This window comes from Struthio camelus, chromosome 1, assembly GCF_040807025.1.
Source record: "Struthio camelus isolate bStrCam1 chromosome 1, bStrCam1.hap1, whole genome shotgun sequence".
In the NCBI taxonomy this organism is placed as follows: Eukaryota; Metazoa; Chordata; class Aves; order Struthioniformes; family Struthionidae; genus Struthio; species Struthio camelus.
Window position 1 is genome coordinate 22,007,865 of NC_090942.1, and position 72,089 is coordinate 22,079,953.

At 37.8% G+C, this 72,089-nt stretch overlaps 1 long non-coding RNA gene across 1 annotated transcript; it reads right to left on the reverse strand.

Annotated features, from left to right (window-relative positions):
• Positions 1 to 20,284: 20,284 nt before the first annotated feature.
• Positions 20,285 to 50,625, reverse strand: LOC104151516 (uncharacterized). The gene is made up of 3 exons (XR_695790.2): positions 50,551 to 50,625; positions 25,394 to 25,461; positions 20,285 to 25,304 (listed from the first exon to the last, which is right to left on the reverse strand). It is a non-coding gene; the product is annotated as an uncharacterized lncRNA (long non-coding RNA).
• Between the last annotated feature and the right edge of the window lie 21,464 nt (positions 50,626 to 72,089).

The following is a 72,089-nucleotide window of genomic DNA, read 5'->3' on the forward strand; positions in this document are numbered from 1 at the left end:
CTCAACAGGCTGGACAGAGGACACTCATGAAGTTCAATAAAGGCAAGTGCAGGGTCCTGCACCTGGGGAGGAATAACCTCATGCACCAGTACAGGCTGGAGGCTGAGCTACTGGAAAGCTGCTGGAAAGCAGCTCTGCAGAGAACGACGTGGGGGTCCTGGTGGACAACAAGTTGAGCATGAGCCAGCAGTGTGGCCTTGTGGCCAGAAGGCCGATGGTCTCCTGGGGTGCATTAGGCAGAGTGTTGCCAGCAGGTGGAGGGAGGTGATCCTGCCCCTCTCCTCAGCCTGGGTGAAGCTACACCTGGAGTACCATGTCCAGTTCTGGGCTCCCCAGTACAAGAGAGACTCAGAGCTCCTGGAGCGAGTCCAGCAAAGGGCCATGAAGATGATTAGAGGGCTGGAGCATCTCTCCTATGAAGAAAGATTGCAAGAGCTGGGCCTGTTCAGCCTGGAGAAGAGAGGACTGAGGGGGGGATCTGATCAATGCCTATAAATAGCTGAAGGAAGGGTGTCAAGAGGATGGGGCCAGGCTCTTCTCCGTGGTGCCCAGCGACAGGATGAGAGGCAATGGGCGCAAGCTGAAATACAGGAAGTTCCATGTGAACATGAGGAAAAAATTCTTTACTGGGAGGGGGACTGAGCACTGGAGCAAGTTACCCAGACAGGTTGTGGAACCTCCATCTTTGGAGATGTTCAAAATCCATCTGGATAGAGCCCTGGGCAACGTACTTTAGGTGACCCTGTCTGAAGAGGAGGGTTGGATGAGGTGATCTCCAGAGGTGCCTTCCAACCTCAACTGTTCTGTGATTCTGTGATTCAGTGCTGATAAATCCAAACAGCTCACTGTTTGCCTTGACTACCATGCTTGACTTTGGTCTAGGTAGTCCTGAGTAATTCTACATTACACTGAAAGGCAGAAATGACACTGTAGTTTATACTGCACAGTTATTCAAGAGACAAGTGTAAGAAAATTAATTTTGGTACTACCTGATTCATTAGTGTTTTATGTAGCACTGCAGCTTCTCTTAATGGAAATATAGCTATATGGCATTCAAAAGCATGGCTGCAGCTTGCCTGGGCTTATCTCAGCAAGCTTTAAATCATCTTGATTGAATACAGCTTCATGGATCCCATCAGAGAATAACTTCCAAAAGTTTGTTTTTCTCCTGGGTCAAATTTTGAAGGCCAAATAGCTCTGTGTATCCTTAGGTCCCCTGTTGCTGACACTTGAGCACTCAAACAGTGATCTTGTCAGCCTGAGCTGCCAAGGTGTATTTTTAATTTTGTGAATGGAAAAGAAATGATGTTTATGTACTTTATCCTTCTAAAACAAATTAAAAAGGACATTTTATCATATGGTCCTTAAGCTGTAGTACTAGAACATCATAACTGATATTATCTAGCATCCAGAAAATTCTAAACGCAATACTCGAGAGAGAAGAATGCAATATTTTAAAGTGTTAGGAAAGTGCTCAAAGGAACATCTGGTTGCATTACAGTTTTGGCCTTTATCAGGTGCTAAGTGTTAATAATGATACCTATTACTAAACTCACTTCTGTTGGTTGGCCCTTTTTTCTTTATGTAGATTGGCTGTTTTATATATGCATATATTTATTTATATTTATATTCATATATTTATATATATATATCTCTAGGTGTATATGGAATTCTACTGTAGGAACTCCTTCCTGAGGTATATATAACCTTTACCCATATACTACAGATACTCATGCGCGTATACCCAGATACTACAGATACTACATCTGCATTCATTGTTTTCCAAATCAATGGTAAAACCACTCACAACAGACAAAGAAAACACCAGCTTCTCCCTGAATGGTGAAAATCTCAGAGATATGGAAACATTTAGTAGATTCATAATGAAAGAAATATGCATTTTATGCTGCTGCCTTTGGTTAGCAGAACTACCCATTTCACATCTGTAATGTGACCCAATAATTAGCCTAAAAGTTTCCAGTTGTGATCTAAAACATTTGTGGGTAGCAAGTTTTAAAAGTTTAACCTACAGCAAATGCCACACATTGGAAAGATAAAACCAGTTAAATTTAAACCATATTTATTCAACTATTTCTGCTGATGTGTGGTGTGTAATGAGTCTTATAAATCTGTGTGGTGATAGTGTTACATTAAGGAGTATTGCTCCTTATATGCAGGAGGTAACATAAGCCTATATCCATATCTCTAATCTCAGTTGAATAATCACAGTAAACTGTTTTTAAAATGCTATTTTCCCCTCTCACTTAGGAAGAAACCTCTTATTCAGAGAAATCATCTACTCATTTCAGAGAGAATTTTTCTGATGTCTGGAATTCAGGACACCAGATCTCAGGGGACATGGATTCAGTTCCAGATCTACCACAGACTTCCTGTGTGACCTTAAGCGAGTTATTTAGTCTGTCTGTAATTCATGTTATTATCCTCATTTTATAAACAAATTCAGTTCTCCATCTGTAAGTAAGAATAGGACTACTCTTCTTCTTCACTCCATACTTTGAGAATACCTACACTGAAAATTGTAAGCGCCTGAAAATTATGATGTAGTAGATGTTTCTGTATGTATAAGCACATCTTTAAGATTCACTGATTTTAGACTTTATAAGAATATGATTAAAACTGGGCAAGATCATAACCATTTTTAAGATCTTATACAGTATCTATAATAAGAGAAGCTATTTATCAGCATGCATGCAGACTTACATGAATGTATAAGCGCACTTATTATTGCCTGTGTTCCATTCAAAATTAAAATGTCCAGTTGATGGAGTAATCTGTGAAATAAATTGAAGGAGTCCCTGGGTGGCATTCAGTTGCTCCAGTTTAGGTATTATAAACAACTAACAGCTGAACTAGCCATACTAAACTCCTTATTTTCAATGAGGAGAAACAAGTGATTCTAAAGGGTAAGACACCTCATCTTAATGCAGGAGTTTAAGATAGGACAGATGAATTGCCTAATAGTAGGGTGAATAGTTTGACCTTAGACGTCTAGCATGTATAAACCTAGGTGAGATTAATTTCACCCTTAAAGATTTTCAATAGGAATTGGCCCTGAGTATTACAGATTTGCTTTCAAAGGCCCAATTCATACTATATTTCCATGATCAAGGGCAAAAATCACTGAAGGTTAAAAATATGTTCAGATACAGTATCTTTTTTTCTCCCTTTTTGAGCCAGATTTACAATCTGGGTTGACAAATGCACAAGGAAGCTGATGAATTCCACAAGGATCCAACCCCTTTTCTTTCCACTGTTACAGGGCATGATTATCTATAGAGATATCTTGGCTCTTTAGAAATGTAATCCAGGAGCAGTTTTGTAAAACAACAGGTATGTCAATCTGCTGGTATTGTCACTGCTTTGTAGGTAGTTTGGCACCTCTCTAATCCAGAAATCTTTCCAAAGTATCTGTTCAATTTTCCTGCTTTGCTGATGTGTGTAATGGAAAAAGAATTGAAAGGCAAGAAAGAGCATCCATTGTAAGCTGTTTAGTACCAGGTTGCCAGTGAATTAAAGAAATTCTTAAATGACACTGTCTAGTCTATTATTAATTGATATGTGTCTGGAAAATGAATGACCTCTGAATACCTCCAAAGTAACAGCACCACTGTGAGCATCTGACAGGTGGTCATCGTAGAAATTGCAGTAGTCTAACAAATATTATTCTAAGATCACCTGGATCAGCAAGTCATCAAGTTTTAAGTGCTGCAAAATTACTCTGTATCTCCTCTTTCAGATATTTTTTCCCTAAGTTCAATCTTCTTAGGTATGGTGCTTATGATAACATTTTCAACCATTTGTTTTATTGACACAGGTGTAACATAATGTGTTTTGATATTATCATGGGTGCATTTCATTAGCCTACTGTAACTTGTCAGGATTTCAGATGATCCTGAAGTCCTCTATACGTGCATGATCACGAGCAAGAAGGCAAAAATAGGAAAGATAATGGGAAAATAAGATTCAGTATTTTTCAAGTAGAAAGTGATTGTGAAATGAACTTGGAAATAAGATATTTTTTAGGAGATAATGATAAAGGATTCTGGAAATAGATGTACACAATTTCTTATTATACTACAGCTTAGCAATTTTGCATCTTTGATTAAATAAAACAATGACATAAGTACATCCATTCACAATTATGTTTATGAAGACTACCTTAGTGGATTAAGGTCATTCATACTTGGAATTTGCGTGAGGATTCCAGATTATCTGCCAGCAGGAAGGTACTGAATTAAGCAGAGAAAATGCCAATGCACATATTTAGCCACTTGTCTGTGTACTGATTAACAAGATACAATTTGTAATGATTTTCACATACTATTTTTAGAAACATTCTTCCACTAATTTACCATCTGTGTGATTTTTTTTTTATTTTTTTCCCCTTGGTAAACATTTCTGAGAAATAATTAGAGTGGTAAGAGCTTGAGAAATTCTGCCTGGCAAGCAAACTCTTCCCCTATCTCTTCTAAGGCAGAAAAGATATCCAACTCAAGGCAAACCTAATTAACATGCACGTGGATTGTAACATTAAAAAGGGAAAGGGAAAGCTACTGAATTAATTCAAACAAACAAACCTTTGTGAGACTTGTCTGAGGAAAAATCTGAATCAGCAGATGTGTTAGGAATCTTTGCAGGGACCTTATCGAAGACAGGAGAAAGGGCTATAAAAGAGTCTTGGGTTCAGTTTCTCCTTTAACACAAGACTTCTCTTGTATTTTTAGGGCTTAAGCCTTCGAAGTGTTCTACTTGAATAGTTGAAGCCAATAAGGATCCAAGCAGATGCTTACAATCTATATGCATAAACAGATGCTGAAATCAGTGTTTAATCTTTGCAACTCAAGTTCCTCTACAACAGTTCTTCTGTTGTATCAACTCAGGTAGCATGATCATGCAGATGGAGATTATTTTGCCCTATGCATACATTCAGTACCTTTCATAGAGTGACCTCCGGCTTTTAAGCATAATATTTCTAGAACGTTCCTTATCGTGAAATATAGTCCAATAGCTTTCACATTTTAAAACTTTTGAACTCTCTTCCTTATTTGGAGATGTAAACCAATGTATATCAGGCTTCACTGGAAATGTAGGCTTTTGTATTACAAATTTAATCTTCCTGATAATAGGTTATTTTTTGTGAGTGATCTTTTGTGTACCGATTTTTAGGGCTCCCCTACAAACTTTAAGGATGTGGCAGAATACAAAATGGAAGAATAGAAAATGGAAGGTGCTGCTGAATTCTGTTCATAGTTGGATGAAACTATGATTATATCATGTTTCTTTGCAGATAAGTAACTGGCACCTAAAAGACCTTTTCCACAATACGGCAGTAATTTTAAGAGAATACAGTGGTGTTGTACAATAGAGTGCAGCTTTTAAAATTGCATAAACTTAATTGAAGCATTAATGTCAAGTCAAGCACATACTCTCATCTGGCAGAATGGTTGACAAGGCAAATGTCAGTCCACAATGGTAACAATTTTACTCAGTAACACGATATTTGAGAATATACCCAACTACAGAAATTTAGCAAGATTTTCTAAGTTTGCTTCTGATGTGAGACAAGCAAGGAGGAAAATAAAATTCCTTTAAAAAAAACCCTAGATATTCATGGGAATGTTCAAGTGCATTTAATACCTCTTTTGATTTGAGTGGGGACTCACAATGTTCAGACAGGAATAGTCTAATGAAGGCAAGTGTAAGCTGACTGGGTTCCAAGAACAGCAAATTACATTTTGTGTCAGTATACTAAATATTGGGAATAAATAAAGTAAATTAGTGAAATACTTACGAACTTCAGTAACAATTTTTCAGAGTATCTTAAATTGACGTGTAAAGGATGCCTAAGTACAGCTGATTCTGCTTTTGATCAGGGAGTTGGTGATACATTTTCTCTGGGATCTTACCATACACCTCCGTTTTCTGTCTTCACATGATTTGTACTAAACTTTACCTGTCTTTGTAGCCTCCGTGACAACTCACGTGGATCAAGTTGGATACATATGTAGTTGTTTGCAAGTGAACTAGAAAAAGTATGTGTGGAAGTATTTAAATACAGAAAGGGAGCCAGAGGTAAATGAAGACATAATTCTTGCTACGGGTCTCCCCCATGACTCTTAAAAAAAAGAAGGAATTCACTTTAAAATTTCAAAAAGAGGGCTTTGGGCTGAAACTAAATATGATTATTTTCATCTCAAACAGTAACATTCCTGAAAGTTATGAAGGACTGAAAGAAGGGTCCATTGAGTTGGTCTTGGTATTCATATTTCTTGGTGCCTTCTATAATTATGGTGGCTCCTTTGCCTGTCTCTTTCTTGAATTAAAAAGTTCTCTCATGAGTAGTTTGAATGATACTGAAAACCACAGCCAAGCAGTTCTGGGAATTGCTGTAAACATAAACTCTATTTTTTTTTTTCTAGAAATGTTGTAAATATTTTTCTATGTATAGAGACCATCTTAATTACATAGCTACATGAAAGATCAGACTTGCTAAGAAGAGCCATTCCAGTGCATAATAAGGAGTTTAGAACAGACATATATACACAAATTATACAACTACTGCATTTTACTTAGCCGTTGTAAAAGACTTCTTTTAGACTTCTTTGGGCAAGTCAGGCACTTTAGGTTTGTTTTTTGTGTGTGCACACATATGAAAAAGGAAGATGATTTAGATGCTGTGAAATGTTTGTTAGCTGCTGTGACCCAGATCCTGTAAAATTTAATGTTCATTGCAGCGTCAGGACTTACAAAGCTTTCATAGACTGAATACACATACTTTAACAAGGCAACACTATTTCACCAATAAAAGAATGATTTTAAAACATCCTCAATGAGATTTAACCTATGTGTCCACTGAAGAACAGCATTATCCTTACACTTCTAGCCAGACTTGCACAGGGCAGGAGAGATGGCTTTTATGCTTTGCATAATATGTATTAAGTGAAAGCCCTCTCTCTACTGCAATGTAGAGGAAAATCTGGTGTTTCCCATGGAGTGGAACTATGAAGAATTTCAGACATTTTCAACTTATACATGCGGTCAGATCCTTACCTAACACCTGTTGAGGAATCTGCTGCAGAAGGAATAATTCTAGTTCATTTGTTTATATTTAGGCTGTGTGGAAAGAGACAATTATGACATCAGTGGTGTGACTCTGGAAAATGCATCTGTTTTTCTGGCACTGATATTTATACTTTCTTCTTAAAAAGACAACTCACTCACATAAGTTTGCACTTAAGCAAGTTTTTAAATGTTCCCTCATCTTCTTCCTAATTTTGCTGATGCAGTGCTTATTAAAAAAGAAAACAAATAAATATGGAAAATTGATTTTTTTTTTTTTTTTGGATATCAACTGATAAAAGCTAACAAAACCTCAAACGCATGACAACATGCAGACTTTACCTAATTCTGTTCTACATTTCACTAATTCCTCACAGGTGCAGGCAGGCAGAATCAAGAGGCGTAGACAATGCATTAAAAATCCCACAAAACTGTGGAATAACTTGCTGAGACTAGTATCATCAGATTTCGGAGCTTAAAACTATTGGAACAAGCAAGTCAGAAGGCCTCTGTAACCTGTAGTATCCAGGACATTGGAAAGAATGTTGACTCAGTCTATTAGAATGTTTTAGTGGAAATACTTCTTTTAAGCACTTTGAAGGATTTTTCTTCTGAAATATATAAATATATATATATATATATATTCTTCTCTCAAATACCAAGAGAAAGAAACCTTTCAAGGAAGGTGTAGCAAATTAAGTATAGCAAATGAAGTTGCTTATTCAGAGTTTGAAATTCTTCTCTGACTATATGTGGTCTTCCAGTGGCTATTCTACTGTCTCTTATTACTTATCCCAGCTTGAAATGTTTTGTCATCAAGTTCATGAGGTAAGTTATCTGCAAAAGAGCTCCTCTTTCATTTAACCTGAGCGCTTGTATCCTTATTTTGGTTTGGATTTTAGTTATTTGATTTGTTTATCCTCCTTATTGCGGAGTATGTACTCCCCAATGAGCATAGGAAATACAACAGCTTCGAGCAGAATACATATTTCACATATTTCTGCAGTAATGGTTTTTTTGTTTGTCCCTTGCATGTTTCAGAATCAGTTTATGGCAAGAAAAAGTCCTACCCAGAAATTCTCTGAGGAACTTTCAAAGTGAAAGCACAAGACATCTTTGTACGTGCACTCAGAGCCAAGGTGGCCTTGCAAGGGCCCAGGAGAGAAGCTGTCAGATCAGTAACTCCATTATTACAGTAGTGTGTACTTTCAGCCAAGGCACTATGTGGTATGTATTGAACTCGGGATTTTCTGACCCCGTAACATAATCATGCCTTTGTCATTATTCTACACAAGCAATCATCCTGCAGTTAGCTGGGGAGAAAAGGGAGGAAAAGAGTCAGGTAACTTGTAAGTACTGTCAAGATGCAGCTGCAGAACTGAGTAGGTTCAAAGCCTGTTATTTCAAACATAAGCCTATAAAAGAAAATCTTGCTTACATTTTGGGAAAGCCTGAAGCCTGACCTCCGTTTGCATGCCCCCTTGCACTAACAACATGAATAATAGATACAAGTATGAGTGCATCCGTCTTTGATTACCTAAAATTAAGGTACGTGAATAAAGGTGCAAGGGCAGATGTTCTATGTACTAACCGAACTTGTGAAAAAGAGATAGGGTATCTGAAAGTGTGTCTTTTTCTTTCCAAATTCAAAATAGACAGAAAACTAATACAGTGAAGAAGACATTTTTCCACTGGTGACAGCTCCTGTTTTCTTCAAAATAGCTAGAATTTCATTACAACATTTTAAAAATGATATTGAAAACAGTGTGCAGTGTTACATTCAAGGATAGTTTATTGGGATACATAATACACACTTATAACATGAGGTTTTGTCCCCCGTCACATAACAATGTATGAATCTTGGCCAACCTAGCTCAAGTTGTGTTGTATAGGTTCATGTGCCGAATTCCAAGACATGAAAATTCATCTGAAGATTTTTCAAGCTTTTTATCTCTTTACTGGCTAGTGGTTCCTGCCTAAAATTATCAGTTCAGTTCATAGTTTTTATAGAGCATTGCTGAATTACTTCTACTTGCAAGCCAAACTTTAGAAAAACTAGATTTAGGAAAGCCTTCATATGAGAGACTTAGTATTTTCCCAAATTTGAGAGTTCCAGAAATATTCATTAAAATATGATAGTGCTGAAGCCTCAAGCATCTGATTTACTTTTAACCTTTTAAATATGACTATTTTCAGAAATAAAAACAGAGAACAGTTTGGTTTTTATTGTTTTTTTTCATTTTCCCAGTTTTAGTATATTTTTCTTAGATCTTCTGATTAGCAGCTTGAGTACATTAACACAATTTGAGAAAAACATCTCAGATGCTGGGACATTTTTTGACCACCACCAATAAAGAAGTTTCACAGCATGTATAGTTATATTATCATATCTTGGCATAAGTCTTATGGTATAAGTAGCTGAGTCTGGGTGTATTATGTCAAAGTAACAACTTTTCTTTAAAAGAGAAAGAGGCTGCTTTGGTCACTGGAATAAATGTGAGGGAAAACATAACAAAAAAAAAGACAAGTATCAAAAAAGCATATAAAAGGAAAGTTTCAGCTGAGAATCATGAACTGAAGAAAGAGAACTAGGAGAAAAAAAATGAGAACAATGCTTTAGTGTAAGGCTAGGCTGAACTTGAAAGGGGAGGAGGACAAATCTGAATTCGTTGCAGAGGAATAGATGAAGGCAGTGAAGTATTTTGAAGAAGGTAAGATGTTATTAATTTTCTTTTTTCTATAATGTAGCAAAATGTAAAAAAAAATCCACAGAGCGTGAAAACAGTTTAAACTGCTCTCTACTCTCTCAGATTGAATTTTAAATAAATAGATTCCTATGGATAATAAAAATAGAAGATGAGTAAGAAAGAACTAACAATCTCCCTGACTCTATTAAAATACGTGTCTACAGAGAGCAAGGACTGGCTGCTTACTTGTTTAAATAATGATTCCAGGATTTACGCGTTTAAAATGTTACTTTCTGCACTTAAGATACAAAATCCCCAAGTTAAGAAAGTCAGTGTCAGCAGCAGTTTTCAGAACAAGTTGCAGGTGGTTGATTTGATTTGATTTGAAATGAGCAACTCTTCCTGCCATACTACTCCTGTTAAGTAAGTTATCCCCAGCACTATCGTATGTTCTTTGTCGTCAAGAGGATGAGTGTCCCAAATCTAAACATGGTCAATGCTGAAACAAAAAAGGTTACATGAGTTACCCATAGAGCAAGGAATTATGGCAGGCGTAGGACCCAATCTCAGAGCTTGTTCCACCCAGCAGATCCAGGTGTATGTGATGCCACTGATTCCAAAGGGGTTTATATACTTACAGTACTTTGCTCACAGGAAACATGCCACAGTTCGGACTTTAGATAACAGCTAGTATTGTATGTTGAAACAACTCTGGTCATTTGCTAATCAAAAGTGCACCTTAAAAGATCAAAACAAACCCTTCTATGTATCCACTTTTGTCTTTATCATTGAATAGTCTAAAGGGTTTCTTTTCCCCTTGTATGCTTTCTACAATAAAACAATAAGATTTGGTGAGGGGAACGCAGTGAATTTTATTTGTCTCAACCTTAGCAGAGCTTTCAGCACTGTCTCTCAAAATATTCTTTTATGCAAGTTAGGAGGTTACCATCTGGATGCGTGGATATCTAGGTGGGTAAAAAATTGGTTAGATGATTAGGCTCAGAGGGTAGCGATTATAAATTGCACTCTACTTGGAGGCTAGCAACAACCAGATTATCACAAGAGTACATCTTGGGACCTGTCCTGTGGAGAAGATAGTAGAGTGCAGTCTCAATAAGCTTGTAGAGAACACCAAACTGTGAGGACCAGTTGATATGCTGGAGGGCAGGGCTGCCATTCAGAGGGACCTAGACCTGCTAGAAGAATGGGCCTTATGAAATTCAATGCAAAGTCCTGCATCTGGGAAGGAAGAGCCCCTTGCAATGATACAAGCTGAGGGCTGATGGCTGGGGAGCATCTCTGTGGAAAAGGACCCAGGGTCCTGGTAGACATCAAGATGAACATAAGCCAGCAGTGTGCTAATATCAAAGGCGGCCAACAGCCTCCTCGGCTGCATTAACAGGAGCACAGCCTCTGGATTGAGGGAAGGTATTATCCTCATCTATTCAGCTCTCACCAGACCACATCAATGAATTAAGGTGATTCATTGCAGGCCACTAGGATCATCAAGAGCTGGAGTGCTTGACTGTGAGGAGATGCTGAGGGAGCTGAGCTTGTTCAGCCTGGAGAAGAGACGGCTTAGGCATGACTGAACAGCAGCCTTCCAATAGGTACAAGGAGGTCATCAAAAAGCGGTCATCAAGAACACAGCCAGGCTCATCGCAGCAGCACGTAGCAGGTGAATGAGAGGAAACAAGCATAGACTAAACCAAGAGAGGTTCTGGTTGGATATGAAGAGGAAACTTAAATTCATAAAGAAACATTTTTGATGGAGTCGGGAAACTGACAGTAGAGCAATGTGTGTGAAGGACTTCTGTGGCTTACCCTATTCTTTATCCACTCTGTCTAAGAAAATGAACCCCCAGAATTTTAGCCTTATGTAGAAACTTAAGCTCTAAACTCAACTTCAAATGAAATCTCCAGGAATAACAGGACCTTATAGAGTAACCTCAACTAATAAACCATTAAGCAAAGTAATGGAGTCAAAAATGTAACAGCCACTCATGAAACTATTAGATGGTATGGTGGTGAGCAGATTATTAGTTATTGCATATTATCTAAGAACGCAGCTAGCTAATATTAACAGCATCATATATATGTCAATATTATTCAAATAGAATTAATCAATCAGCAATTGAATCACATGCTGCATCTATATAGATGGCTGATGACCTTATGGATTTTTGTATGATTGGGATCATCTGTTTCTGTTTCAAAGCACTGCCACAGCAATCTGTTTAAAGCCCCAGCAATAACATTGCTCATCATCACACTGTAAATTGTTTCAGTGGGTCAGACACAAAAAGCAATGAGAGACATATTTAATGAAACAGAAAGAAGGAGATGGATAATGGGGGTAGAAACATATATTCCCAGCATATAAGTGGATGTTAATAACACTTTTCTTTCAGTAGTATTTCTTCTCATCATACCAAAACTACACAACTGAGACATGCTGAGTGCAATTCCTTGATAAAGTACAGTGTCCATTTGTGTTTGTCTGTTTGCTTGTGTGCCATGCACATAGTTCCAAAGCATGTGGATGCACTGTTAATTATTAATGATACTGCAGAAGTGCTCAACTTTTCCAGAAATTTTCCAAACACTTGAGATGGCAGATTCTCAGACACTAAGAGCTTCAAACGGGCAAAACAGATTATGTAGGGAAATCAAACAGAAGATAGTCACCAAGAGGCCAGGTGGAAAAGTAGGCAGCCATCCTGTTAGTTTCTGTTATTTCCTCTGCCCTGTAGTTTGTTTTATAAAGGTAAATTTACTTCTTTTTTTAAAGATAAACAATAAAACAAAGTCCCTGTCCTAAGGAGTTTCCAGTAAATTTCTGTTTAACAGGATAAGATACGCAGCAAAAAGGTGCACAGCTTCCTAGTTCAACAGAGTTTGGGAGTATTTTTGTTCAGATTGTTGGGCTTTTCTTCTCTTTGTTTTACAATAAGCTTTCTGCAGAGAGCATAGGTAGAGAATAGGGCTCCTACATACAGGACAAGTCAAAATAAAGGAGTGGAAATAAGATGATTCAGGCTAGAATTCAACAAACGAAATACGGAGATAAGTGGGGGACACTAGTACATGCAGTATAGCCAGAGATTCCTAAATGTCTTTTGTGGCACATCACTAGCTGCAATGCACTTCATATATTCAGTGAAAGGCATCATTATGCAGAAAGCGTTGCTGTACCAAAACAGCCTGGCCAGGCAGTTGCCAGGGAGGAAAGCGGGAAAAACCAGACCTTGTAACAAAGGATGCACTGCAAGTAAAACAAAACTGAGGTAGTCTCAGGGCTTTAACAAACAGGTGAAAATGAAGATCAATTGTCCGTGGCAGACATTACAAAGCCCCTGACTGGATAGAAGAAACTAGTCCTACATAGCAGGTGCAGGGCACAGGAGCCTGCAATGAGTAGGAGCAAGGAAGCAAGGGAAAAGATCAGCAGAAACAAAGTCCTGGTCAAGGCACAGCACAACGTTAAGGCATTGCCAAGGGACCAGTGAAACAATGAAATATTCAGATTCCTGTACAGTAACACTTAAGATCTGATAAAAATTTCACATAGCTTATTTGTAGTACATGTTGAGTTAACTTAAAGCATCCTGTAGTTGATGATAATAGTCAAACGTTAGGTGTCTGCTGAGATAGTATTTGAAATGTCATTCTAAAACAGATAATTTATTTGCCCACACTGGATTTACCTCCTTTAAGAAGCAGCTGGTAAACAGACCGAACACCCAGATTGTGGCTGGTCTGACTGATAAGCGGGAGCTTCCCTTGACCAATACCGCTGGAACAGGAGCCATGCTATTTGTTGTAGAATAAAGTGACTGAAATGGGTTTTTTTGGTTCACTTGACCACTAGGAATTCAGAGAACCACTAGGAACACTAATGAACGAAACAAAAATATAATCTTCCCATAGCCATGACACATGTACCTCAGTTAATAAAGGCCAGAAGGAGCAAAGATAGTAGTTCAGAGATGGAAAATGACAAAGCTGAGCTGAGCAAGTAGGTGGTCTCAGGAAGATTTGGTGAGTCTGCCTCAGCAGAAAGTCAGTGACTGTCCAGCAGTCACCCACGCCAGCATCAAACCAGTATCAAATAATTGCTGCTACCCCAGGAAACTGTCACCTGCAAGGACTGTCCTTCTAAGCTTCAGTTAGCTGGAATAGGTTCTCTGATACAGAATGAGTTCCTAAAGGAGAGGAGGCCAAAAACAGCGTATGACAAAAGAGTTACGGCTTAGCTTAGTTTGCACGAATCTTTTTAGAAACAGCAATTAAAGCAGATGCTAGAAGGCTTTTAATGAATATAAAGATAAACATGTTCAGTATCATTCCCAATAGATTTCTCTGAAGCTTGCTTAAAATAGAGATCATTTTCAGATTTGGCATTTAGTTAGAAAGAAGATATTAACAATTAAGAATGATGCAAGATTATCCCAGTATAGATTTGGCAAGCTAATTATCAGATGTCAGGTACTTCCTAACTATCATCAAGCTTTTTTACCCCTTCTTAAACTCATATCTGTCTGCTGATCAGAATTTGTGTTTGCTGTTCTGTTCTTTCTGGGTCAGTTGTGTTAAAAAGTATAATTCCTGAGAGCTTATTTTTGCTTCAGCATTGACTTGTGCTGACTCACCTCAGCAGGGAAAGACAGCCTAGGATTGGTAGGAGGACCTGGAAATTGCTTGGCAGCTTAAGTGAAGGTCCACTGTAAGTCACATCTGGCTATCAACTGTATGGCTGACACTGCTGATACAGGTCTAGACGAACTTATTACATGCCCGCATTCCAAATCTGAAGTCATAACATCTGTGCTCCTTATACATATTTCTCAATAAGACTAGTCTAAAACTGATTCTTAAGCAAACTTCTATGTTTATGCCAGGAAATCATGCTTCTGGAATTAGTAAGACACATCTTTGAGAGTGACTATATGGTGGAAAATCCACATTCACAATATTTTTATTTTTATAAAGATAGATTAATCATTTTATTCCTTTGAAAACTGTGAAACAATATAATCTATATCTAACACAGTCCACAATGCACTCAGGGAGCCACACTGAAAAAGCTGTATAAGTGTTCTTTGTAGGAGAAAATGAGCTGAATCCCTCTTACTGGAAAAAAAAACTAATTGGGAAGTTTTGCATGTACTGCCCTTTATGTGACTTCTGACGGCAGAGAAGAAATCTAGAGTAACTCCCTTAACACTATTGAAGATCTGTCTAAAATCCAGACTATGAAAGACCAATAAATCTGTATTGCAATAGGGCCCAGAGAAAACTTTCTGTATGAATGTTTCATCAGGACCTGAACCTAATGAACATCATCATGTCTGACTGCACTACCCAAAACATCAGTCTGCTTTTATATGCCAGTGGGATTTCACTGTGGGTTAGACTTTAAGCCAGTACACAACTGTCTGTGACTGACTGTATAGGCACTTCCTTTCCATTTCAGTGCAAAGTGAACAAGTTTACCTAAATTGTTAACTTCATGTCTCCTAGTGCTTAGCTTCCAAATTGCTTTGCAGTTCACAGTCATGCTACATACACCCAAGAGACTGGGATATACCCTCACAGGGGTCCAGATTAGAGCGATTCACTAGCTTTAGCTGTTTTGAAAAATTTATCAGTTAACATTCCATTTGAACTTGAGCTGATTAGCTGAAAGTTAAACCAAGCTACAGAAATGCTTTTCTGACTTTATCTTTACATATTACTTTTCTCTTAATGGCATATATTTATTTTGACTTGTATTTGTTTAAAAATATATAGCATATTTCTGTCTCTAGGTAACCTTTGCAAACATTAAATTAATCAAAACTGAAATCATACTTTCAGTAATTTTCTGTTCATATAATTCTGCCTTTTAAGGCATTGAAACAATCAAGCTACCACTCTATTCTAGCAAAAACAGTTACATTTTCAAATAGGTATGTGAGGATTTAAGTGTTTTACTCCCACTGACTTAAACAGGGATCAAGTGGCTAAACCCACATACAGCATTTTAAAAATGCTATATACTCCTTTCATCCTGAGGAACCATATACACTGATTTAACAATGATGGGCGCTAGATTTAATAACGAATATCATTAAAATCTCCTTTTCCAAGCCACATTTGAGTACCTTTTATGTTATTTTATTGTACTTTGGGGAGAGGACTGTAGTACCCTGGAAACCTGAAATAACAGTAAGAAAATCAAGTTACTTCTTTTCACTGGAACATCAGAGGGAGTGCTGCTGGCTGTCTTTTGAACTGCAATGCATGCTAGGAGTCAGCTGAAATTGGGGTTACCTTAGCTATTTGTCTGTATCAAGAAATGTGTTAACATACATTATATCAACTTGAGGTAGGAAAGGAGGGGACTTAAGACCCCCTAATCAACCCATTTATCCGGTGATTCTCTGCTTACTTTGTTTATTATCTGTCAAACTGAGCTTTTGATTAATTTGGAGGAGCCCAAAACATTCTAAAAGCACTTCTGAACAGAGAAAGTCATTCTTACAGTGGCAGTAACCACTGAATACTAGGCTTTGGTAGGCTACGATGTGAAGACTTCTGAAATAGCACTTCCATAAATTCGTAGTCATGATGGAAATGCATTTTGAAGAAACAACCATGTGTAGGACTAAATTTTACTGCCTTAAGCTGCAAAAAGTGAAGGGAAAAGGGAGGACAGTTTCTGAATGTCTTAAGAAGACCTTTCTCCAGCTATAAAACTGCTCTTCAGAGCAGTGAGTCAACCTGAAGCACACAAACACATGCAGCTCTGTTTACCTTTTCATCTGGCTACATTTATTCATTCTTATTACAGAAAGAACATGCTTGTGTCAGACTAGCATGCTCAGTGTGTATGGGTGCATCTTTCTTTAAGCTCAAGTCCCTGAAGAACTGAACGATAAGGTTTTGGGAAAAGGTATGTTTAAGGTGGCAGGAAAATGGAACAGACAGCCTTGATTATGAAGTCCAGAGCAGCTGGACTGTGACGTCCTGTTTCTGGGAAGGAATAATAAATGGACAACCTGAGGCCAGGAAATGTATTGGACTGGCGCAGAACAAGGAGGGAGGGAAGTCTAAGAGTACCTGGCTCAGTAAACTTGGAAACAACACAGCAGTCTAGTGGATGGTGAGCAAAGGGAGCGTAAATGGGCTCACAAAGCTTCTCTTTCATTTTCCTTTTCGTATGGCCAAGTTTTATCCCTAGCTCTATGTTCCCAAAAAAAGATTGGCCTAGTCAGTCATCTTTAAAGCTCAGCTAAGTATCGGTTAGATGATTTTGGAAGCATGAGAGCTCATTAGTTCTGAGCACTTGGTGGCCTTTCAACATTAATACATTCCATGTTATTAAGAAAAGGAGAGCTAAATTAGGCTTTTGAAAAGACTTGCTAAGTCCTTAATATTTCTATGAACATAATGCAAACACAAACAATTGTTATGCTAGTTAGCCTGTGATGGTACTGAACAATATAGATTTATTTTATCAACCAGAATTATGCTCTCCCTTCACCCTCCCTTTCTCACCCACTCAGCAACAAAAGTATTTGCTCTTATTTTGTGTTGCAAAACTTTTCTTTCTGATTGTGTAAATGACTATTTCCTTTGTTTGCTTATATAACAAAATGGATGGAAATATACCTAATATTTCTGAAAATAGAAATTTGCAAAATTTAATGTGAAAATAAATCAAGTTTCAATCACAATAAACTTAATTTTTATAATTTATCCATTGTGTTATGTAAGTCCATTCTTTAGATGATTTTGATATTCTGCTAGCTTTTATTAGAGAATTATTTTGTTAATTCAGTGCAGTTAACAGTTTGTCAATGCCTCTATTGTAAATCTCTATTTTCATTGTTTTATAACTCAGTCATAAAAATTGATTATGGCATGAAACTTGGCACTCAAGGACTCTGTCTACAGTAGGAACAAATTTATTTTCCTTTGTTTCCTTTAATTTGGTCTGGATATTTGTAAGTTATAGGAAAGAGGACAGAAGAGGTTCTTGCAGTTTAAGAATTTTTTTATTTGATTTTATAGAAAATGAACTCTTCCATGTTTAAGAAGAAGATAAATAATTTCATAACAGAAAACAATCATTTATCTTATAAAAACTAGTTCCTTCAGAAAATAAAGTGAATGCTGTGCAGATAAAGTAATTATTTTGTTATCTAGTATTTCTTTAGAGTTAGATATTTGACTGTCCCACAACTGCAGACAGCAAGTCTACACCTAACATTTCTTTCTTGGGTCTATTTTCATGAGAAATACTTGAAAGTTCTGTGATGAGCAAGAGATGGAAGATGAGGTCCTAGTTATCCATTTTCGACCAACCATGCAAGAAGAAAATATAGGTCATTGCAGATTCATGAAGGTAAAGAGAGTTTCAAAGACACTCTTGAATTTGAATCTTGACTCATGAATCATACTTTTCTGTGACCAGACCACCTTGATTTACCTCTGCTGCTAGGGAGAGGGTAAATCTGAAGTTCCTCAGAAACTTAGAACGTGAAAAGCCTTAAGTATTACTATTGCAATGATCACTATGATGAGTTTGCCTGTAAATCTCACTTAAATTCTTTGCAAATAGTGTACACAAATAAAGCTAGATTAATTGAATGTGTTACCATGATGATGATGATGTGTTATCGTGATTTTACCATGATGGAGTAGAGTATCAAAACATGGGGATACAGAATTATTGGATTCAACCTTGGACACCCATTGCAACATCCAGTTTCAAAAGACAGTCAAAAGCAGATCCTGCAGAAAAAGAATCTGAAAGTCTGAATACCTGAAGAAATCAGATGGTTCTAAAGAAAACTGCTGCAGGTAGATGTGGAATAATCCAGTATTTCTACTGGAACTCTAATAGTTGTTGCTAATGGCTGACTTATGATTTTAAAATTTTGCAAAATATTGAAATATTTTAACTTTAACAATTCCGACTTTTTGGATAGTTCTTTTTTTCTATATAAATGCCTTTCTACTTTCTTTCTTTCTTCTTCCCAAAATGTAAAAATCAAGAACAATGAGTTCTCCCATCTAAGCAGACAAAATATATAATTTTGACATTTTCAAATCACTGTGTAATTGACAATGCTGCTTCTTCCTAGTTTTGATTAGCGCTTTCACGTCTATGAAGAATTCTTCCCTTTTCAGCCTCTGTCTCCTGGTGAACATAGCCCCCAATCTTCTCTAAGTGTGAGCTTTTGAATGACACTGCTTCCTCACCGTCTTGACTTGTTCATAAGCAACAACAAAAATAATCATACAAACAAAATTGTGTCTTTTTGGTAATAAAGCACTTACGTGACATACCCATGAGTAATTTACTCATTTCTTACCAACAGTCACAGAAAAATCAAACTCACTTGCATTCTCATAGCTAGAAAAGGCATGTAAAAAAAGGCACGTTAAAAAAAAAAAACTCAGTTTTAAACTGGACCTTGAGACTTAATTCTCTGTGACCTTACCATTAGGACATCATATAAGCTTCCCTTTCTGTAACTGGTATTGTGAACATATCTAAGCTGTGCTAGTGCAACGAAGAAATGAGGCAAAATATGGATCTTTTTTCAAAAACTGTGATCCTAAGGGACATATAGCAGCAGGACATGTTTCTTAAAGACTGAGGTCAGGCTCACAAACTGGTGTGTGCATATATGTACATACACACACCTGCTCTTTGTGGCCTAGGAAAATACTTCTTTATATACCAATAACATTTTTGTTGCATAATTATCACAGTTCTGTTCTTCACTGCAAGTTTTGCAATCATTTCTTTAACAGTCTTTCCTCTAGACACAGCTATTGTGTTTTTTCTTTGTTACATGACAGTACTGCAAACTCCATCTTCAAGATTGTCACAAGGCATAAATTACTGGTGAGAAATAGACTACACAGCATTAAAGCTCTTAAGTACTTTGAAAGGGAGTTCTTCCATCATAGGCTTATTGAACTGTTTCTTTGACAGTGTGGCTATTAGCAGCTGGAGAACAGAAAGTGTGGATTATTGCTGGCAAGCCCACGATCAGGCATGCCTGACTGCAGTACTGATACATGACAGAAGAGAAATGGCTGTAGACAGAGCTGCAGATTAACAGATAGTAGCAGTGGTGTATTGAGAGGGAGGCAGGAGGTGGGAAGGCTCCAGAGCTGCCAGCGGTGATTCATTCATGGAGCCTAAAGTACTGTGAATCACACTTCAGCTCGACTCCTGCTGTGTGAGCAAGCCAAATGCTCCCATTAGGAGACCAGCAGCATCCAGGCCTTGTTTTTTGAAACCTGTAACTAGCAGCACCAGTCTGATGCTGTTTTTGTGGGCCTTTTTAAGCTATTGTTTCAGCAGCCCTCCTGCTCCAATGAAGAAATCTAGTAAAGGTGCTGTTTGCAGTTGTTTTGATTTTATTGACTGACATACATCCAATCAGACATACACATTTACAGATATTTTTCCAATCGCATTGTTCTCAATTGACTATATAATAGGATTTAGATCAGAAAATCATTCAGGTATTACAAATTTTTCTCTTTTGCTCGCTTACAAATGCTATTGTACATTTTTCTTGCACAGAAAGCGAATTATATATCACGTGCATCAAAAAGTCTTGTATGGAGCATCATGTCTGCACAAGCGAACTGGGTTAATCTGTCAGTGCACTTTGAGACTGAGTTGGGTCTCCTGCATGGAGTCTTAGCTTAGAAGCTTGTTTTGTTGATCATCTGTGACTTAGATTTATAAAGGGCCTTAGAAAATTTAGTATTTATAAAAAGTTATCTAACCTGCTGGATTTAGTCAAACAGGCTTTATCATTAACTGATATCCTCTGTCCTGACTAAAAATGTGAATTAAAAGTTCTGTGTAATTGTTACGTTATTGAGACTCTGAAAGATAATGAGGCTTTGAATTTCAAGCAAAAATTTTTCTTTAATCTAACTCATAACCCTATATCTCTGATTGATAAGTATTTACACAATTAGCGTTCTTGCTACAAATATATTCATTATACTACAAGAGGCTGTCAGGCATTCAAATTGCAGTTAATGTTGTTATTTCTATATAAAATTACTGTTGTACTTATTAAAAAATTCTTTCTTCTGGATCACTAATCTTCTCAATTATAAATCCTAATCATCTATATGATGTTTTAAAAATAGATCATTTTTCCTCTGTTTCTATGTTTCCTATGTATAAAGCCTAACTTGTTTTCTAATTCATAATAATTTGGTAAAATCACATCCTCCCTATTTGGTTTAAAATTATAGCAACATCAAGGTTTTAATAACCAATTTAGAGCACGTCAGAAATAATGTGATGAAACTTCTTTAATGAGTAACCGCTGCAATACCTAATGAATCATGATCTCGAGTCAGATTGGAAGACTTGTTTTTTACTCACTTGGGAAATGCAAAGGTCTGTTAAGATTTTTCTTTGCCTTGCATATTGTGCAATTAGTCCACACAGTTCTGCAGAAGCAGTCGTTGAGATCAAGAGGCTAAAACGACTCAAAAACAAGTTAGATAGCTTTAGTGAGTCCCAAGAACATCTAAATAAGATTAAAAATATATGGGACATTCTTTCTTCTGATAAAAGCCCATATGTCTTTCTAAGTGCTTAAAATGAAAGTCCGCTGGGGCCTATAGCAAAAGACATAGAAAAGGGTTGGATAATATGCTAAAATGAATCATCGGTCCAGTGTACCATAGAAACTTTTTTTCTCCAACCAACTGCTGAAGTTACAGATCCTATCACAGAATACAAAAATCTTTAAAGTCCACTTAGAGATTATTAGGTGTCATCATTGTGTTTTATGACATTTCTAAAAAAATATATTCTTTGGGCAGTGCTACTGGAAATTCCGTAATGTAAGACTTACTATGTAACTGGCTGTATTATAATGCCTAGGCAGTGGCAAAAAACTTTTAGTTTAAGAATAAACCATTAATACAACCTCTTTATCCTGAACTACTTTGATTTTTTGCAATGTCTTAAAATCTATAATACACTGAAAGAGCACTTATCTAATTCACGGGGAAATTGGCTTTCTTTCTTCCTATTCAATAGCATCTTTTATATATAGCAGAAACAGAATCTTACCAACTTCTTAAAATGCAATTCTATCATACTTTAGCCTCCCTTACCTACAAATCCTACAGATTCACCACAGGTGCTGACAGAACATCTAGACCCTTTCCATCACAGGAATCTCTGTCTTACTGGTTAATGGATTTTTTCCCTAAGGAGCAATATGGGGATTATGGAAATGCAAAGGTCTACCCTGCAGAGTGTCTGTTATCAGGAAAGTAGCATTAGGGAAGCAGCATTTGTAAAGTAAGCACATACAGTATAGGATTCACTGAGAATATGGGTCTCACCTGCTATTTCACTGCCTCTGTTTAAGGTAAATGTTATACATTTACGAATTCTGAATCTTCTTACTTTTAATGCATGGTATAGAACAATACATTGGTGCTACCCGGTTCTTTTTCCTAGAACCTACAATTTTTAACAATACTTCCTAAGAGCTTTTAGACTACAGTTCTCCAGCATGCCTGTCACTAAGGCATATGTGCAACATTATCTGCCTTTATACATTATGCAAATCTCAGTAGAGAACTGGCTTATGCTTCCAATGGACAAAACTAGGAAAACTTGAACAACAAAACTAAATCTATTCTTTCAACTAATTGTTTTAGAAAAGAGTAATATTCAGAATGGTACATTATTACATAATGCCACTGGAGTGTCTTATAGGAGATCTTTCATTTACCCTCGTGTTCTAAATGGAAGTGTGTCCCCATCACCCCCAGAAAAGCAGCTGGTGGAGAGAGCATCACAGAATCCAAAATGTCCCCCTCACCAGTAGCTGGAGCGAGTCCCAAACTGGGGTTTCTGGACAAGAAGGTTGACTTTGAAAAGGTCACTTAAGCTTGTATATTGCTGGAAACACTCAGTTATTCAGTCTTCTCCTGGATATAGGTTTCTGTGTTTGTCACAGAGAAGGGGACAAAATGGTATCAGGGTTCACTGACACGGTTAGATGATCACTTGCAGATTCTAACGAGTCTGCACATGAGTAGCTGCAAAGAGGGATTTCTCTTGAAGTTACATATATTTACATATACACATATTTTAGGGCTCAGTATTTCTGGGTTTATTTGTCCTTGATTTATTTATCTGTTCCCCCTTTCCCAACTTTAAAGTTGTGCTATGTTTTGCAGGAGTAAAGAACTGTTCATAATTACTTTTACAGGTCTTGATTTTCCTCTTAATATATTAGAGGTCACAAAGCAGAGTACTACTATTTGCATCCTTTCCCTTGGCAGACATTGTGCTCAAGGACCATTGATGATAAGAAGAATCATTTGGCTCCCCAAAATAAAAATAATGGAGGTCTTATCATCCTTTGGGTTCAACAAAGAGTGCATGGCAAACAGTACCCAAACTTTTAAAATAGCAGGATTTCCTTTTTGTTTGTGCTACTTCACATTGATGATTCTAATGACCAATTAATTGCGCAATTCTAGCAACTCCAATGAATCTGAGTGAAAATTTCCACAGTTCTTTGGCTGAACATGTGGCTATTTAATAGGAAACTTGCTGAGACATACTATTTTCCGAGAATGGAAAAAAAAATCTTTCTTTTCATAATCTATTCATTTCTTGAAAAATTGGACAGATAATCAGATCATATACCAAAAACACCCCCAAACCAACCAAACAAACAAAAAGGAGTTTTGCTGCTTTATTCCATAACACCATTAATAAAAGTTCATCTTTCCAGTGCATCTGGTAAACATGATTTAGTGCTTTGAATATATTGTTTGTAGGAGGATTTGAAAGAAATCTGAGGTTGAGAAAGGCTCTCTGGTCTCGTATCAAGCTACTGGAAACAATTACCCATCCATTACAAGTAATAGGCAGAAAGAAACCACAAACAATGGACTCTCTGAATTTAAAATAACACATTATTTTAACAAAGAGTTTTATTGTTCAAGCTTTAAAAAGAAAACTTTTTAATGTTCTTGTTATACTCTGAGGAGATAAAAATGTCCTATATAAATAAAAAAAACATGATCAAATGATTAAAAGAGGAAATGCACCACCGTGATAGAAATGAAATGTTCATTTTAGGTTCACAGCTAATTTATGGATTCTTGTGAAAGCTAATGAGACGCTCTTACATCAAAAAATGAGAAGCTAAGGAATGATCATGAAGGAGGTTTTTAGCCTATTCCTTTCAGCTCCACAACTTCCTAAAACAATCTAGACAATACAGGCAAAGAATTCCCAAATAACACAGCAAATGTGTGCGTAAATATTGGGGTGTCACTAAGTGGTTTTTTTGGGGGTCGGTTGGTTAGTTGGTTTGGATTGGGTGGGGGGACGGGCTATAATTTCTAAGCCTTCAACTCTGCACATTTTGGTACTGGCAATGTAAGAAAAATTGAAGGGACTTAGGTTCCCTCTCTTTAGAGAGAGGTCTCTAAAATTCCCTAGACAATGTTTTAGCTGATATTGTTCATAGAAGAGAAAACTTTATATAATAAATATCTGTACTTACTTCCTTAAGGATGAAAAAAGGCTTAATATTTGAAATTTAACTCCAGTAAAAATGTTTTATAATCTCTGAAACACATTTGAAAGAAATGTTTTAATTAAAAATTGGTATTTATTGCCTTTTGACAGAACTATCATTCCAAAATAGAAGACTAACCACAAGAATTGTGGGAAATGATTGCAGACCTCTCAGCAATTGTGTTATCTTGGTTTAATCCTCATTGAATTAATTAATAAAAAATAATTTTTCAATGTATCTATTTGAAGGTATATTTCTGCACAGCTCTGCTTATCCCACTGTGAATTATGTGCTACAACCTGTTAGAATTTTATCCGTTTTGACCACCACAGTTCAGAATTGTGAGATGCAACTGTTTTTTCTTGCTATGGCAACCCGAACGTAACTGTTCAACCTAAAGAAAAGGTCACAAGATATAAAGGAAGTTTGCACTTTAGGCACAAACCACATCTATCACAGCTCATGTTGTGTGTACATAGGTTTTACATTTTACCAGGCTAATCATTGAAGAGGAATAATCCTCTAACAAATGAATTCTTAAGCAAAATCTGATATGTTTTTTATCCATTCTTTTTTTTTTTTAATGGAATTATTTTATTCTGTGTTGGTAACGATTACAAATTCTGTTAAAAAAGCAAAACAAAACAAAACAAAACCCCTCTGCCCTAATACATAAGAACAATAATCCTTTCCAAATAATTCTACAGAAATATATTATTGGCTCTAAGTGGTCAGAAATAATGATGTAAGTGTTCAAACCTTTGTTCTAATCCAGTAATAAAAGGAAAAGTCATACATTTATGATTTTGTAATGCACAATGGGCTCCTGCAATGCTTTTATATTTTATGCTTATACTCTGCTAATCCATCTCTCCTTCAGTAGTTGTAGTCTGGCACCAGCAGAATTATCTCTGAGAATGTAAATTCCATAACGCAGCTGCAAGCACAAAGGCACATGACTACTGTCAGACAAAATGACAAATGTTCAAATTTTATGGCTCTAATTTCTGTGTAAGTAGTTCTTACCTTTCATTTTTGTGGTCTGAAGAATGAGAGTGATCATCTATCCTTGCCAACCTGCATGATTTGGGGATCTGAGGAGGAAGAAAAGATCACAGTTGCATGCCTTTCTTTTAAATGCAGGCACTGACATTGACGCTATTTTTTTGCTTTGTAACAGCGACTGATTGTGTTACTTTGGCTTTGTGAACCTTTTCTTTCTGTTAGGAGGACTGATAGTAGCATCATTAAAAAATTACAAAGATTTTTTTTTTATCTGATGCAAGGTGAAAAAAAGTTTTAAAATATTTAATCTTCATTTCCAGACAATCAAAATCTTAGTAATTAGAGTTCCTAAGTTTTGGAATAAGCAATTGCTGCTCCTGATTAAAAGATCTGGTCTTCTGCATGCTGATGGGGAATGTTTCAGTCACTTCTATGATATTTTCCCTCCAATGTCAGTGTCTTTAGACTGTATTGCCTGTTTGTTAGGAGACGGTGAACTCCAGGTCCCTTCCTGTATTCTAAATCAGTCAGAGGAGGATGTTGAACTTAGTCTCCAGCACTCAGGTAAGGATCTTCATAACTAAGGAATGAAATGCAGCATGACTAACCTGTACAGTTGTGCCCAGGACTTTGGTGCTTCCCAGGCTTGCAAAGCAAGAGGGAAAGGACAATCAAATATCTTAAAGTAAGTGTTTAAGGTCTCGATTCAGTTACCCACAGATAGATATCTAGTGCCCTTTGAGATGCCCTGCAGTATCTGAAACATTCACATGGAGCTGACAAATATGATGCCAAACCTTTAGGAGGTCTGTGCCCTGATGGATAGGTGCTTGGAGGACAGGTAGGCTATTGTAGGGCAATTTAAATGGCAGTAGATGCCTCTTCCTTGACAATTGAATCAAGCCAGGCCAGTATTCTGACAGCCTTTCAGAGGCAATGCAGGCCACCTATGTTAGTCCTCCGTGAGTGATTAAAATATTACATTAGCTAGCATTTTATTTAGATCGGGATTGCACTTTTGAAGAAAATCTCTCAATCATCATCCCCATGCACTGCGCAGAACAGTCTTGGAGCATGCTAACTGAATGAAACTGGATGACTGCGGATGAAACTAAGCCAAATGATGCACTCCAGGAGTGAACCTAATGCAGCCCAACTGCTAATGACCATTCATTCCATGAAGCAAGAGTAGAGCTAATCCTAAGGAAGAAATCCTGAAACACACAGAGATGGATGTTGGGACCTTAGCAACATATCTTTCACTCTATAGGTACAATCACACGGAGTTTCACTATTTGCTAATGTAAGAATAAACTACCTCTTCCCAGCGACTTTATATAGAAGCAACACAACTCTATTCCTATGAAAGAGATTTAAGGATTTGCAAGAGAGGAGATGTCCTCCATCCCCACTACTGAAGCTGGCCTCTCTGCAGCCAGGGATGTAGAGCTCAGGACACGACAAGCCAGCGTGGAGCCATACACTTATGCACAAGGTGGCAAAGATGAGAATCCAAATGCTACCACAACAACTCATACACTGGGTTGTATACATATTCAGCTATGAAACACTGCTAGGAAAGAGAGTCTGCCTCTTTCCTCTTCCCCAGGCCCAGGCCCCCTAGGTCTACAGGTTGCCCAGCTTTCTGCAGCTCAGAAATCTGACTACAGTCTGGTGAAGGTTTCTCATTTACACTTCTCTGACCTGTGTTAATAGGTGCAGAGTGGTCTTTAAAGTGTTTCAAGGAATGCATTAAGAAAGCTTTAAAAGGAATGAAGACTACTTTCACCTAGAATATATTCTAAGGATAAGGAAGCCATGAGGTTTCTATAATCTAGTTCTCTTACAAATTTTGGGAGTGCCCTAACTAAGGCTATTCTAGAAAAAGTAGGCAGGAGGGCCACAATACAGCAAATTTTTCAGGGTAAATAAGCAGAATGTAAACAGTACTGAGCATCAAACTCTATCGTGGCAAACATATATGGGAAACAGGAAGCTATGCCCCTACAACAGAATGCTTCTGAGCATGTGTGGGCACCTGAATTAAGGCATTTCGGAAAATTGTCAGAAAATATTAGGGTAAAGCAGACCTGCTACTTAATAGATTATAGGCCCTTGTGGGAATAAGGAGTGGATCTGGCTTAGGATATGACTGCCATGAGGTTATCTGCCTACACCCTGCTACACCTGGCCAGTGTTTGTTAAAAAATATGGATGGTGAAGAAACTTCCACATTTGATAGAAGTTTGTGAAATTTTGTAGTAGGTCTGCTAAAAAGCCACACATATCAATGCACACAAACGCACACACATTCTTCTAAACTTAAGGAAACAGATGTAGTTCATGGACACCCTGCACCTCCTAGTACACCTTAGTCTTGGACTTTATCGGAGTCAATGAGAACCTGTCAGTGCCTTTATAGAGCACTGCATCTGGCCTCAACTTCTTTTAAGCAGACGTATGCACTATTATATAAGAAAAATAATGATAATTATACATGGATTCAGAAAAGGTTCTGAAGAATGAAGTGATTTTGCCTGTGATCTTTTAGCCCAGATATCCAAAGTGTAAAGGATAATTAAATTAACATGTATAATTGCTCTCTAATCTATCCTTATTTCTCTTCTACCTCACAATCTATTGCCAGGCTATTTTGTCACTTCTCTGCTACAGAAGAGGCTCAAATGGCAGGCTGTGACTCGTGTTCCGTCAAGCTCTGGATGGAACCACAACTACTTGGAAAGGTTTATACATGGTGTTTGATCCAGCTCTAAAACTTGCATTTGTGCTACATTGCATTTGCTCATCAAATTAAATGCTCTTATGAAAAAAATCGTTATTGTATTATGAATGGCATATGTATCCAATTATTTTAAAACACGGATGTTACTGTTCTAAATATGTGCCCAGATAATATATTAAAGTCATGAGAAATTGCATGTATCTCAGAAACTCGCTTTTTATGATCTGACAGTTCACTAGAACATTTGCTCAAGGGTCTGGACACTTGGTTTACTAAAAAGTTTCATGAATGTACTGCAAAGTGGATCCAATTTTTAGTTTTTGAACACTTTCTTGTTTTATGTTCCACAGATCTGTGTTTCACAATGTATACTATACATTATTTTTCAATAAAATGTTCTGTGGTTTGACCCTTACAAACTGAAGGGATTAAATATTTAGATTTCCCACGGTGGTGACATTTTTTATCCAATTTCTAATCTAAGCTCCTAATATCCTAATATCCAGTATCCTAATTTCTATCCAAGCACTGCTGAGCAGTTTTATAATCCTTTGACTATTAAAACAAAACAAAACCTAAGGGAGAATGGGGTAAGATGTGTGAATCAAATCAAGGTGTCAATCTTCACTTATGCTTAGTGTTGAAATTATGCTTTCTTTTAATCAAACATTTTAAAAATTCGGTTGAACATGGCACCCCTGATTTCTTCTCTACAGGAAATAGGAGCCATTCAAACGTTTATCATTTACTTCACCTTGCTATGTTTTGCTAAGAGGTTTCAGAACATCAATGCTACTCTTTGGACGTGTGTAAGCAGCTAAAACAGTGCAAAGAGAACACATTTTTTCTTGAGAAAGCTTCCTGAAAGCATGTTCATTCTGGAAATCTAAGCGGTAAAAAACCAAGAGATGGGTCCCCATGCTTTCCTTCAAAAGCCTTGTACAGCCTTCAAAGACACCGTTCTGCAGCAAGGCAGGTTTTGTCCGTCTTTTAAGGATGGATTAAACTGGCATAAATCAGATCAACCTTGGCTGCTGCAAGCTATGCTGCAGCTATACCAGTAGATCCTTTTCAGCCCCTTTTTACTTCATTTTGCTACTTAATATTTATCTGTGTATATTGAATCATGTCAAAGTTCTAGATCTTACAAATGTCTTCCTAATACTTCTAACTTTATTCTGCTTCTGAATTAAAAGATAAAAAATCGTTTAGTTATAATGACAAAGTGTTAAGAGCGGATTCCAGCGAACAATTATGAACTATGGACTGATAATCAGTACACTCCTTGAATGTCAGCCTAATTCTGACAGGTAAGGAGATGATGAAGACAATGACAAATTTTAAAAGCTTGGAGGGAAGTATCTCTGAATAAACTTTTTTACTTAATTACTCTGAATAAACTTTACTCTGAATAAACTTCTAGAGTTTGTTATCCATAGGCTTTCCTGTGAAGAGCTGGGCAAGACTGACTCTTTCTTCTTAAGAAAGGAGAAAAAATGTAACTATATTTAAAAGGAAAATAGTGCTTTAACTATTCTAACAGCATAATAATGTTATACTTAAAAAATAGGTATCCCTACCCTACCAGCTGGTGCACACCTCACAAATACATACACACAGCATTTTTAAAATGGAGATTTAAACATCCTGGTTCCTATTTATGTCTAACAATAGTTAAAGAAAACTGAATCAATAGTTATAAAAAATATCACTCCTCCTGCTCTGCAACAGAGAAGATAGTTTATTACCTGTCTTCTAAGAGCACATACCTACAATATTTAAGAACAATGTAAGTAGTGTACTCACAAAATGATAGCACAAAACCATAAAAATGTACATTAGAACTCTTACATGAGGAGGAATTGCTTGCATTGTCCTTAGCTGAACCCTGGAGATTATTCAGAGAATGAAAAATTTGGCATAAATATACTTAATAAAGGTAAACAATCTGCAAACATTTATTCATTTGTCTATCAAACAGTTGACTACAAGCAGATATGAACTATTTTATAATCCAACTGAGATTTCTTTCCTTTTATTTTTAAACAAAAGATATTTATTCGTGTATGTGAATAACATGCTGGACCACAGCACAGTGGGTTAACCTAAATTGCTAGTCCTGAAGAGCGTCTGTCCTACTACAGATTAGTGTTTTAGAGCAGTCTCATAAATTGCTGATTCAGACAAGAAAGCAAATTGCACTTTAGTTTGCACAAACATAGCTCAAAGTTTCTAAATTAGCATTTAAATAATTTGCCTTGCTCACCATGTATATGTTCTGAGAATATCTTTTAGTTTTACTGATCTGAAAGAGAATCCATCAAAACATTACAAATACAACCATTCACTTTAAGAAACCGAAATAACCTCAGTTTATTTAGTACTGTATCTGTTTTTATGCAATGAACATCTAGAAAGAAATCTATGAACAATGCAGGCTGCAACTATTGGAAATATGGGTGGTTTCCCTAATTATAGTCTGTGGTCCTGATCTGTTTTCCTGCTGGGCCTAGGTACTCCTGTATTGCGGTCTATGCTGCCTATGTCTCAACAGATGATACAGGCATCTACCTAGATTGTAGGAGCTATGGGTTGAAACTGTCTCAAGCTGAACTTGGCTGAGAACTGCACTAGAGCTGATTGATAGACTAGAATGATAGTAGAGGAAGGTAATGAAGCCGCCACAGCCACCACCACCTTACAAGCTAGCAGAAGGTCCTGGGAACTGTCATCGGATGGATCTTTTCAGACACCTATAGGTTTCAGCTGATCTGTACATGTCTATAATGTAGATATGTATAAGTATCTAAAGTTACTTGTCTAAGGTCCTTCCATATCAATAGTCACTTTTAGGGAGCAATTCATCTAAACTTTAACAAGATGTCTAAAATCACTCAGGTTATGCCCTATAAGTCTTGTTTCTCCCCACTGACCGTGCAGAGAGCTTAGAATCATATGGACATCGTCTGCCTCAGAAGGTGCAAATCACTTGTTAGACCTGAATAAGATTCAGTGTCTACACATTATTCTACATAAAAGTGGCTAGTGTCATTTGATATGCCCTAGAGCATCCTTCCTGCTTACCTATGCTGTTTCAGAAAGGCATAAATTTCCTGTCAGTACAGTATGAATGTCTTGGATACCTCAGGATGTCTCAGATGACACAGACACTGATGCGTGAGCAGCTAAATCTTGCCTTTAGAGTTATGTGAAGAGGAATCCAGTCTATCCTTTCTGCAAGAGCTCAGGCAGGAGGTGTGTATGCAATAGGGTTCCAAGATTAAGGCTATTCTGTGCCTGCATGAAGATGTAATTTTATGTGCTCAGGGAATTAAAAAAAGGAGTCCCTTACAACAAGAGGACAACCGAGTAAGAGGTTTTAGAATCCTAATTTTGATTTTAGGAAGCGATACATGCTCTCTACATCACTGTAGGCCTGTACAGGCCTTTAATGTATATAACCTTCAGTCCTCACTGAATTCTATTTAAGCATTTTGTATTTATTTCTATTTATTTCAAATAAAAATATTCTCCAAGTACAGAATTCAGGAAAAAAAAACACATATAGAAAAATCACTCTATTACTTAAAAGATATATTAATACTTTTTCCTGAAAAGAGCAATTAGTAAATAAGAAGGTAAGTAAGATAATACTGAAACTTTCAAATTATATGTCTAAGACACCAGCTCTTCTTATTTTTAGTGCCTCCTCAGTTTCTTCTTTTGCCATCTACAACCATGCATTCTATTTTATATTAAGAGGATACAGAGTCCTGCAAATAATCCAGACTTTATGTAAACGAAAGGTATCTGACTACCACAGGATTATAGAGATTACAGTTTCCATTTGTACAGTTTCCATTTTACAGGTTCCAATATGCATATTGGTATGCATATTGGTATGTCTAGCAACCTAGAATATGCATATTGGTATGCATATTGGTATGTCTAGCAATATGCATAGGTACTATAGGTGCATAGGTAATATTGGTATGCATATCAATATGCATAGGTACTTAGGTATCCTGACACGCTTGAATACTGCGAGTGATTAGTTTTCACAGAGTGGCTTTCAAATGACACAATTTTGAGAATTTTTAAGGACAATAGAAGTACTAAAAGAGATAATCAATAAGTTCCTTTTTGCAATTAACTGGATAAGGCAGTTGCCATTACACCAAATCAGCATTGCGAATCCTAGTTTTCTCCAGGTCAACAAATTGATCTCACCTTAGTTCTTTTAATTCTCATTGATAAGACACTTTAACGCTATTCAGCTGAATGCCAGGGTCATCCTGGTCTCAAATTATGTGGTTATTTCCAAAGTACAAGCTGTTTCAAGGGAAGCCTAGCCTGTTTATTTACTGATGCATGTCCAGATGTGCCTTTCAGACTTTAAAGTACTGAATCAAAAGCAATTCAGCTAAGTCCTGCATGAATAATTTAGCTTATTCTTACACATTTTTAAGAGGAGAAGAGACTTTTATATGTTAGTATTTTGTCAGTGTAATAAAAAATGCTCCTAACTGGGACTTCTGTCATAAGTGTTTTGGTCACTGGGCTTGTCATGCTTGCATGAAAGGTGTTTCATTATTCCGAGGTCTGCCAGATTGTCAAAACTTACTGAGGAGGATCTGGATGCCTGCTGATTTGTGAGTGCCGTCAGTAGTTTCCTTTGCCAGCTACTGTTGGCTTTGGAGCAAAATCTGACATTTTCAGTACAGATGAAAGTGCTCCAAATACTAACTGCTCCCTTGTTTTGGGATGGCACATTTAGAATGCAGTTTATTTCTTTTGTGAGCTCATACGCTGAACATGTAAATATTGACATATCCTAACTCATGATGTGAGGCAGGCCCTAAGGCTCCATATATTTTGAAGCACTCCTTGTTCATGCAACACACAAGGCTAAGCAGTGAGGTGAAGTTGGGGAGCCAAGGTCTGATTACGTTCACCTAGTATTATGAAATGTCTGTATTAAACTGTCACCCACTGTTTAAGTAGGAAGTGATCGACTGTCTGAGAAGTCAGTATGTCTGATCCAGTTCATTCCTGGTTGTGGATCCAAGGATGTAGAACTATTAGGCTTTTTGTACCCAACTGCTGAAAGCTTCCCTGGGATACGCCGACCAGCCACAGTCCTGGCCACTTGTTCCAGAAGAATGAAAGAGGCAGGTACTGAAATGAGCTGCCTGCATGAAGAAGGGAATGAATAACATTTGTTTTGAGAGGAGCATAAATAGCATGGTTTCTCTAGCCTAGCAAAATGAAAGCTGAAAGGGATATGATTGTTGCCCATAAATACACCAAGGAGGTAAACAACAGGGAGAGAGAAGAGTCATTTAAGTTAAAACACTATGTTGGCACAAGAACAGATGGGTAGAAGCTGGCCCTGCATAAATTTAGGCTATACATTGGAAAGTGATTTCTAACCGTTAAAGCAGGGATGTTCTGGAATAGCCTTCCAATAGGAGCATTAGCAGCTTTTTAGGTAGAGCTTATTATGTTTATGTAGCTTGATAGGCTTACGATGAGGTGCCTGAAACAGCAGAGGACTGGACTTGATCCAAGACTTTCTTTCCCATCCTCTCTTCCTTTGTTAATCAGGTTAGGATTCATTTCAAGACTTTCTTGTTACTTTAAAATTATTTTCATTTCCTTTGTTATAACCCAAGCCTTTTAAGCTCTTCACATAAAGCTTTGAGGACAGGGAATTGCTGACTAAAAGTCTATTGCAGAAAGTGATCACAGCTGCCCCCATTTGCACTGCATAGCCTGTCATGTATCTGAGAATGGAGCTGACCCACTATTACATTGAAATTGCTTCTTATCATTTAGGAAATAGAAAGGAAGCTAAAATGGGCTCCCAGAGGAGAAAAAGCGCCTTTCTGTCCTTGGCCCACAAACAAGCAGAGAAGAAATATATTTCTTTGTATTTTGGAAAATCTCTATCACCTATGACTTACAGAAATTGCTTTAACTACTGAAAAAGAAGGTCAGAACCTAAACTACTTGAGTTTGAGTTGCCCTGCATATGCCATTTGTGTCTACCACCTTTTCTCCTCCTCTCCCTGAGGCTCATGTCAGATTTTATCTTTGCATTTACAATGGGCCAAGAGTATATGTGCCGTTTGTGGCCATCACACAGTGGATTTTCAGTAATTCAGGAAGCTGCAGTAACTTTACCGAGTATTTGAACATTTCACTCAATAGCCTCTCACAGCAAAGCTCTTACTGGCATACCAAAGCCCTCTTCATGCTTCTCCTCACCTCTTGCACCTGAGTAGGGATTACCTAACCAAAGATTCACAGAATCACAGAATGGCCAGGGTTGGAAGGGACCTCTGGAGATCATCCAGTCCAACCTCCCTGCTCAAGCAGGGCTGCCTACAACACATTGCACAGGATCGTGTCCATGCAGCTTTTGGACATCTCCAGCGAAGGAGACTCCACTACCTCTCTGGGCAACCTCTTGCCTCTGTCACTCTCACAGGAAAGAAGTTTTTTCTCATATTCAGATGGAACTTCCTGTGGTTCAGTTTGTGCCTGTTGCCTCTCATCCTGCCGCTGGGCACCACTGAAAGTTGTCTGGTCCCTCCTCTTGACTCCCTCCCTTCAGATACTTGTACACATTGATCAGATCCCGCCTCAGTCTTCTCTTCTCCAGGCTGAACAGGCCCAGCTCCCTCAGCCTTTCTTCAGAGGAGAGATGCTCCAGTCCCTTCATCATCTTAGTGGCCCTCCGCTGGACTCTCTCCAGTAGTACCATGTCTCTCTTGTACTGGGGAGTCCAGAACTGGATGCAGTAGTGCAGGTGAGGCCTCACCAGGACTGAGGGGGGGGGGGGTGATCACCTCCCTCCACCTGCTGGCAACACTTCCTAATGCACCCCAGGATATCGTTGGCCTTCTTGGCCACAAGGGCACATTGCTGCCTCATGGTTAGCTTCTTGTCCACCAGCACTCCCAGGTCCTTCTCGGCAGAGCTGCTTTCCAGCAGGTCAGCCCCCAGCCTGTCCTGGTGCCTGGGGTTATTCCTCCCTAGATGCAGGACCCTGCACTTGTCTTTGTGGAACTTCATGAACTTCATTTACATTCAACCTTTCTTTTTATAGCTGTTTTTACATATTCAGGAAAGGAATATTGCTCGTAGATTTATTCAGGTTAAAAGGTGCATCAGCAAATCTGTAGTGTAACCCCCAGTCAGGTCTTGAAGACCCTCAAGGATGGAGAGAGATGCAACCTCCCTGGGCAACCTGTTTCAAAGCTTGACTGTATTCATGAGGAAAAGGTTTCTCCATATATCCAGCTGGACCTCTCTTGTTTCAATTTATGCCCATTGACTCTTGTTTTCTTGCCATGCACTGCTCTGAAAAGCCTGGCTCTGTATTCTTGACAGCCTCCCTGTGGGCACGGGGGGGCTGCTGTTCTGTGCCCTCAAAGCCATCGCTGCTCCACGCTGAACAAGGCCAGTTCCCTCAGCCGCTCCTCACAGAGCTAGTGCTCCAGCCCCCATCCGTCACTATCGCCGTACTCTGGAGTTGCTCCAGTTTATTGACTGTCTTGCTGCTGCTGGGGGGCCCAAACTGGGGAGAATATTCTAGACTCAGTCTGACGAGAGCTGAGTAAAGGAGGGATAATCCTTTCTCTCAGTCAACTGGGTGTGTTCCTGTTAATACAGCCAAGGAGGCTGTTAACTGCCTTTGATATCAGCACAGTGCTGGCTTATGTTCATCTTGATGTCTACCAGGACCATGGGTCCTTTTCCACAGAGATGCTCCCCAGCCATCAGCCCTCAGCCTTTCTCATTGCAAGGGGCTCTTCCTTCCCAGGTGCAGGACTTTGCATTTGCCTTCATTGAATTTCATGAGGTTTCTCTCTGCCCGTTCCTCCAGCCTGTCTAGGTCCCTCTGAATGGCAGCCCTGCCTGCCAGCATGTCAACCAGTCCTCCCGTTTTGCTAGCATCTGAAAACAGGATGAGATTGCACTATGCTGCCTTCCCCATGTCATTGAAATAGATGTTAAACAGGACACATCCCAGCATAGACCCCTGTGATACTCTACTTGTCACTGGCCCCCAGATAGAGCACAACCCATTAATGACTACCCTCTGAGCCTGATCATCCAACCAGTTTTTTTACTCTTCTAGTTGTCCACCCTTCCTAACTTGATATAACATCCTAACCTTATTTTTTATCTATCTTCCTAGTCCTTATTGCATTCCTCTTGTTCAACACTGACTATTTCTAATTTCATGAGGTTTGTAGAGATACATTTTAAGGAATGATGGGTCTGCGGATCAGAGCGTCTTCCAACTTCATAGCTGAGAATTAGCTTCTTTAGTGGACAAAAATGAAAAAATCACCTTACTGATAAGGTAATTTGGTGAAGTAGGGGAGTCCTAAAGTATGAGTTTCTCTCACCTCATGTTAGGTGTTTAAGGAGAAGCCAATCATCCTGGACTCCCATGGTAGTCAATGATAGTCAATGGAGAGAAATAGGTTCCGCTAGGGAGTGATTCATCTGGTCTGTTTTTGACTTAGGAAGAAATGAATCATTCACATCATCATACCCTTATTTCTCTTGAAGAACTATAGAGAGAGTTCAGAGCTTCAGTGCATATCTCATCTTTAAATGCCTGAATTAGGACAGATGAATCTATTTTGCCATTACCTGTATGACCCAGGAATTCCTGACAGATGATTCCCCATATTCTGTCCCTCACTTGTAATCTATACTTCCACACAATGTGTATAAAGTGGCCAAACAATGGTAGAGAGCCATCTTTTATTCATGAGAAGTGGAATATTGAAATGTTTGAGATTATACAAACTGGTTGCAGTACTAAAGATGTATTCTGACCTTTTGAAGACTGTATTGAATCTTTGAATCTGGGCCGAAGGAATGAGAATATGAATAAAGGGACCCTTATTCCTAATCATTCTTTATTCAATAGCATGTTAGAATCTGGTGGTAAATGTTAGATTTCTGGTGGTAAATCACCAGAAATCACATATTTTTTTTACACTGCATATGGTATAACTTACTGATATATGAGCAGCTGAAGTTTCTGCAGGGTTATTAGTTAAGCCACTCTATTTCAGGATTACTTTTATAATTATTACTGTTAGCAAGTTTTGGATCAAAATTAATGGTTTCCCTTCCTAAGGGCTCTTTGATGGTGTTGTTTTAGATTAATTGTTTATTTTGTTAAAGAGGATTTACCAGTTAAGAAATGCAGCAGAAAAGAAGCCTCTGACTTTGTGAAAAAGTTCTGCAATGTTAATGTAACAGGGGGAATGTTATCAATATTACTGTCATCTAAAGATCAGTGTAATCCATACATTGATTTCTGAATTCATAATCCTCTTAGGCTATTGTAAAGTGCTAAATTTTGTATTTAGATCTTTGACTTTGCTTAAAACCTCATTCAGAGTTTCCTGTTGGCTATATACCCCAGTAGATATTTTTTCACATAAAATTTTTAATTTATCATCTCATTTATGATTTGTTTTGATTGGGGCTTCAGCCAGAAGTAAAGAGGTTGTCGACTTGCAGGATTAAGCCCATTACCTTTTCGTTCAGAAAAAAGGAGATACATGAATACAACTTCTGCACAAACAGATCAGTTTTGCCAATCTAGGGAGTTATACTAGCAAAATATTAGTGGACCAGAAGCATAGCATAATGCCTGCCCTTGTGCTGGATTTTAATGGTATAGTATATATTGTTTTTGGTAAGACATTTGAGTAGAATTATGTTACACAACTGTCCAAGAGGGTGGAAATCTGGAGTGAAAGATCTGCCAGTGAGAAGAAATTCCTAGACACTGGTAGTAACAACAGGGAGCACATCTGAAGCATGTCTTGCAAAGAGACAGCTGTTAACCCTGCGCTATCAGTGGAGCCCCAGGAAAACCAACAGAAGAAATGCTCATACTCCGATTCTTTCCTTTTTGTGCAAAGCTGAACATATAATAAAAAATATGACATAACTCTGGGTTCTTTTTTGCTACTGAGCTGTCACAGTCTAACCTAGGCATTCATCTTTTCACTGCTATGACCATAAAATCCTTCAGCTGTGACACCAGACACACATTGGGATAGAGATCCTATTACCATTACAGATTTTACCACATAAAACTGAGTGCGCCATGTTCTTCTCCAAACCCCTTTTTATTAGCTCACAGTAATGCTACCTGAGTTACCATTCTTTAATGACAGAGTTTGTGCACACAGTGAAATCACACTCTCAGAGAAGTCTTCCTAGCCATAACTATCTATTGAAGCATCTTGCTCACTAACTTGTATATTTGGTCAGAAGAAAAGAGCATAAATCTTCAACATTTTTATTTCAAAAAATATTAGGAGAAATAGGGAAAAAATTGTAACAGAAAGTTATGGTTAGTCTTAATTTACCTCTTTGTTTAATCACTGGTAAGAGCTTCATCATATAGGTTGACACTGAAGACTGGAAGCAGAATACATTTTTTCATTTAGATCTTTTTCTAGTCCTCATGTCCTCACCACTGCTAAACATTGCAGACTTTTTCCTATCCTTTTGTGGAACTAAACATTTCAAACCCTGTTCCTTGTTTCATTCCTTCATTTCTCTGATTCTATTAAATTCAATCTTGCCATGCAGAAAGCCATCCAGATAGCAGCTCAGAAAAACATTCTTCAAGTCGTCAGTTTAGACTATGCTCATCTGTAGTCAATTCTCCATCTCTTCCTTATTACCTCAAAGAAGGGCTGCTTATTTCTACTCTTAAAGCTCTTTGCTATCCTTCAGTATGTGGGAGTTCATCTCCTGTCTGCAATCATCTCATTTTGTCAGCCTTATTTGTAAAACTTTAAGCTTTTTCCCATGCTGCATATAAACATCCACAAATGTTTTTTGTTTTTCCTCTTAAAAGCTCTCCATTACTGTAACACTGCTAAAAACCAATAGCTGATAAATTCTCAATATGCCAAGGCCAGTACTGGATCATTGTTTCCTTCTGATTCTCGAATAACATATATCAGCCTTTCTTTTTTGTCTTAGACAATGGGTTGTAAAAGTAGGGACCCTGAAAAAGCTATAGAGACCAGCTGGCTGTTCTGTGTCTCTGTGCTAGGAAGCACTACAGAGCTTGTAATGTGCCTAGGGCTCACGACCATGAAAATTACAGTCACCAGTGGCATTATGACCTAAATTCAAAACAGTAATATTAAACCTAAAGATAAACATGTCATGATAACTAATAAGAAAATAGCTCTTAATCTATGTCCTTTGATTTTGTTCACCTAAATATTAGAGGAATTTTGCCAATCAGGCAAAATACCCATATAATGTCATATCTCTGTATATTAGAAAGAGGTGGGAGGTTGGTTTTTCGAGTTTACATACATGACTTTCCATATGCTCTTGAAACACTAAAGGGGAAAACTCTAGAGGTTTATCAGGGTACAAAGCCATGGAAATTAGCAGAGAAGTCAAAGGAGAATGAGAAGCACAATTTCTATTGCTGGATGCATTGAGGAGGTGTGTCTAAACACTGTAATATTTATGGGGTTTTTTTGGGTTTTTTTTTTGCATTCCAGACTACTACAGGCTTCCAGAAATAGTCTTTCAACGGGGGATATTATTAAGCCTTTAATTTTTTTCTTCCTTGACTATAATATTCTTCCCACAGAGGGAAATCTCTCTTTCTTCTTTGACACAAATGGCTAATCATTAGTTACTTTCCTTTCCAGAGCTGCAGACTCGTAATAAAAATGCTAGGTAGCACTTAGACTTCTAACTGAAAGCCACTTAAAGTTATTAGATCTATGAACCCTGAACTCCTGTGCACTCTTATCATTGCTAAGGTATAAGAAAACGGTCTTTCAGTGCTGATAAGTATATCCACAAACCTTTTTTGTGCCACATAGTACTCATCTTATATATAATTATACATTATGAGAGCATCCGATATTTACAAATGTTAAAAAAGCGATAAAATTTTACCCGGCAAACTGTAATAGCTTAAATGCCAATAATAATAAGTCCTCCTTCCTGCAGTCAATAAGGATTGACAGCAAGAGTAAAATAAACTAATACAAAACTGAAAGACAGCAAAATTGTCAACATGAATTACACAGGAGAAGTTGAGAATAAATGTGTTAACTGTCTATTATATATACAAATAATGTGTTAAATGTCTATTAGGTAGTTAGGCACAAAAAAAATGAAAAAGAATAGCCAAGTGAAACTGTGAGGCAAAAATTTCATGGAACATTTTGCCAGGATATTGGTTAATTTTTCAGAACCTACTGTACTTTGTCAGAGTGCAAAATATTAAGTGGAAAATGTGGGAAATGTCCTTTTAGCAGCTAAACCCAATTAACACCAAGATAAGATTTTGCATTGAGATTCCTTTTTCATTTAGAGGAAGTAAATACAATCTATCTCTTATGCAAGTGTAATAGATAAGACCACTCTGCATTTTGCAAGCACTTCATTCTGCCAAGTGCATGGTTTTGATTATGGTTACTTCCTCCTCAGATCTTCTGGATAATTAAGTCATGTAATCATTCTCCAGAATGTTTCAGGCCAAATCAGTAGGGATTACATAAAACTAAACTTTAGCCAGTTTAGCTTAAGCCGGTTCATTTGGACAGAAGTATGATACAGTTTATTCAAATCTCTGTCCATTATTTGATGCATGATGCAGAAATTATTTTATGTATTTTTTCCAGTTATAAGTAGGCCAGATAGAAACACTTTTCACTCTGGAAAAATGGAACAGCAGGTTTCTGGATGAATTGGGGGCAGATTGAGATAACAAGGACTGGTAATATATTCACTGCAATGGTGCTTTTCCCTCAAAGGAATCTGCTTGGGTTGATCCCTAATCCCTTTAACCGTCTCATTCTCTTCTGTGGAAGTCCAAACCTGTTTGGGTTGATGCAGCCGGATATCTCTGCAGTCAGGGAATGTGAACTCCCTCTTCCATCTGCAGTTGCATCAAATGAGCTGTTGTTGCCTCCTGTGATTCAACACCTCACACTGCTACTGGACGTCATCACCCCTTCGGAGTAGTTTACATGTGGTTTTTATTCCTTATGTTGGTCCAAAGGTTCAGGGTCACTGCTCTAACTGATGTGTCCTTTTTTTATGATCAGGTCTTGCTTAGCTTTTGAGATTTGATGCAATTATCACAGATTAACAAATATTCCTTCATGCTAATACAATGAATAGGGTACTGAAATAAGCAGCTCCTCTTTTTTCATTATAAAGTAGGAGTTTTTTGCTAACTATGCAGTTGTAAATATTGAAGACCCAAATAATGAATGCTGCATAGAATATTTAACCCGAAAAGCACAATGTAGGAAAGAACTACATCAGATATTCCTGTTGAAGAAAGCAGATTTAAGAAGAATTAGTGAAGGTTTGCACATGAATTCATACCGTGACCTACGAAAAGGATCACTTTTGCTCTACCAGAAACAGGGCTCACTGGGAATAAACACTGTAAGAAAAGTCATGGATCCCAGTACAGAAAGGACTTTAATTCACTGCACATCCAGTACAGAATTCCTCACAATTTTCCATGTTTCTGGTAAATTTATTCTATAATGTGTGAGAGAGATTCTCTGCAGGCGGCCTCATCTTCCTGTTATCGCCTCTGTCAGGTACCCAGCCTTGTTTACTTCTTTCTGTCCAAATACTTGCAAGCCGTGGAAGTCTTAATCAATGCAATCACCAATGCCATTCTGTTAAGCTATAAACCCTCATTTTGGACATATCCTAAATACAGAATTATTTTGTAAAGAGAAAATTCCTTGCCTCATGCATCACTTCTCCTCTCCCAAATTATTTTTATTCTGTAATTATTTCTAATTGCCCCATGTGCAGTCTTTAATCAAATTCTTAGTTCTCTGTGTTATAAATCCTATTATTCCTTTCTTGTGCATTTCCTTTTCCCCATCATTCATTTTATAGTTATTCCAATTTTAATCCCATGGATTATGAAAAACATCCATGTTTAATTAGCTAAACGTGTGATTTCACAACTTTTTCTCTGTGATGCCACTTCTGAGCTCATAACTCCACATGCGGTTATAAGCACCACTTCATGCGACTTAATTTCTATCAGGTGCGTAACTACACTTGCAAGACTTTTAATCCCCAGATCACTGATCAAAACCTTTGCTGTCATCAATTGGAAGAGCGGTTTCTGCTGCATAAACTTTGGATGTAGAAAGTGGAGTTTTTTATAAGTAATGTTTAGGTGACTCCCAGTAACATATCCTGTCAGAAGACAATGAGGCTTGTGTTTCTCTATCATATTGATGTTTGTGACATTCTTTGACATAATTAATACCAACTTTGCTTATTGATCACTTTGTTTCTGACTTCATATGGTGTTTTATGCTGGAGTTCTACTTTTTATTTCAAAAGCAAATGTAAAGGAGTACTACCTTTTCTCTATTAATTCAGTAAAATGTCATTCAGTAATTAGTAGAGTTGTTCCTATCCCACTTTTTTTCTTTCTTTCTTTCTTTTTTTGCTTTGCTTTTATTTCAAAAAGTCGTTATTTCTAGTTATTCTGACGAATAAAACAGTTAAATACTTCATGGAAATAGGTGAAAGGGTATAGCATCTCTTTTGCAAACAGAAATCGCACTATTACACCTCCACAAGATACTTTTGGCCTTTTTATTTTTAATATTACATACAGTTCAATATTATTCTGACTAGCACAATGGTGAGCGGACGTATAATGCCCAGTGCTGCTGCAATCCTGTCAATTTGAATTTATCTAAGCAGCCTGAAGCAACGCATAGCAGAGAGCATTTTTCTGCTGAGCTACACAAGAACATTTTGCAGTTCCACTTAGTTCTTCCTGCTGATTGCTGCGTAAATGCTAACCAGCTGGAGAGCAAACCTCGCTCCTCAAGGACAGACTGCAGAGCTTGTGCCTAGGTGGTCTGCATGGCGGCAGTAACCTAGCGTCCTTCCACGCGTTCTTTTGAACACAATGACCTGCTGCTTTAGGAGCTGGTGTTTGCTTTATGCTAGCTTTTCCTCATTAAAGAGGCAATTCAGCACAGAATTTTTTTTTCATTCAGAGATTTCCAGGTAACGGTTCTCTGTTCATGGTTCATGTAGGGGACCAATGTGGTCCCCAAACTGGTTGCTGCCACAATGATGTGTTTATCTCTTAGTAATAAAAAAAAGGGAACTTTTTTACTGCTTGGATTTTTCAGAGAAGGGGTTGTAATTAAGTTTTTCAATCCATTCATTAAGATAAGACTGGCTCCTTTCAACCCTCTGCCCCCAGAAAATTGACTTGTGTTTTTCGCTGTTGCATAGCTATTTGTTGTAGAATAAACACTTCTAAACACTTTTCTAAACAGTTCTAAAATAAGAGGAGTAGCAAGCACAAAAGAAAGTCAAACCAAACTGATGAATGACCTGAGACATGAGAGCAATCATTTACTCCAGGAATGAGCGTGGTATGGAGCCAGATACGTAGATTAGATGGAGCAAAAGCTGGATCAGACAGCATAGAGAGAAAATAAAGAACATAAATTAGCAGCCTTCCTCACTGGACTGAATAAGCCAGAAGCCTTGTGACAATACTAGCAAATGGTCGTGCAATTTTAAGGCTGCTTTGTAATACTCATGTGCACGCAGGTGAAATTAAAGTAGCAGCCTCCTCCTTTTTCTGGAATCATATTTTTTAATTTTCATGTTTTTTTTTTTAATGTGATAGGATTTGTTTGGGTAATTTTTATATAATTTATATGAATTTCAATAACTTATCAATTTACAATCTTGGTGCAGAGAGGTCAGAATAACAAACGACAAATCACTTCCAAACTAGTGTCACTGGCATTCATTCATTTTCCTTCCAAATCCCTACTCAGACATCATTTTTCCCACAAAATTTATAAAAACTAAGTTACTCAGCTATTGCTTCAAAAGATAGTTTCTGGACCTTTAACAGACTGCATGCTTCATGATCATACCTTCTTCTTCTTCTTGTAAAATCCTAATTGCATTTCAGAAACACATTAAAAACTCGGTATACGAATGCGTCTGCGATTGCAATTGTTAGTCACTCAGGTGGAATTTTAGGAGAGTATGAATCTGTTGGCTGACCTGTAGAAAGCTGAAAAGTTTAACAGTTTTGTGGTTTCATATCCATCCATGCAAAACTACAAGTACAATAGAATGTGTTATTAGATACCTCACTACCTCTTAGTGTTCAGACTGTTCTCCAAAATGTAACTGAACAGTTCCACACCATAGCACTGAGTTCAGCAAACAGCTGCCATCACTGCAGTTGTGCAGGCCCAGGACAGAAAAATAACTGTAGCTGAAAATGATCCCTCTCATTCTGCACTAAATCAGCTGTCAAACACTCAATTACACCAGTGAAACGAAGGCTTATGGAATGGAGACTAGGATTTAAGAATCAGGTTAGCAGAAAGATTTTATTAATTTCTATTGATGGTATCTAGCTAGTTTTTAAAGGCAGATACAAGCTAGATTTCCTGGCCCAGCTTTTGGACCACGTAACAGTACACATTTTTACATTCAGATCTAGCTTGCACTGCCTGTGTATAGGCCTGGTTTGCATACTTGGTGAAAATCATTGCCAGAGTCAGGAGCATAAACTTCTCAGTCTCTAGATAACTCCAGAGACCATGTCACCTGTTGTAGTATTGTTTTAGGGGTGTTAGATTCAGATAGTCCCTATCAGCCTGAAAAATTCATCTGGAAATACTACTGAAGCAAGCAATCCAGTATGTCCTGGGATCTTCACAGTACATATTATTCCACGCAGGCCTGAATATGTCAATCCATCTTACAACAGCTTCCAAGATACAGGTTCATGTAATAACATTCCTAAAAGAGAAAGAATTAAAAAAAAAAAAAAAAGAATAAACCTTTAGCTAACTGATATAACACAAAATGGATGACTTCAAATCTTCAAATTTAGGGTTGAAAAGTTTGCGTCAGTTCTTTGTGTGCCTTCATCAGTTTACTTGTTTCTATTTCAAAATTTCATTTAGGAATACAAAACATCAGTAACTCCTGAACAAGCTTTAAAATTTAAAAAGAGAAATGTAGGCATAACATCGATTGCAAGTTGGACTCCCAGATTCAATGGACTCCCTTTCTCCGATGATACTAGACCCTTGAATTAAGCCGTAGTATGTAGGGGGAAGCTCTAACTTTCAGTATATTCTTCCAGAACGACAAGTATTAGGGATTCAGTCAGAATGGCATTGCTTGATGACAATAAAATTGGCTTCCAAATCCTGCAGGCATTAGGGGAATCTTAATATTAAATGGACAAATCGCCATGGGTATCTCAGTGCTGTAGCAACAAAGAACTATAAACTAGATCCAGAACAAAGTGCAGTCTAATACAGGTGGCTGCAAAATCTAGTCCAGTTTTCTCTCCTTTCTTTCAGGGAGCCTTGGGTGTTCCAGTAAAAGTAATTAATGTTTTTAAAATACACAATACCCAATTAGTGGAAGGACTTCACTTGAGATTTTTGATTGCAATATCTTTAAGTCATTACTGTAACAGAGTAATATGGGAGACATTTTGGAATATTTAAATCATATCAAATTAAATGTTAATGCCATATTTTATTAAAGTTTTTGTTTGCAATAAAATCTCTTGCAGAAATGCTGTCACGTGACTACTTTATTTTATTAGGGTCTTTATCCTGTGTTATAAACACTACTTTTATTCATAGTGAAAGGCACCATACAATCTGAAGAGTCCTTGACATGCACATTGAAACAGGAAGGCATGTTCAGAAGCAATCTCGTTGATTTACTGGCCACTTGAGGTTGAAATAATTAGCCAATTGAAATAAATTTTTAATTTTATCTCATGGAGATATTTTTTCCTTGTTAGTGTTTGGTTGCTCTGACAAAAAGGAGAACTTGTTAGAGAGAATGAAAAGGAGCAGATCAAAAATAATTTAGAGGTCCAGAATCCCTGATCCACAATGGCAGATTGAATGAACAAGAGTTATTTAGCATAAACAAAACTAAAAAGGAGAAGAAAAATCATGAGGTTCTTTCCTACTTTTCTAACTTTCTATTCTTTCAAGGATCATAGTGATCATTCAGGCTACCTGAACTCCCTCTATGGTAAAGGCTGAGTTAACAGTTCTCAGTATGCTTTTAATAAATGTAATTCTTGGAATTTTCAAAAGGAGGTGTATAAGCATAACAGAAAATTGTACCTCGGAGCATGTATTATATAGCTGCATGTATATAAACAGAAAATGATTAGTTTTGGAATACTTAAAAATGATCTCAAGATTTTAGTAATATAGCAGGGATTTGTAGTATTCACTAAACAGTGATTGATAAAGCTGTCTTAATATTTTATCAAAATTAAAATTCTTAGCACTTTTGCAGCGTGGACAATCTATGAACTTGAACACTTCACAAGCAATTAAGCAATATAGCATCCTGTGGGTAAAGGAATATTATTCTATTTTATAAATGAGAAAGATTAGATGGATTGATTAAGAAGAAATCCTGTGAGAAAATAACTGGGTTTATTTCTATTATCTTGATCAGTTTAATAGACAAATGAGGGAAGGTTGTTACAGAAATACTGCATGAAGAAAGAAAGATAAAGCAATATGTTAAAGGTCATATTTGAAATGCTTAACAAAATTGGGACAGAAAGACAAAACATAGGGTATTTGCTTTTTCCCTGAGACTGTAGGTAATATGTAGGCTTAATTCAGGAACGTACTTCAGAAAACACTTCACATTCAGCACATAAAAGGTTTGTGTGGTGACAATAAAGCTAAGCAGGTGGGTAAGTATTAAGTAAGCTGCAACATTTAAAAAAGTAGAACCCCAGTCCTAAAATTTATGTCTACTACTGTAAAGAAAAAAATAACAGAGACGAAGAAGGGAGAAGAAGTTCTGTTCAAACCTGAAGACCTTCTCACATCTATGAAGACCAAAGTCAGCAGTCACTAATATGTTCCTCCAAATGCATATTTTATGTGTTTACGCATACTTTATGGTAAAACCAATGCCTAATATGTTGCATAGTGTAGCCCACTGACAAGGATATGGGATGTGATAAAAACATTAAAGATCCACTTCTCGACTGCAATACACCCTGTGCAGTAAGCTACCCTGATGTCAACTGGGTGTAAAATTAAACTCTTCTAATGCTTTACAGATCGTTTGCACTATGGTAAGTAAGCCAATGTGTGTGAGATGGAGGGCAATGCCAAAGGGAACGGGGCACAGCTTGCTTTTCCCTGGTGCCCTTCTCCTCCTTCCCTCTAACACTGGCTGCAATTCATTTCTTCCTTTGAGTCTTGCACCACCATAGATCCTTGCAACCAAGTCATAATTTAAGGCCTTAGATAAATAAGCAAAACAGCTTTTTCTATGCAATGTTCATACTTCTTTAGTACAGGTTTTTTCAGCGGTAGGAAATAATCCACAGATGAGTCCTTCTTCCAATTACTGTGTAAAACTTGTAGAGCACAACCAGTGTTTTATTTATGATCAGTGGGAGAATACGTAGTTAATGCATATGACTAAAGAAGGAAAAAAAATCTTTATTCTGAATAAAGAAAGTCCTGATGTTCGTGTTGCGAAAAAAAAAAAAAAGAGCTCAACCAAGGATAATGGGAGAAGGGAAAAGCCACATGACAATGATGTGGGTGTCTCTGCTACATTTAAGTCCTTCTGTAAACGTACTTCTACTCAGTCGCCCACTATTCCAAGAATTTGCCACAGCAACAATATTTCCTTTCCTTTCAGTTTTTAGAGTTTCCATAAATGCCTTCAATTCTATTTCTTTTACTTTTTGCTCTAAAGTTTTACTGTGAATTTCACAGAGCACCCCTAGTCAGGAATAATAATTATATTATTGAGTATTTACATGGATACCAAAGATGAATCTTCAATAGCATCATTTAAAAGCACTTACATGCTGCAAATTGTATGAATATTTTGTTTCTACTGTTGACTGATATAATATCTTCCACATAAATGCATTCCAGCGATTTTTTTTTTTCCCATCTGAAAGAGTCAACATATTTTCTCTCATCTTCTTTCTCCGTCTCTGAGCCAAAACTCTGAGAAGGTTCATTCCACAGATAACTTGGTCAAATCTATTACCAGCAAAACCGGGCACTACTTCATACTCTTCAGTGGAGCTACAACCAATCATGAATTGTCCTATTGAACCTGGAGCAAAAGTACACTTATTTCCCCAAACAATAATGAATTTCATGGCTTCATATTACAGAGAGAGTAGAGTCAGTTCAAAAATATGATCATAACTTACTTAAAAGGGATCTCGCGTTACTAATAACTTAATGAAAATCTGTATTTTGTGTTTCCTTACATTTATATGATGCATGGTCATGCATATAAGGTATTGCCTTCATATCAGCGTAGATTTTTTTCACATTCGTTGAGAGGAATGCCATTTGCAAACATTTAGCCTCAGACTAGAGAGATATTGACTGAGCCACATTAATTCAAAACTAAGAAAAATTACAAAAATCATATAAGTAAAAGCAAGTGACCTTCTCAAAGGTGCCTATTACTTCAGTCAGTCTCCTAAGATTCAGGAAGAACCTTAGGATTGAGGGGGAAAAAAATTCCAGAGTTTTTTATGGTCAGCCACCTACTAACCAATGGTTTTGAAGTGAGATCCTCACAGAATTATATCTCTGTTTCAGTCTTTTTCCTGGGAGCTGCACATTGAACAAACTCTCTTCGCTCATATTCTATTTTTACCTATGTCCTCCTGATTGCTATTGACATGGATTGGAACAAAATCTTCACTTCTGTAGGTATTTCATAATAACTGCTTTTTTTAGGAAATGTAGGCTTATTTCAACACGCAGAATGTTTGCCTTTTGGTTCCATATATCTGCTCTGCACTTTTTTGAATAATACTATTTCAATCCCATCAAAGTTCTCCCTCTTTATTCCTACTTTTTCTATACTCGTGTATTCCTATCTGGCCACTATTTAATGTATGGAATAGCTGAACACTGAGGTACCAGTGAGGGTGAAGCAACGGTGAATGATATCTTCTGCAGCGTGAATTTACTGGTAACAGTTTGGAAAATGAATGGGTGGTTCTGTATATACAGTGGCTCTTCCTACTTCGTAGAGTTAATGGCTCTGTGCATATGGAACAGCAGTGATGAACCAGGATCCATGAATGCTTTCTTTGTGCAAACCATAAATCTGTTATATAAGCTCCTACAGACAGTAGTTAAGATAAAATATTCTTTTAAGAGGTGAAACTTGTCTGTCTTCCCCACCCCCCAATTTTAGTACTACAAAAAACTTGTAAGGATTATGATGTAGATTTGAGATCACTGAGTGATTACTGCCACCTAGTTAATTCTATATGCCATGAGTTATATATAATGAGTAGAAACGAAGGGCCTCAGCTTATGTATCTGAAAGGAAATAAGCAAAAATAGTTACGTAATCAAGTCTGACTTCTATTAAGGAAAACTCGCTTTCTGACATACATTTGTTTGGTATTTTTCTAGTCTGCTTTTAAAGGCACTAGAAGGCATATTGCTAACCCTTTCTTTGGATTGTTATTCCTCCAATTAACAGCTCCTCCTATCTGAGACATCCTCACTGAGCTTTCCCTTTCAATTGCAAGAAAATGCTACGCAACTTTAAAGTGCATTCGTGCGCGTTTTGCCTGCATCTTACACGTACTGTCACTGTACTCATGAACAAGAAAAAGAAAACAGCCTTCCATTACATATTGTAAATAAGTATTGCAATACCCACTTAACAATGGAAATTATTAGCCGTTACTAAAGATTTAATACAAGGATATACCATGATAACAATATAAGCCTGCCTTTGGCATGATACTCTTAATTAGAACTAAAGTAAGACATTTTATCACTGGAATTAATGTCCCACCAGTCATAATTTTCTTTCCAGCACTCATGTGCTTCTCTCTAACCCCACTTTTTACCAGCTCCACTGTACACCTCTCCCCGAGAAGCTGCAGATGCAAGAGGAGAGAGACTTGAATGTATTTGCCCCCTTTTTGCCTCTCTCAAATTTGTCTCATGTCAGTAAAGTGAATTTCCATGGAAAACTGAGCAGTCAGTGTACTCACTCAGCTTCTTCTCATGCAGCAATATAACCCAAAACAGTTACTGGGAACCAAGTACTATTTAGCCAAGTCCCTAAACTTCTGAAGAGGCAAGTATTTTGTACTCAGTATACTCTGAGTTCAAAGTGTAATCCGGAAGGAACATCCTCTTTCTTCCCACAATCTAGCTCCATTGGAACAATGCCTGTTTTATCCCATTAAAAATAAATAAATTATGCACACTATCTGCATTGCTCCCAAATCTTTTAATTGAGCCAAAAATTGCTTGCCTACAATCCGTTTTACCTTGTCCATCCAGGAGGGGTGGAAAAGTACTCAGAAGGACTGATGAGAAGTCTGTATGCTAATCGCCTTTCTGACTGGAGAAAAATGTAGCAAAAACTGATTATAAAGGAGGACAATGAAAAATTAGTTGCTTTGTCTAAATGCTTCCAGTTGTTGATAAATGCTCACTGTTTAGTCTCACCAATTTTTTCATGCTGCAGCTGCAGAGACAGCGTTCCTTGGGCCTAGCTATGACTGACGATCTGACTGCATGCCAGATAATCACCAATCCCTGCTCTGCTGTCTGCTTCAGTTATTTTTTAAGAGCATTTTTTTTCTCCTTTTCTTGAACCTGATGATCTCACACCGGAAATTCAGCTTTTCTCCCAGAGAAGAGGGTCTTTTGTGACGGCAACAGAGCACTCTTACAATGAGCTGGGAGTTTTCCTTACTTAGGCAAGAAAAAAAAATAAGGCCAAGAATTGACAGAGTTCCAGCAGTGCTTAAACTCTAGCAGCACAAAAAAGCTATTTAAGGAGCAACAAAAACCTAAAGACACATTTACTCTGAGGTAATGGTGACATAATTTTTTGGAGAATAATTCCCAGTTATTTTAACCTATTTTTTTCTGACTGCATTCAGGACCAAAATGTGAATAGGATATAGATGTAAACTTTACGTGGAGACAGTGTGTCTCACAAATCAGTGCAGAAATGTTCAGCACAGAAATGGCTCTTTACCTTGACAATAAAGGCTAGTTTGATAGTTTATTTTCTTTATTCCTACAATGACTCCATTGAAAAACCTTCATCATTTTTATTCTGCTTCAATGCCTTACAGTTTCTATCCCTTATAAAGGAAATAAAGCTACTGAAGGCAGTTTGGAGACTCTGAATGAGATCTTGTTTTGAAGTTTCATAATGATTTCATGAATTTATTTTGTACTGCAAATTACAGTCTCTTGATTGCTAACATGAGACTTTTAGGTTTTTATTAGCATGTCTGTGGCCAAGCGTCTAGTTAAATTTACTTTAGCCTTGATTCAGGCTTCAGCAGTGCCCTTCCTTTACAAGTAAAAGATCCCTTTGTGATCAGAATATCTTTACCCTGCTCATCTAATTTCTCTGCTCCCATTCTTCATTTCCCTGTTTACTGCTTCATGTCCTCCTGTAGGTGACAGCCACAGACATTCCTGGAGAACAGCTAATACCTATTTCCTTTCCCTTACAATGTTATAAGAGAGCAAATTGTCTTTTAGCTATTTATTCTGCCCTTTAGGAAGTCTTTTTTAAGGCAGTTCCTTGAAACTGAATATTCCACACAGTGGTGGAAACGGTCCAGTGTGCCCAGCACGCCACTTTCTGTGCTAGCATCTGCTCCAAAGAGTACATGACCCTTTTCACAGATGGCACAGATACCATAGGGAAGAGATAAGCCAAGGCTCCTAAAACACCGTATTAGGATTTCTGAAATCCCATTTTGCCCAGCACCCTGTTATATTGACCTCAGATTATCTTGCGCAGGAATGAAGCAATGAGAATGAGGCTGGGATTCATCTCAAGTAGCTTTACCTTTCCAAAGGTATTTGTATCATCATATTCAGCTATATATGTGTCTTCTACAGTCTACAGAACAGAGGTGTTCACATCAGGAGGCCCATTCACCCACTTTAAACACTTATTTTCAAGAGGAGTGAACTGTCCCCTGATAGTGCCTCTATTTCTAGGGAATATAGAAGGATCCAAAATGACTCATGATAGATGGACACACGGACAGGGAAAGTCAGAAGAGAACTTACAAATCCTTACAAGCATCTGCATGTGGCCAGTTATCACAGAACGAATGAGGCAGGTTAATCTGTTCTGGTGGGAGAGGCAGCTCCTCTGGCCCATTTGCTGTGTGGTCTGCACAGACCCCAGCCAGCAACTGCTCTGCTGGCTGAGGACACAAGGATGACAGGAGGCTTGGGGAGTTGGGGGCAGAGCATTGCTCCTGGGTTTGTTGAAGTGCAGTATGAGTATAAAAAAAAGCCAGTGGCACAGAGCTTAAGTTGGGATCCAGCTCTTAATTCACTCTTTAAAACTTTCCATTGCAGAGGCTGACCAGCTCTGTTCTTAAATGGCGAATGCATTTAAGTTATGAAGAACAGTTTGTCGAGAATGAAACCCTCCTATACAGATTCAGAATCAGCTCCTGATCATATAGGTTAGATTCTAGCCCTTATAATTGGTCTCTCCTGAGTCTCCCTGCTTTGCTGTCACCACTGGAGAGATATAGAGTTTATGAACAGAAATGCCTTTCTTCCTCACTGCTTCTTTTCCTTCCTTTGGCCTGAAAAATAAAACAACTACTGCACAGAGAAACATGTGTGTTGCACTTTCAAAATATCAAAAGAAGTGTCATAGTTTTTCAGACAGCGTAATACTTAAGAAAGATACCCTCCATAATTGGCAACATCTCTGTCTTGTTTAAGGGAACACAATGACTCCAGACATTCTCAGTACCGGCAGACTCTGCACTGAATTGTAGCAATCAGAAAGGTATACTGGGTCGATCATTGTGCCCTTTCATCTAATACAATATTGTTTCCTCTGACATGTTCTTCAGTGCTTCATCTAGCCTAGTGATGCCATTTTTCTTGGTAGAATATTTCATTGTCACATAGGTCTACTGCTAGTAAATATGACTTTGTATTCAGTCCCAATATTCCTGTATTTTGTCAGATCCCATTTTTCCCAAAAGCAACTAAACTTCATGAGACCACCTCCATTAAATGGAAAGAGAGAAAGAGAGAAAGAGAGAAATTGAGAAAGAGAGAAATTAAAAACACTTCAGGAAATCATCAGCATTTTATGTATTTTCTAGAACCTGAGATAGAGAAGCCTTGGTTTGGCAAATTCAGTCTGCAACTGTCGTGAAATGTTCTTGTAAAGGCTAGGCTTAAATCAGTCAACCAGTCAAATATCATCCTCTCATTATTTCAGCACATTTGGTGCTAAGATAAATTCTAGATATTTAGAAAAGAATGAAAATGAAAGAAGAGAGGAAAATGTTTGGTCCATATTTTAGGCAAAGGTTCGTATTTGTTTTTAAATAATAAACAGAAAACTGAGCTGAAAAACTGTTCTTTTCTTTCTCAGTTATTTATGTTCATGATACAGTTCAGTCATTGTCTCTACAAAATAAAGTTATTTAGTTCTTTCATAGTTTTCTCAGAAATCACTAGTTAATTAGACTTTAATGTTCTGTAGAATATAACAGCTGTATTAGAGTCACCCCCGATATTTGTTTACAAAAGCAAAATCACATTGTTCTCCCACTGCATGACTAGGATGAAACCAAACTCTTCCACGAGAAGAGTAATCACCACAAATTTGTCATTCACATTTGTAAAATCAAACTAAGAAATAAATTGTGAAAATGCCAAACTAAAGCCAGATCTGCCCTTTCCTAATCCATTTTCTGCAATGTTTTCTTAAAGGAATCATATTTAGGGGATTGTGCTGCCTGGACAGACATCTGTCTAACTCTTTATAATGACTTTTGAACCCACTGGGCAATTTCAGTCAAGTTTGGCAGAGGGATACAGGTCACAAAGTCACACTTCTACAAGTTTTGCAAAAAACTACTAGCTAGGTATAGGAAAGACATTTAAGTTACAGGTCCCGCTTAGGAAAAGTTCAAGAAAACTTGCCCATTACACAGACTTTTTTACAGCAGCCTTGCTGGCCAATCAGCAAATGCATAATTTTAGACAAGCCTAGAGGGAAGAGGAAGAAGAAAGGATGTTATAGGAGGCATAAAGGCATATGAGCTATTTCAATGCCAGTACCAAAAATTCAAAGTACACAAACCAGTAGGAAACCACACTTTAAGTCTACTGTTTACAGAACAACTTGTTTCTCTCTAAATCTGCCAGTCATTTAATGTTTTGTTACTGCAGTCGCTTTTCTACTTCATTTGTTGGTGCATTTGGCTAATAAATCGATGACAGCTGAACATCAAAGTTTAAGATCCTACTTGATAAATACCTAAAAGTTCTGGGAAGGTGATTGCTAATCTAATCAGCTGAGAACTGTCCGTGGCACAATCTTATTTGTGTCATTTCAGCACTTCCAATAGCACAGAATCAAGATGCCAACATTAAGCAAGGTAAAAGTGTTTTTTACTTTTAGGAAGAGTAGTAAAACTTAAAAAGTAGGAAAATTTTTTAGGAAAAAATTAGTCAAAATGCATGCTGAGGCAAATACATACCTAAGTAAAATTTTGCTAACAGTGATCCTGCAAATACTAACCTAACTTTCATTCTAAGAGGTTTTTTTTGGTATTATTTTTATGAGAGACAATATGAACAAAGAGGCTGCGAGCCACAAGACTGGCTGTCTTATTCTTGGTTTGTGTCACTGATTTGTTTTGTAATCCTTAATAAGTCATTTTACCTTTGTCTCCCATTCTAGTCTTTGTCAATCTTGTTGCTTATGAAAGCTGCTAATAAAAGAAACAGTCTGCTGCTAGACATTTGGACAAAATATGCCTGAAAGAATAAGGCTTTTGGCTCTATTGTAATACTTTTAAGGATAATTTGTTATTATTACAGAGCTCATGTAATTACTGTAATAAATACTTTTACAGCTTTGTTCTCTTTGCTACATTGGTAGCGTACCTATAGGTATTTGTAAGACTGTCCTAAGCTCAAAAGTTCCTTCTGAAGCAAAATTATCATTGACGACTTCTATTTTGTAAATCGCTGAAAAGCGCTGACAGAGCTCAGTGTCTTTTTATGCAGACAAAAGTCCCTCTTATTTATGGTCTAATCCACCTCCTGCTGTGGTAAATTTATTGTAGTGAGCGAAAACCTGCTCACAGGAGGTTTTCCTGACAAAGTTATTCAGGATTGAAAGCTGCATGATTATACATATACAGGAATCTAAGAAACTTAAAAAAATCATGGAAATCATGAAAGCACATAGATACTGATTCTCAGCTGGTGTAAGTAACTATCTGTAAGTCTCAACATCACTCACTGTGAAAAGTTATAAAAACTCAGAATTTATCCCATTCGGTTGTCCTGAATCCCTTACTGTTGAAGTCTCACATTTTTATCAGCTCGCCTTATCAGCATTTACACTGAAGATATAAAACAGCTAGTAGTTGAAAATCTCAAAGTTATGCAAGGGATCTAGACACATATGTTTCATTAAAATTGAACAATTCAGTATTTTAGATGGATATCACTTGCACAAAGAATGTACATGATTGTATTGGACTGGTTAGTAAATGGTGTTCCCCTAACACATTTATTTTTTATTATGTATGTCTCACAGCTTGAGATTAAATTTAAGTATAAGATTGTTTAAGTTGTAGTTAGGCACTTCACAGGATTTTCAAAGGTCCTTAGGACATGATCCAAAAAGGGACTTAAGCACCATCTAGCACTTCAGAGTGTGCTAGACCCAGCACTTCAGACCCACAGGCCACTGCCCAGATGTTGCTTAATCTTGGAAGGACTGTACATTTCCCAGGTGTTTAAATGCAAGGTGCTGCCTCCATTCGACTTCTGCCTGAGTCCCAGATGCAGCTATTTTCACAGGGGAGATACTGCCAAACTTTCTCCTGCCCACAGAAAAAGTGAAAAAAGAGAGCCATCATCTCATCAAACAGGTGCACTGGCCTCCCAGCTGCTTGGCTGGTACAACAGTCCCTTTCAGACCTAATCTCTGTGACACCATGGAGTCTTAATCATGGAGTTTAAGCACCCAGGTATTTTCATAAAAATTTCACTTTGTTGTAACCACTTGCCACTTTTTTTCGATTTCATACGCCTTCCTGATTCTTCCAACTCACCATAATAACCAATAGACCAAACAATGCCAAGGCAGCAGATGTCAGTGACGATGAAGTGAAACACCCGCTTGGTGGTGTTTTCAAGGCTTCGCTATCCAAAATTGAAGATAATTAAAGCCAAACCTAAAACAGCATGAGGCTATTGACTTCAACAGTTACATCTATTTGTAACAGCTGAAAGTGTAGTGACTCAGCTGAAGATATACCTGAAAGTTCAGTGATTCCTTACGAGTTCAGAAGACCCATGACGCAAAGGCACGTTTTAGGTTTTTAAATTATTTGTCATGTTTTTGAAGTAGCTAATCATTGATTTGAAACAATGGCATGAATTGCTTTCATTCTTTTCACTGACATGAGTACAAACAGTTTGTGTTATTGATCCAAGATTACTGATACTGTAATTTCTGCAGTGATTTGCTGGATTATGTGCTCTCGTGGCTGTCTATACCAGTGATTACTGAAGCACAGCCTTTTTCCCTGCTGCTCATTTCATACTACAACGATTATAGTTATTATCATTATTATAATTATTGTTATGAATGTCAGATTGGTTAACAGGTTCTGTAAACACAAACATGTTTTTTTAAATATTTGTCAAATGAAGCAATATAAAATCACTTCTGTTCTATTCAACTCTTCTTACGTTTTATTACTTGTACTCTTCTTCATTCTCTTTCAGAAGAAAACCATCCTACACACTGATGAGCTTATTTAGCTAAAGCCTTGGCTTTTGGCTTTTGGAAGGAGAAACATTTAGCAGTACATACGTGTGTTCTTCCGAAAAAAAGTAAGATGTACAGTTAAACAGAGTACGATACGTAGTCCAGGCAGCCACGTGCCACGCTTGGAGCTGCTTTCCCGGCCGCCACTGAGCAGCTGCGGAGGCAGAGCTGCAGTGACAGAGTTGCACCCGCTCCCTGTCCCTCCATGGGGACACCTGCAGTGTGCACATCTGGAGGGACTCCATGAGCAGAGGAGCAGAGAAGACCAGAACTGCCAGACCCCCTTTCCAGTACCTTCCCCACAAGGGAAAAGATAAGAGTGGGTGCAGTTACAGGCTGGTTACAGCTGGTTTACCTAGCTGATACAGCACTGGAATTATTCACAGCAAAAACCATCATTTTCGCCCAAATAAAAGATAATAAATGGTGATTAGAGTACTATCCTGAATGGTGAGTATAGGGGTAGTGAGTAGAATACTGTTTTACTGTAGTCTGGTGCTGGCCAGGAAACAGGCTGCTTCATTTGAAGAAACCAAAGACATTTATTTTTCCTGTATACTTTTTTAAGGATTGTGGCCCTGGTATCAAAAGCACCACCAGAGATTTTTAATGCTTTCACTGTGTCTGTTGACCTTCCCCTAGACCAGGAGAATTCAGATTCATCTGCCTTAATGCTTCCATGGTTTCACTCTGAGCTTCCAGGTCTGTGGGAAGTTTAATAAAATGTTTTGTGTGTGTTTATGCTTTAAACATGTCTCTCTCGAGTAAAATACTTTAAAATGTGCCTAAGTAATAATGACATCTTAAGTAATAATGACAATTTATGTATATACTTAATTCGTGCACTAATCTTGCAGAAATCACGCATTGATCCTGCAGATCCAGAAGGTCAAAGAGCTGCTGATGGCAGTTGGACCAACTACATTCTGATTCAGCTTGAGTTTTAGGGCTGTGTAAAGATCATTTTTTATTTTATTTGATCTAATCCACCTATTATTAACCATGGTTAAGATGCAAATTCATTAATACAGCACTGTCTCTTTACAGATCAAAGACAGATAGAAGTAAACCAGAGGACCGGGGAATGGAAAGCACAGGAAAGAATAGACTCTTCTCTGATACAATTAAATAGAAGACAGTTGTTGAACCAGTTAATGTGTCTCACCTCTCCGCACAAGAAAGCCATAAATAATGTAAGGAGCATGACTACATTTCTTTACAGTGCATGCACAGTGGTATGTGTTGAAAATGACATGCATAAGCACCAAGTCCCTATCTGTAAACAAAATGCTTAGTTACACCTTAAGTTCATGCACAAAGAGAAAGAAAAAATGAAATAAATAGAGAGAGAGAGAAATGAACAAGAATTGTAAATAAAGTTCAGCTCTCTATGGGCTTATTTAAAAACAGACAAACAGGAGACAGTATTGGTAACTTTAGGAATTTTAATTCAAAATACTCAGGATGGAATTTCTGGGGAAATGTACTGGAATTTAATATCTAGCTCCCAAACCCAATCCCAATCCCTTCAATTCCTCTGAACACTCCAGTCTTTCCAAATTATACTGACAGATGTTCAGTGTGAGCCCAAACTGGATGCGTGGTCCTACAAAGTTCTTCTACATAGTCAGTCATTTTTCATCAAAACTTGTACAATTTTTTTTTTCCATTTTTTTACATACAGGCCCAGAACATCATATACTCAAAAATAAGGTCATGCAGAAGTAGAGATTTTAAAGTTCATGCTAAGCACCAGGCACAATACCCTCAAAATTTCCCTTTCAAGGAGATGATGTTAAGTACACTCTCCTGCAGGCATCATCTCTAGCTCAGATCCACCAGGGTAGGAAACAGGTCACCCACTCCTCCTCCAGCAAACTGGATCCTTTAAACTGCCAAATGAGAATTACTGCATTGTAATTATTAGGGTAGTGGGAAGGGTCCTGCAGCACAACATGCCTATGGCGGGAGGACAAGAAAGACAAGATGTCCTAGTGTCCTACAGCTCCCTAAATTCACACCCTTCTCCTCTTCATAGGCGCAGCCCAGGGAAAAGGCTGAGGTCTAGGAATCAGACCAGAAGTCTCCCTTACTAATATACCTGTAACATCAGGACCTTACTTCCTCTGATTATCACGCAGCATCCACAGGCTGTTCTTTAAGCAGCATCCCTAAACTATTTGCAGTTCAAATCAGGGCAGATCTTGCCAAGAAAGAAGGTCGTCTACCTGTCAACCTAATCACCACTCCATAAAATAAAATCCTAGGAAAATAGGCTGACATCTAGACCACACTCTAGCAGAGAATTCAAGCCAGTATTGGATATCTGCACACGTAGTTTTGGATATCTGCACATGTACTTTATGTCATCAGAGACAGGGTATTCTTGCTTCAGTTGTGGTGAGATTCCCTTTGCTCCTTGTCACTCGTATGCTTTTATTCACTCTATGGTCAAAAAATGTCAGATCACAAACCCAAACCACTTCACAGACTTCTGTGGACATCTTTCTGCTAGAGGAGAGAAGAATAAAAAATTTTTTGATTATAACTTGCTATACATTGAGGTAAGAGTAGGACTCACGGGGCCTGAGGCTCCTCTCTCTCACCTACCCTTAACAGGTGAAGTGGCTAATCAGAAGATGCTCACTGAATCGTCATTGGCATGTGATGTCTATGATGAAAAGGAAGTTCAGGCCACAGAAGAATGCCATGACTGTATTGGTCTGAAAAACATGAGACCCTCTATAGACGCTGGCAAACTGCAACCTAACCTTGCATGTTCGCCCCAGAAGTCTGATGGCAGCTGATGTGGCAGGTGTGTTGCCATAGATTATGTAATATTTTCAATGTCTATTCACCTCCCTCAGCACCATGAGAATGTTTGGAACAGAGTTTACCCAGATCTTTATAAGCCCAGAATCTTTCAGGTCCATAAGAAACGTAACAAACTGCTCTCTGTGTGCTCCTGAATTTCACCCCCCATGGCATGAAGCGGATGATGCCAATGAAGTGGACAAGGCCAGAGAAGAGTATATTGCAAACAGTCAGCATGACGCTGGAGGTGCCTAAGGAGCTTTTGACATCTGTAATACTCACAGTGGTATTGTCGGTGAATCCCCACACCATTTTGCCCCCTTTTTAACATTTTCTCATTTTTTTCACTGTGTGAAATGCTCCCACAAAACTGACCTACAGTGGTGGAGAAACAGAGAAACTCAGGCTGCACTGAGTCTTACACCATCAAGACAAAGTCATCAGTGTAAAAACAAAATATGGACAATTTAGCTCTAGTTCCGTCAGGTGTTACTTGCAAAAAATATTTCCAGAGGGCTACCTGATGGTTTCACTTTACAATAATCATTTTAACAAACTCTTCAGACCCTTTCAAATAGCCTCACGTACCTAAGCTGCCTCTCTCTCTCTAAATAATAGTTAATTCTCTTGTATGCTTTATTCTCTCCCTCAGCATAGTCAGTGGCTTCTGTGCTGAAAAGCATTTAAAAGAAAACACTACCAGTATTTCTGACACTTTCAACTCTGCTTGAGTATTTGAAACATGCTACCAAACATACCAGCTGATTTCTTTTAAATGTCCTTCTGATCCCTAATAATACCAGAATCATAAATTAGGATGCTAATTATTAAGATCCTTCTGCTTCCCAGAGGGCCACTAGCTCACACCCCACTCCACGTTTCACCACCTTTTTCCAGTCTTCACAAGCTCAGTTCCAGTAATTTATCCAGTAGCGTATCTCAAGGATGTATTTCTTATGACTGAGGAACAGAGATGGTGATGCTGCTCTTCATACACATGAAAAAAAAACAGCATCAAGTAAAGGGTTACAGGGCTTTTAGCTCCAATAAGCATTGCTGTCAGAAGCTCTATTAGAGATCAGCCAAGTATTGAAATGAGGTGGAAAGTTCTGAGATACAACCTGTTGTGTACAGGGCCTAGAAATGGAAAAACATTGCCAAGAATCTCTGCTCTGACAAAAGGTTACTTGCTGATTTGTGGGATCTGTCTAGGTACACTTCTGGGTTCCAGTTTTGATTTTATGAACTAGCTGACTCCTTCCTCCATCACAAGGCCCTTTAATGTATCCTTGCCTCATATTTCCTGTGGTAAGGAGCCAGAGGACAACACTTGCTTGTCTTGGAGAGGGAGTGACATATGACCTAGCTCTGTCTGGGTGATACAGTGGATATGGTTTGTGGTCTAGAAAGACAAAGGTGGTGAAACCAAGAAAATTAGTTTCATCAACATTATATATTGTTATTATAAATTATCAGAATCAAAGCTGAGGAACTTAGAGGTGAAAATAAGAGCTTGAAAGAAAAAAGTAAGCCTGAGGCAAGAGAAGGAAACAAAGGCACAGGCTTTGGACAATAAGAAGATTTATTTTTTTACTTGCTGCTCTCAGTCAGCCAAGATTGCAGGAAACTGATAAGGTGCTAGAGGGATGATTTGCCAAGGGGAAGCAAAAAAACCCGTGTCTAAGAAATGAAACTGAAAGGACACTGTCCTAAATCCTACAGGTACCTCCACCGTGCTCCACAGGGAGCGCTGTTCAAGCTGGCACTCCAGGAGCATGTTATCTTAGGCCTAGCAGAAAGAAGAGGAGAGACCTGATCTAGCAGAACCTCCTTCCACCAAAGAGCAACAAGCTGCAACTAAGGAGCTTGCTAAGCAGAGTGATAGAGCTTACTTTGCCAAGAGCATCTGAAGAGTCCACAGGCTCACGGATGAGTTTCTGCCTAAACTGGTGGTCCTGCCAGAGTAGTTTCATTCAGAGACAGTATGAAGTTTACAGAAATGCCGTCCTAAAAGTAGTAGGGCTCCTGCCCTCCTCGAATAAGTAACACAATCTTGGGACTAAACAACGATTTCTTGTGCTGATTTTACAAAGGTTTAACCAACCCAATCATCAGAGCTAGGTTTCCTAGAGAAGCTGTGGCGGGTTGTGATAGTGTTCAAGGGAAAGAAGATTGAACGTGAAAGCTAGAGAAACAAACATAGTCACTTATAACATGAATGAAATCAGCTAGAGGTAGCAAGGGAAGACTACAAGCTACAGCTATAGAAGTGAGAGAGTGCCAGCCTCCTTCAAGAGTTACATCCGGGAACTACTAAATTCGGGAGACAGGAAAAGGTATCCCTGTCCCTGAGGGCATATATTTGATGATACCTCAGTGGCAGGAATGGAGATTGCTTGCTGAGCTCTGTCTTAACACATCTGACAACATGCAAAGAGGAAACAACAAAAGCTGCTGCACTCGATCATAAAGGAAGTCAGAGCCCAGCCACTGAGACCAGGGAAAAGAGAGGAGTCTGACTGTCTGACCTCACAGGCAATTTACCAAATCAGAACCTATAAACAGGCTAATTTTGACATAGTTACATCCATAAACATATCCTCCCCAGCAATGACACACATGCCTCAATGATGATTTTATTCATCTGAAACAATAGTCACACAGTGTAATTTGATACCTGGTTGGGCAAGCAGCCTGCCTGCACGCTAACAAAAAGATATTTATATAATCAGGGAAGGTGAAAACTCATTATAATGTAGAATTATTGAATATGCTGAGCAATAATGTAATCTGAAGCAAATTTATGTCTGTTCATGCATTTTTTTGTGAAGTATTTTGTTTTTCTTTAACTGAGTGACGATATCTGTGAAGAGCAGTGTACTCTGTTATCTTGGCACCTAGCAGAGTGACCTGAAGCTTTGTTCACTGAACACTATGAAATTCTCCCATTTTTAGGCCAAAATAAACCACGGTAATTATATAGCTTGACCTCCTACGTGATTGCAGTAATGCAAGAATAAAGATGCGTAAGAGCTGTCCTTGGCCCAGGCCAGATAAAACATTTACGTTCCATTACTGAACTTGCTACGGTAAGAACATCCCTGTTCTTTCCCCTCATCTTGAGTTATTTTACCTCCTTTTCCTGCCATCTCACCTCTCATGTAAAAATAAAATAATTCAGCATAGAAACCGCACAAAGGGGGCCAACATGATCATCAGGGTAGATGGTGAGAAAAGGGATGGGAATAATGAAGAAAAGGGCTCAAAGGGACTTTGGAATCTGAAGCGAGCAACGCATGCTATTACTGTTTCTCCTCAGCCCTGTGGCTCTTCCCCACAATGTAGGTGGTTGCTACCAAAATTGAAGAAGTATCAGTTATGATTTGTCTTTTGCAATTTAGATAGCAATAAATATATGCATTTCATTTAACTATTTTCAGAGCTAAGCCCTTTTTCTTGGAAGAATATCCCTATCTTCAGTAAAACTGCTCTCTAAAAGCCTCTCTTAAGACTGTTTCTAACCTAATATTAAGTCCTTTTCACCTTTTAACACACTACAGGCAGAGACAGAAAAAACGCTCACTACAATTCCAAAAATGAAAGGATGCTGAAATCTAACCTGTGAACAACCTTTCCGTTTTCACAGCTAAATGTTACAACTACCCTTTATTTCTTGACAGCATGCATTCTTGGCTCCCAGGTGTAAATTCTTTGGAAATCTGAGGTGCAAGGCTTTCAATTGTATGCTGAAAGCTGTAAATATCAGGCACAATTTCCTTTTATTTTAATGAGTGGGTTGTCATGGAAACTTTACAGTGGACTCTGGGCTTCATACTTAAAACTCTTGAGGTTTCTGGCAGTTCCCTGATGGGTCCTGTCAACTGCTCTTTTCACAGGAAGTGATAATAAAAATTCACTTTCCTGTTCAGTGAACCTTGAATGAACTGAGGGAGAACAACCTCAAATTCACTTGTTTCCTCTCACTCTAAATTTTATATGCATGACTGATAGCACGCCGGTTAACTCTTTCAATAACTCTATAAACAGCTGAAATCTGTAACAGGTAAAAATTCTGTATTACTACCTGTTCTTGCAATTCATTAGATTTTTACACAAAACAGGTATAAAAAGATGCCTTCTTACAAATTTTTGGATCCTGACCTTTAACTGAGGTTGGCTAGTTACAAGGTAAAAGGGCAAAGCCTCAATAGTTTTAGTCAGAATAATTTTTTCTTCATAGATCTGTTTCCTGAGCTTGAAATATTTCAAAGCAATGGCAAAATGAGGTTAATTACCTGTTTTCTGATTTTTAACATTTTCTGCAAATGTAGTTATAGTGCATTAGTGAGAAAGAGAGGATGAAAAAGCCTGAGCATCCTTTTCAGGTCCACAATTAGCTTTTTTCAGCAAGGCTCATATATTGAGAAAGTTCATCTGCTGTATAATGCTTTGCTGCTATGAAACTGTCTTTTGAGAACTAGTCCCTCAAGTCCTCTGCCTTTACAGCTGGGGAAGGATTCCTGAAATTTCTCCTGAACGTGGTAAACAAAACACCTGGAAATAATCAGGCATCTATGTTGCTGTTCATCCCTCTTCTCTTGTTTTTCATATTTCTCAATTTCATGGCTGTCACATTTTAGTACATTGGCCCAAACAGCCTAGATTAAGCTAAATTGTCTTTGCCACAGCTGAGCTTGGCTATGTCTACAAGAGAAAGTAAAGAACTACTTGAAATAGGTGCTATTAAGTATTTGCTATCTTGAGTTGCTGAGTCTCAGTTACAACTCTGGGGAAGGTTTTGCAACACTAGCAGCTATGTGGCATGTGTCCAGCTTCCCAGAACGGTGAGTGACTCCGGTGTGCAACGCGTGTTAGCTGCTGTGCCCTCCTTGGTATCACAGTACACCCATCAGCCAAGACTTCACTTTGCTCCACAGTCGTCATCTTTCTCCTGAAAAAAATATGAAAAAACCAAAAAAATCTATTTGGACTGCCTATCCACCAATGTCTGAGATGAGCAATGAACAAGAGAAAGTAGGATTGTTCATGAATTGCAATAAATTCAACACAATACTACTTAATTTTGCTGGGAAGCTTTGCATGATTAAAGGAAACTGTTAGGAAACTGTGCTCCTACTATTTAGAAAGGATCAGGTGGCAAAAGAAAAGCGGAAAAATCATTTCCTATCACGGACAACTGATAAGCAATGCTTATACGTCAGTTTTCAAACAGGTAAAACACTAAATGGGATCAGAGTTAGTGCTTTCTGTCAGCCATTGATTTACATGAGAAAACAAGATAACCAAAGTGTGTATACACTTCTGCACAGAGGAAAAGGGAGAAAAAAAGAAAAATGAAGTATATTATTTTAAGGAACTCTATTTTCAAAGGGACACACCAGACTTGCTACCTAAAACTTTGCTGACTAGAATATTCCTGAAATTTCGAGAATTGGTATTGTTACTTTTATATGAAACTCATATTGATAGCTGAAGGGGAACTACTTGAAAAACTGAAGCATATTGCCTAAATGAGCAAAACTGACCACAACTTAACCAGACTAAAATCCTGATCTGCAGTTTAACACTTGCTGCTTGGAAAGGAGCAGGTTCACAAAAATGAAAATAGCAGTGAGCCAGATCAGCTGGGAGAAAAGAGACAGGAAAAATGTGAGTGATAATGGTGCAGTGGAGGCCTCCAGCCTTAGTGAAAGCTTCTGTTTAGAGGACGGAAAACAAAAGGGTGTTACGAGATCCAATTAGAGGGAGCTGTAGTAAGATACAATCACAATAGAAATGTAATACAAATATTTGATACACACGACTTATGAATAGATGTGGCTCATTCTTCTCTGTTACAATTTTAAAGATCAACATTCGCCGTGATTCTACAAGCTGTATGCCGGATCGCCCACAAGCTGCTATCCTTGAAGGGAGATCCAGAGGGACAGTCTCTTCTGACGCCAAAGTCTAAGAAAGTGATCATCCCTGAACCTTCGCGGACTTTCTCTACCCACAAAGGACCAGCTCAAAGACTTCTTTGTGCTGAAGTTTACTAAACTGCTGGATTAACCCTCACTGTTACAACCTTCCTTGAACCAGTGTGGTGTCCCCACATCCAGACTTTCCAGTGCTGTTACTGCCGTTTCATCTGTACTGCTGTCTCAATATATAACAATGCCTAAGCTGACTTTAGCTCAGAAGCAGTGACATCTCACAGTACAGCGTGTCTCAGGAGCAGTGTAGGCCTTTTCTACACCGGTAGCACAAATTTCCTCAAGGAAACAGTGCCTCATTTTGCCTAGAAGCAGTATAATAATATTCCTATATATATCCAGTTGGAAAATAGAAAAAAAATGCTCAAACAAATTAATTCACCTATTTCGCACAATAACTTTACACCTAGTTTTACATTTTTGTTTGGGATTTCCGTACTGACCACTGACTGAGAATCTTTTCATCAGGAACAAATATTAAACTAAAGATCATCTGTACTTGAATGCTATCTGATTAGTCTCCCCAGGCCACTAGCGTTTTAATGTTTGTGTTTTGCATTTGATGGTGCAGTCCTTTATTCCTGTTAAACTACTTGCTGTGATGGAGCAAGGACTCACATTTTGCCCTTAAACACTGAGAATTCCCATTGACTTCAAGGGGCCCTGAAGTCAATGGAGCTGTCACATACATAAGTCATCACAGTGTCACTCAGACCTTTAAACAGCAACCATCCAGGCTGGCTACTTCTAGAGAAGAATTCATTCATTTACATATTGCACTTTTGAACCCACAGATCCCATACTCCCAGCCAGGGGTTTGAAGAAAGATGGGAACAGAAGCTAGATCATTACATGTGTCATTAGGGCCCATCTATTAAAGTCAACCCGCTTTCTGTTTCTTTTAATGGCCAGCATTTTAATGAAGTTATTGGTAAGCTTGAAGACGGTTAAAAATCAAGACAATAAGATCAGCAATGTGATAAAGTAGCCTAGGACATCTGAGAAGCACGAACTCTTATTTCTTCCTGATCATACGTCTCTGACATTTGTCCCTCAAACAGTATTTATGTGGTACTTTTATAATCTCATAATACTTCTGTTACACGCATGAAAACAAAACAATTGCTATGGCAACATGCTGAGATGGTATTTATAGTGTTTCACACCAGCAAATAGAGGTTCACAAACAACAGGGAGAAAATGGACATTAAATTACCTCAGCTGAAAAGAAGAACATATAATAAAGAGAAGAAATTCTATTACCGAAGTTCGCTTGGTGCTAGCCGTGTTTCTGCCAGTTATCTACTGAAGTGGCTCTACTGTGAACAGAAATAAAAGTAATAATTATGTTTTAAAAATATTTCAAACCTCTAATTTTTATTTTTAATATTCAAAACATAGCTAAAGGCGGGTCAGCTGATGGAATTTACATAGGGTGAGACAAAGTTATATATACATATTATATATTATATGTTATATGTTATATCCTATATATTATACACTATATTATCATTTAGTATGTATTATATGATAATATACTGTATAATATGTATAGTATGATATGTAATATATTATATTTATGTATAATAAAGTTTTATATATATATATAATGAAATAACTTTCATGCCTTACTGTGATGCCTTCATCACAGTAATGATATTTAAAAATTAAGATAGGAAGGCAGAAGTCTAGTTCTGATAAATAATTCCGACACTGTAGTTAACATTATTTTGGTGAATGGTGGGAAATAAGGGAAAATGTATATCTATGCTAATTCACAGGTAAGTGTTTTAAACAAGCGAAAAGAAATAAATGTTTGCTGGGCAATTGGAATTCTGTAAACTGGTTACTACAAAGCAGCTTTTTAAGTTGAGTCATGTACAAGATGAATCTTCTGTCTGTTTAGCTAGCTAACAGGAGGAAAATAACCCTATTTTGCCCCATATACATGCTAAATGTGCATTAGCAGGTAATTTGCTTAAGTGATATTAGTACAACATCCCTTGGACAAACAGTCTGAAAAAGAATTCGAAAGCTGCCTCACTAATTGGAAAATACATTATGTAAGCCATGGATGCCTTGAAATAGGGATGGATAGCTTGGATTGAACCAATGTGAAATTTGATCCTGATGTTTTATATTCTGAAACATACACTACCTTCTTACGGAACTGGGAAAAATAGTCAGAAAACAGACAGAAATGTATCATGTAATACACATATACCTGCCTTTATCCAAAATATAATTGAAGCAGTTGTTAGATAAGCATTAATAACTACTTCAATTAAGCTAAAGACACATGTTGTTTTCACAGCAACATAGAAATTCAGAAAGATCTGGCATCAGGCCCTGTGTTCTTTATTTTAAGATAAATTTGTTCAGTATCTCCAAATTTATGCAGGACTTTACTGCTAACTTAGAAGAATGGCTGAGGATGATATCTGAAATGCTTTGTATGACCTAAATGATTTAGATAACATAGATGAATGAAATGACTTAGACTTCTGCTTTGCTGTGTCACAGCTGAACACAGAAACCTTGATAATTTACATCTATATATGGCTGGTCATTTGGCTGCCTGGACGCACATGCAGACTAATAGGTCATAAATATAGCCTTAAAAATCAGCAGTAGTAGTTCATACTCAAATTTTCCTCCCAGAAATTGAGCCAAACCCTGCTAGGAAATGTGAGTAGCTTGTATTTGCCATGTTGCTGGCTGATAGAACTGAGTTTCACTAAAACTTACATTCCTTTAACATCTCCAGCTTCACAGTACCCGGACTTTAGAAACAATGGAAAAGCAAGAAGTCCACATCGCGCTTCCTAGGGCCAGCTGCTTGCATACCTGCCAGACCCAGCTGAGCTGAGACAACTCTTTGAGGGGCTGCACTGTCAGCAAGATCACTGAACTCATCTGGCTTTAAAATAACTTTTTTTCCTTTTGTGCTATGTTGGACCCATACTGGTTCGTTTTTTCAGCTGAGCGCCCAACTTCATGAACAGTTGTGCTGGCACAACTGAGGGCGTTAAGGGTTTGGGTATGCTTTAAACCCATTGCCATGGAAGCTGGCTTATTGTGAATCTACATGTTGAGTAGAGACAGACATGGTACTTATCCATATAAAACCAATGTTGCACTGTATTAATGGCCGTGCATCTCCAAAAACACTACATTTTTGGCCATTGTAGTCAATGGGAGTTGTACTTGCACTGCCCATAGCAAACATTTGGTAATAATCTGTAAAACAAAAAAACTAACTTAAAAACATAGTTAAGATACATTGAAGAGATCTTCTTAAAAGGAAAATAAAGCATTTGATATAAATTCTCTTTTTCCCCCCAGTGATGCTTTTACAAATCTCTATTTCGACTCAGCATTGTATGCCTGAAAATGTTATTATAGCTGATGAAGAACAAAAAGGGTACCACACATTCCTGGGACTAAACAGGGCTTTAATCCTAATTTAAGGTAAATAATAGAGAGAGACTTTATTACACTTTAAATGGAAAAGCTAATATGGGAATCAGATAAAAGAATTAAAGATAAGAATATATTTAAGGCCACGCAAGATGCTCGTTTAGAATGTATGTCTTGTCAAACAAACATGATTTCTCTGCTGTTCATTTTGAGGCAAAGTGCCTGACAAAGATCTTTTCCATTCAGTTTTTAATTTCCATCTGCCTCTGCATTGCATAACATAAGCTGTTAGGAGCATAGAGGTTTAATTTAGTGCTGCATAACAGTATGATTTTTCTTAAAAAAGCTTTGTATGATATCAGCAAGACTCATGTTGAACAGATTAGGAATTGATTATGGAGAGATCTCAGTATGGGAACCTTACTGAATGATGGTCCTGTACTATTCAACACTTCTGTCATTGAGCTAGAATTAAATGTAATATTTACTCTGCTATATTTTGCAAGTCATTCAATAACAACACAAATAATGAGTGGAGCAAGCCAATCACAGAAGCGTTCCTGTATTGCCTGGTAAACTCTGAGAATGCATTTTACACAGTCAAATGTAAAGTGAAAAATCTAAAAAGACACAACTATACTTAGAGAATGAAGGATTCTATCCTGTAAAGCTGAGATCGAGATGGGTAATGCTTGATGAGCAATCTGACATGCATTCTCAGTGGTCTGTGTAACTTTATTCTGCCATGGCAAAAAAGGTATATATAAGACTGCACAGTCAGTACTGGAACATGGCATGACATTTTCTTACTGATATCTTTTTTAAAAAGTGCATAAAACAAGCCATAAAGATATGTGAGTGTGGAAGGAAATGCCTTACTTTGAGGGACTGTAACAAGTCTATCTGTTTATTTTATCAAAAGGAAGAGTGAAAGGTGATTGATTGCAGTATAAAACCTTCCTGGGGAGAAATATGCTGAAGAGTTTCTAAACCAGGGGAGAAAAAGTGAAGCCAGACAAACGCGTATAATAAATTAGGAGCACTTTTTTAACACTGAAGGTGATAAATCAATGAAGCAAATTATCAAGGAAAATGGTGCATTCTGTAACAGTTGATGTCTCTAGATGGTAAGTTTGAGTCAAAAGCAAGACATGGTTTGGCAGCACCACTGATTCAGCCCGGAGCATGCCCAGCTGGGTAGAATATCTCCGTCCATTATATCTAGGTCTATTAGCTGATCTAGTCGCTCCTGTTTGCTTTAGATTCTACAGGTGCTCGCTTTCAGTTCCTGGGGTGCTTTTACATGCCATCACCCAAGCACAAGAAAAGCTATTGTCCAGTAGTAGCTGAACTGTTATTCTAAATACTGTTTTCAGAGATATTCTTAATGAGGTACATGGCTTACATCATTTTGCACTCAGAAGAAACATCTGCAGCCTTTTGTACTGAGGACTGCAGATTCTTGGTTGGTGGCAGATGTTCAACTGCCCTTTTCTCTGACCTACATTTTCATTATTTTCTCTGATTCAGAAGATTTCTGCATGTTATTCTCTGCAGCAATGAAACAATGACCTTTTCATACTTTTAATAAAACTCAATAATTTCAAACATTGTCATGATTTTCTCATGCACTTCTCTATAACAGACTCCACTACCTTAATGGGAGTGATTTTGCGTACGTATGTATTTATTGCTACTCTTTCCCTCCAAAATATAGATATCTTACCCAAAGATTTCAAAAAAGAGACAATGTTTGTAGAAAAAATGTACAGGCAGTATTTGACAATTTAACTACTGCATACTCTAAATGACATAACTACAGAAATTGATATTTTAAAACAGTAATTTTGCAAGCCTGGGCATTCAACACTGATGATCTAGAAACTTACCGTCATTAACATACCCATCAAACAGTGTTCAAATTAGCCTCTGAAAAACTTTAGAGGACCAGCACTCGAAGCTGTCAGAAGTAGTACTGGAGGAGGCACTGCTCACCTCTTGTATAGAAAGGTTATGCCACCTGTCATTCCTGATGAAACTGTATAGAGAGGAATATGTGATTTGAAGTAGGATTCAGGGGCAAGAGGGGAGATGACTTATGCCTCCTAACACAGAATCCGTCTGCCAGGAAGAGTCATGAGGCCAGAGGGTTTGACCAGAGGAACACATGCTTTTGTGCACAAATGCAGGCATGAAGTAACAGCTGTTCTGGGCAGGCACTACAGTAAAATTTTAAGTCTGTTCTCATAGAATTCCCAATCTCTATGGCATTAGGCCGGAGACAGCGTATATCTTGAATTTATGCATTTATGTATTTATGATACCTATGTCCCAGCTAGCCACATCCATTTTGTACATGAACTGCTTAGTCCCAGCTGTAGTCTAAGCCTTAGCTGTTTCCAAAATCTAGTTACATATCTCCACATTGTTCTAGTACGAATTCAGGCTTCCTGGGTAACATGCATTGACAGAAAAAATGTTTGGCATTCTTGCCTGCCTAATACTGTCAAAAAGGCAAATGAGATACGTGAGAATGGCCAGGACATGCCAAGGCCCATTCACACTTCAAATAAGCATACCACAGAGTGTCTGCAATGTCCCCAAAGCCCTCCCTTCCCTCCCTCTTTCTTCTCCTAGATAGCGATGAAGAAAACAGATTCTGAAGATACCTGGAAGCGCGAATTCACACACTGGATAAATGTTTTTATAACCCTATAAGCAAAGTGAATCGACAGCTTACTCAGAAAGAAGCTCTTCTAAACAC